A 72089-nucleotide genomic window follows, 5' to 3' on the forward strand; every position below is an offset into this window, starting at 1 on the left:
ATGTCGTAACACATGGGAGGTTATGGACTGTTCTGATCCAATACATGCATCGTAAACTTGTAAATTCAAGCCATATTGTTGATGTTATTCGATGATTGGAGAGATTAGGTTGCATCTCTAGATTCAAAAACTAGCATCAATGGATGTATGAGTGCTCTCTAAAAATCTAAGCTAAACAAATCGTCTATCTTGTCTAACAAAAGATTTTCATCGATTCACTCCAATAAAATTGTAAGTTAATATCAATTTTGTCAATAAAATTTTATTTTAGTCAAATTACCACACTAAAATTTTATAAATGACCACTTCCCTCCTCACAACCTAGAATTTAAGATTTTCCAATATTAATCGGTCCCATAAATTTTCACGTGGACTGTTGGCCTTGAGCCACTTAAGAAGTAAATTGACATTTTCCCCCTAACTAGAGCCCATCCGCGCGAACCAATTTTATATTTCCTCCAAGTCATTCATGTCTAATAGATGAACATCTATGTAACAGCAACTTATCCAAGTACAGTAGTGTGGAGTAAAAATTAATCTCAAAAATCTAGAAGGTGACATGTGGACTTTAGCTACAGAAAGATAAGATTGTCCTCACTAAATGAGCATGACACATTTATATTTTCATGTGCAGCTCAGCATCCTTGAAAGTGCAGGGCAGTGGACTACGACTGCTCAAGACTCCCCTGCTCGTGGCGTGGAAAAGTGAAAGACATTAAACGTATGATTAATTACTAAATCCTATCTATAATACATTCCAATTGAAGACCAACTCTATCAAGTAAGAAATTCCTATTACAATCAATTAGGGATATTCTCACTATTATTCCAAGAGATTTTCTCCTAATTAATATCTTGGAAATATCATTTCCTTGTGCATCGTATGGATGACATAACTTGGCAAACAGGAGGTTGCCATGTGTAGGGTGAAACCTTACACCATGATCGGCCACTACCTCCTATTAATACCCTTATCACCTCCAAATTTCAGTAAGTTTTTGCTACACATACAAGTCCTAAACACTCACTCTTTTCAAAGAAACTAACTTAGGCATCGGAGATCCATTGGTCAAATCACCCCCCAACTCCTCGTGGACTCGTGAGACTTTGGTCTTTTAATCAAATGTGTTGATTGTCAATGCAAATTTCCGCTTCTCTAGCTTTGACGAAAATGCACCTGCAAAACAATCAACACCTTTGATCAAAGACCTAAGCCTTATGTGCCCACGAGGTTTTTTTTTTTGGGGGGGGGGGGGGAGTTAGGCCAATGGATCTCCGATGCTTAATTTAGTTTCTTTGAGGAGAGTAAAGTGTTTAGGGTTTTTTAGGGTAGCAAAAGCTTACCGAAATGTGGTAGAATAAAGGGTATATATAGAAGGGGAGGGCCGACCATTGTGTTAGAGCTTTACCATACACATGGCGGCATCCTATTAGCCAAGGTTTATGGAGAAATATTCTCAAGATATTAAATAAGAAATAATATCTTGAGATAATGGACTAATTATTCCTAATTGAATTAAATAGAGATTACTTACTTGAATGGAGTCAATCTTCAATTGGGAATGTATTAAAGATAGAATTTAGGTAATTAATCCTTATCTTTAATGCTTTGACTTTTCCTTGCCAATGGCAAGTGGGCTGTGGGCTGTGGGCTGTCGTATTCAATTGCTGGGACCTTCAAGGGTGTGAGTTGCGTGTGGGAGTATCTGAGGAGCTTGCCCATTTATTGAGGGCAATCTTGTATTTCTTGAGCAAAAGTCCACATGTCGTGTCTAGGATTTTGGGATTATTTAAGGCTTCACAAATGCCCCCATACCTGGTGGGCTGCACGTAGGAAAATGGCAGTAAGTGTAGAAATCCCAAGCTGCATGGGTTTGTAGAGTTGTTTCCCAATTTGAACTTGATCTTTTTCCTTGATTTGGAGATAGACTTCTTCTAGGAAAAAGAAACCAATTGCCCTTAATACCTATTTAATTCTGCCTTAAGCAGAGGATTAAATAAATTTGGAGGACAATCATCATTCCAACAAGGAAGAGAGAAGCCAAATGAAATTTGTTCCCCATCCCTTAGCTTTCTTCTTCTCTTGCCCTTCCAAAAAGTCATCTTTCGTTGTTGTTCTTCTTCCCCGTGCCCCACCAAGGTAAGAAAATTTTGAATTTTCCTCTTAATTTTTTTGGAAGTCTTGGGACTTGAAAATTGGCTCGATAAGGGCCGAGGAGGCATGAGTGACATGGCAGGGATGCCAAGGGGCTGTTGTGCGATGATTGTGCGGTGACGGAGCTTGACCGACTCTTTGGTTCCTGTGACCTGGGCTGAGAGGCTTGGGCTTGCTGGGGTTGCGCACGAGAAAGAAAAGGAGGATGCAGGCATGGACTTCCTTCCGTGTTGGGCTAGAGCAACTTGGGCCACGTGTAGCAGAGAAAGAGAGTAAGGGCTCTTGTGGCCTGGCCGGTTGGGCTGGGCCGTAGGGCCCAACTCTAGGGCTTCGGGCTCTGTGGTCATCTCTAAAAGAGGGGATAAGAGATAAAGGATGAAGTGCTTGCTTGTCTAATTGCTACTTTAGAGCCTGCTGCAAATGAGGATGGAAAAAAGAGATCTTCCTTACCTACTTGTGTGCCTTCGATTAAGAAGAAACCAATGACTTCTTTTGCTGCTCACGAGGGCTCGTCTGCTGCTGAGAAGCTTGTCATCGATTTGACTTATCTCAAGGGGATGAAAAAGATCGTTGAGTCACAGCCTGTGAAACCTACTGCTCCAAAGGTAGCCACGACTATTGCTCAGAGGATTGCCTAGCGGAAAGGTTCGGTAGTGCCCCCAGTGTTTGGGTTTGTGTCGAAGCTCGTGTTAGGAGCTAAGTCTAGTTCGACTTCTAAGAAGCTCGCCGCTATGAAGAGCGGGAATGTGGGTTATGCTGCTAAGGCAGGGCCTAGGCCTATTTCTCTTTCCATTGTGACTGATTCGTCTGCCGAGAAAGGGAAGTCTGATTGCACGGGCAGTCATGAGAAATCCATCGAGTTTAAGGTTGGGGAGTTTCTCGAGATTTGTCCACTGCTGAAGGCTGACTTGCTTAAGGACGTTGATGCATACACCAAGTTTGTTGATAGTGTTGGGAAAGTTGTCGTTCGCTCAAACTCTTTTATGAACATCCAGTCTACTAGAGAAGGTCCTCATTGCTTGTTACAATGCATAAGACTTTGATCCTAGCAGCTGAGTCTATGTGCATTGATCAGGATGCTGTTAAGTGTGCTAAGGAGGCCAAAGTGGCGTCGACGGCTCAGCTTCGTGCGGCTGCTGTAAAGATAGAGAAGCTCGAATCTGAACTAGTTGTTTTGAAGGGGTTTGATGTCTCTGCCCTCACTTCTGTGCAGCTGGAGACCGTTCACTAGGAAGTCGTCCACTTAAAGGCTAAGTTTAGTGTGACTCAGGCAATATTGGAAGCTATAGAAAAGGAAGTCAGCAATGTTTCACCGGTGGTCAATGACCTTGAGCGTGTCAATTCAGAACTACGATTTACTTGTTTTACCAAGGACAAAAAGCTTGTCTTCATGCTTGATGAAGTGTCTCGTCTCAAGGATGTTTCCAGTAAGCTTGAGTCCAAGGAAGTGGATCTATAAGGTGCGTTGTAGGATGCTTACACTAGGCTTGTTAAGGAGAATATGCAGCTGAAGAATGGGAAAGTCAGTCACGAAGTGGTGCTTGCTTCTTGTCAGGCCAATTTCTACATGTTTGGCTGTGTAGACCATCTTCAAGGTAGGCCGTTGGATTATGAGTTTTCCGAGAAGGACTTCAAGACTTTCTCCATTTCTCTTGTTGATCTGCTTGATTTCTTGTTCGAGGCTGCCTTTGGTGAAGAAGCTGAGGGTTAGGCAGTCCAGGCAAGGGCGGTTAAGGATGAGCTGATGGAAGCTTTGGCTGCTAAGAGCGGTGTTACTCCTGAATGCGTGGCAGTCGAGGGACCAGTGGTTGCGTAGAATTTTCTTCTTTTCCTTTTCGTTCTGCTTTATTTGAACTTTTGTTGGCCTTCGAGCCAGTTATCAATTTGCTAGAAATTTAATAAATAACTTTCCGTTCTTTGCTTCATCCTTCTATTTTGCCATGTCTTTTGCGAAACTTTACCATAGGACGAGCGGCTGGGTGAGCTGCTTCAATGAAGCAGTTGATCCCACGTCGTTACTTAGCTTTTAGTTTCATCTTTGATGCTCAAGTAGCTTTATCTGTAAGAGGAAAAAATGCAAGATTTCTAACTTATAGAGCTGGCAACCGAACTCATAGCCTCCGTAGAAAGCAGGTGAGTCTGCATAGCTGTTATAGTTATGAATCTCTGCTTTAGCAATTGCATGAGCCTTGGCCCTTCAGGGGCATGTTACGAAATTTTAATTTATAGAGCCGGCAGTTGGACACTTGTTTCTTGTATAAAGCAGAGGAAATCCGCGTAACTATTATAATCGTGAATCTCGACTTGAGCGGCTGCACGAGTCTTGGCCCTCCCAAGGTATGCTGCGAAATTTTAAACTTATAGAGCCGGCGGCCGGACACTTACTTCTCTTAGAAAGCAGAGGAAATCCGCGTAGCTGCTATAGTCATGAATCTCGGCTTAACGGCTACACGAGCCTTGACCCTTTCGGGGCATGTTACAAAATTTTTAACTTATAGAGCTGGCCGACGGCCAGACACTTGCTTCTCTTAGAAAACAAAGGAAATCCGCGTAGCTGCTATAGTTATGAATCTCAGTAGCGGTTGCACGAACCTTAACCCTCTCGGGGCATGTTGTGAAAATTTTAACTTATAGAGCTAGTGGCCGGACACTTGCTTCTCGTAGAAAGCAGAGGAAATCTGCGTAGCTACTATAGTTGTGAATCTCAGCTTTAACGGTTGCACGAGCCTTGGCCCTCCCAGGGCATGTTGAAATTTTTTTAACTTATAGAGCTGGTGGTCGGACACTTACTTCTTGTATAAAACAGAGGAAATCCACATAGTTACTATAGTTGTACATTTCAACTTTAACTCTTGTAAAACTTGAACCGTAGATCGTCGGCAGGAAGCGCCACTTTTAAATATGCAGACGGGTTCACGTAGTCATAGCAAGTGCAAGTCTCGGCTTACAGATTGCCTTGGGTGTCGGCCGAGCATCTTACTTATAGAAGCAAACAAACCGTGTGACAACTTAGGCATCATCCTTGGCTCTCATGAGGCGTTTTAGGCTTAAGGTGTAGGAAAAATCACGCTTCAGAGGCCACATCCTTCCGAGGTGTAACTTGATTCCATAGGTCGCTTAACTAGTATTAGAACACTTTAAATTTGAGCTACGTTCATAAAGACTTGCACATTGAGGATGGACCATTTAGTCACGTGAATTCTTTCATGGGCAGGGATCCTACACTTAGCGTCTCTTCCGGTTAGAGACCCAGACTCCCACAGAATTGAATCCTTCAGTCGACTAAGTCTTTTTCGGAAAAAAATCTGTTGTGGCCAATTCTGGGAGCAATCCAGCGTAAGAAGTCAATGCATTCAGAGGGAACTGAGCAGTCGTAAAACCCATCCACGTATGGATATCCCGAATCAGTTTACCCTCTCCTGATGGGAGGGTACATGCCATGTTTGCAAAGGGCAGGGGCGTCTTCTACTGTCATAGTGGTGTTCAATTTGTTTATGCATTCAACCCAGGCTTATGAATAATTCCTTCAATCTTCATTGAAAATAGAAAAATGTATTAACATTGCTTAACATTGCTTGTAGGCAATAATAGCATAACAACTGATAATTCTTAGCATGTGAGGTCTTGTTTGTCTAGCTGCCTAAGTCTTCGAACTTTATTTGTCTTGTACAGGGTCTAAGGAATGGTGGGATGTCACACATAGTACTTTCTCAGGTTGTAGGCATTCCACTGCTTTTTGATCTCTTTGTCGTTCATAGTGGTGAGGCTGTAGCTGCTATTTCTGCCTACTCGGCTACTTTTGTACGGACCTTCCTAGATGGGAGCCATCTTTTTGGAGCCTTCTTGGTGGGCCGTTATGAAGGCTTTTATGAGGATTAAGTCTTCTGGCTGGAACTGCCGGATCTTCGCCCTCTTGTTGTAGCTGGAGAGGATTTGTTGCTAATAGGACGCAATGCGGATGATGACCTTTTCGCACTCATCATTTGCCAAGTCTAAGTTTGTGGCCATCTCTTTCTCATTCTGCTCGAAATTCTGCAGTATAGTGTTGATGCTTATCACTATAACGTTGGGATGAATGATCACCTCAAAGCTATACACTAGGGAGAATGGAGTTTCGCTGGTTGCTTGTCTCTTGGTGGTACGATATGCCCATAGAACACTGGGGAGCTCGTCTGGCCACTTGCACTTCTTGTTTGAGAGGGACTTCTTACGGCAGTTGAGAATGGTCTTATTGGACACCTCGGCCTACCCATTGCCTTGCGGTTACCGAGGTGTAGACATGTACTGTGTGATGCCGTATTTTTCAAAGAACCTCGCCAAGTCTTTGCCCACGAATTGCGGACCATTTTTTGGGACAATGGAGTGAAGGATGCTGAAATGACAGATAATGTTCTTCGTGGATTGAGCTAAGAATCTTTAGGTCATCGGGAGACGATAGGTAGCGGAGATGTGGCCCTGAGAAGGATCTACAAACGAGAATGTCGTTCCACATGTAGTAGCGTACTGCCTTTATCTTGAGCTTCCTGGACTCTAGTACGTCTTCGGGGAACGTTCCGTTGACTATGTAGTAGATGATGGGATATTGCTAACTCAGAGGTGTTGATCTGCACCACCTTGACTGCTAGTTCATCATCTATACTCGGCTTTTCCAAGTACTCGATTAGGATGGAACGCCTAAGTTGATGGTTTAAGGCAAAGCCTAGGTCAGCTAATTCATCTGCGTGGGCATTTTCTACTCGTGGAACCTAAGTGAGTGTGTACACCTAAAATGTCGCTAGCTGCTCTCGTACCTTCTCAAGGTATCGGGTCATCGTTGGATGCTTTGTTGCGTACTTCCCTAAGGTTTGGTTGGTAATCAATTAGGAATTGGAATAGATCGCAAGCTTCTTCATCGCCAGGTCATTCGATAATCGGAGATCTGCTAGTAGGGCATTGTACTCTGCTTTATTGTTTGACGCCTTAAAGCTTAGAGTGATCCCGAACCCTGGTAGTTAGATGATTCGTCGATGTGCAAATGCCAAAAATCTCTTGCAAATAGGGCTGATGCAGCTACGATGTGCTCGACTGCCTTTGGGGCGCTTTTGGTCTAAGTTGCTGCGTCTTTCATGCTTGGGGTGAATTCTGCTACGAAGTCCGCCAATGCCTGGGCCTTTATTGTTGTGTGGGGTTGGTATGCTAAGCTGTATTGGCCAAGTTCCAACGCTTACTTCATCACTAGTGGAAAAGCGTCTAAACTATGCAAAACAGATTGTAGTGCGTACTAGTTCATGACAATGACTGAATGCCCTTAAAAGTAAAGTATGAGCTTCCAAGCTACAATAATTAGCCAAAATTAGCTTTTCAATCTTCCGGTATCTAGTTTTCGCATCGAGAAGAGCTTTTGATGTATAGAATACAGCTAGTTAGGCCCTTAACTCTTCTCGTATGAGGGCAAAGCTCACTGCTATTTCTGATACCGTCAGATAGATGTACAAGTTCTCCACTGCTTCTGGCTTAGATAGTAGTGGAGGTGATGTCAGGTACTGTTTTAGGTCTTGAAAGGCTCTCTCGCATTCGTCGTCCCATTTGTCCTTTCTTCTTGATTGCCTTGAAGAAAGGCTTGCATCGGTCAATGGATCGTTAAAGGAAACGATTACATGCAGCTATTTGTCAAGTCAGACTTTGCATCTCCTTTAGAGTTGTGGGAGATTTCATGTCTAGGATCCCTTTGATTTGCCTTAGATGAGCCTCGGTTCCTCACTGGGTTACAAGGTACCCTAAGAATCGACCTGAGGAGACGCCAAAAATACACTTGGTCTTAGGATGAATGGATCTTCAAGGGCCTTTGGGGCTTGATCTTGATGAACAGTTGATGAATGGATCTTCAAGGGCTTTTGGGCTTGATCTTAAAGAACGGGTGTGTGGATTTATTAATGTTGTTGATCCAAAAGGTCGTTGGGGCTTGATCTTAGGATGAACAGATGATAAACGATGAACACTTTCTTCAAGGGCCGTTGGGGCTTGATATTGAAGGTTAAGGGAAGTTTCTTCAAGGGCCGTCGGGGTGTTGTTGATCCAAAGGGTCGTTGGGGCTTGATCTTAGGATGAACGGATGATAAACGATTAACACTTTCTTCAAGGGCCGTTGGGGCTTGATATTGAAGGTTGAGGGAAGTTTCTTCAAGAGCCGTCGGGGCTTGATCTTGAAGGAGGATTTGACGAAGAACAAAGAAGGCTTTCTTGATCCTTCGGGATTTGCTTGAGAGCTTTAGAGTTTCAAAGCTTCAAGGTTTTGGTGTGATGTGAATTGGTGAAGTGAAATGAATGAAATTGGCTTCTATTTATAGACTTTTTCAAGGTCTAATTTTGAATATAATATTCAGATGAAATAAATCATTTCTGCCAAGTGTTGACACATGTCATATTTGATGACTTTTCTGATTTATTTCGATTTTTCATTAAGTCACACGCTACGTGTAAAATTTATGTGACACGTAAGCGTTGAAATTTTAATTATTGGTCAACATTTATTTTACCAAATTTTCGATGTCTACACATTTTTACCTCGTAAATGGCTTAATTGCTTTTTTGTCAAACATACGGACTGAAATTTGGATGCGGTGTTGATTAATTTGAAAGTAATTAACCATTTATAAAAAAATTTGGTGAATTATATGGCCTAAAATAAAATTTTGAAATAGAAATTGAAATTTGAAAGTGACTCACAAATTAAATAAAAAAATAAAAAAATAAAAAAATAAAAGAGGGTTGTACCAACTTCCCTTGAAAGAAACAAATGGTCTCAAATTTTTCTGGTATGGTGGATGGGATCTACTCTGAATAAATTTCTCGAACTTTGGTGATTGTTACATAATACTGAAGAAGAACACTTCTTTTTGGTAACAAAAAAGAGAAAAACGAAACACTGTATCAAGTGAAGAGAAATGCTAAGAGCAGCTCTAATGGAGATGTTAAATGATAAGCTCATATTTATTTATATTTTACATCAAATTTCCTTTTCTTTTCTTATTTAGTTCCTTATATTTTTGAGCTATTTACTTTGTTCTTATGTTTTGTAGGACTTTTGAAGTAAAGAAGAGAAAACTAGCAGAAGTGGGATTTTAAATAACAGATTTGTCAAAACTGCCTAAGCAGATCAGCTGACTTTGGCAGTGAGTTGCAAACAGCTCCGAATGAATCAGAGAGCGAACCATATATGCTTGGAAAGCTACGGATGTCTATTTTTTGGAGCACTTTACGGCTTGTTAATATCATTTTTATTGAAGAAATTGTTCCTGTTTTAACACTATAAGGTTCTCAAGAGGCTAAGCAGCTTGTAACTGACAAGAAAGCAATGAAAGCAATAAACGCAATAAATCCTAGCAGCCAAAACTAATGCAGCCAAGAAAACAACGAGTCTCACTACTAATTGGCTTTAATTAAGATTGAGTTGTCATGATGTGGAAAATTTTACACCTTTGAAAGTTATGAAAAAGGGAGAAAAGAAGCTAAGTTAAAAGGAGACGAAGGAAAGAGCCAGCAGGGATAGCACTCTCTTCTTTTGGTTTTATCTTCTCAAACTCATGTCTTTCCTTTGGTTTAATTTAAGAATTATGTGTAACTAAATTTTCCGAAGTTAGGGGCTGTTTTGAAGGCCCAAATATGATTGGAAGATTGTTGTGACATTTTGTTTGAATTTCTTTTATGAATGAATGAAAATTGGTTCACTACTTATATCAATGATGAATTCTTCATGTGTTTTCTATGGATGCATACTTAATAAGCATAGCTTGGATTCTAATGCTATGAATATGTGTGTGCCTGCCCTTATCGAATGAGGACCTACATATATTATAGAGTAGTACTTGTTAATTGCAATTAACATGTGAACCAATTTCTAGGATAAGTAAGACAACGCCAGTACTTACAATTCGTTGTGATGACTCAAACTCTTTTCGGTCTTAATGATTTCTACTTGTTAAATCTATGAACACGCTATTCTAGATTGCATGCTAGGGACTTAAGTTAAGTTGAAAATGTTATTCTCTTAACATACTACATAAGAAAGAGTAATAAGTTAAGTTCTAACATTGAGCCAATTTGAGCATCTTCATCCAGAAATAAAAGGAATTTGAATGAAATATAACATGCCTGCATGATTATTTGGTGGTGGATAGCAATCCCCCTAACTCGTTTTCGTAACTTGTGAACTACAATTTGTATTTATTATTGCATTTTTGTTTCTACTATGTTTTTGTTGAATTATAATTAAAATATCAAATTAACTCCAAAAATTTGTATGAGTGTACCTTTGTGTGTCTAGTGTCCGCATATAAAATTTTGTTGAATTAGACAACTGTAAGTCAATCTAATAATTATTTTTCACTGGCTGGTTAGTAAGAACATCAACCCAGCTTTTGTGATATTTTAAGTAGTTAGATAAAACAATCTATTCTCTGGAAAGACCCTTATTTTCTGGAAAGACCCTTATTTTTTGTTATAGTGATCCATTTTTGAAAAGAAATCAATTAAAAATTTTGTTTTTTTGAACAAGGTTGATGGGGTAGGCAACGCCCCACAATGGCTAGTAATAATGTGGTTGAAATTTGCCTTTGGAAAAAATTGAACCTAAGGCCTCTCACTTACAAGTGAAGAGGTAGACTGTGGTACTAAGTGGCAAAGAAATCGATTAAAATAAATTATCAAGATCTATAATTAGTGCATTAATAGGATCTACACAATAAAAGAATTAAAAAATTATTTGACATCACATTCTCATATGTCAAATTTGACATGTGAAAATTTATAGGATTGACATATCTGTTGGAGATTATTCCTACCTTCAAATTTGATTACATGACATTCAACTTAGGATCTGACATCGCCTTTAAAGATGGTCTAAGAAGACTATCTTATAAGTGGGACTTTCTATAGACTCTTTGTTACCTCATACTTTGGGCATAATATTTTATAATGTTAGCACGGAAATCGGCGTTAAACTATAAGGTAACAAAAAGTAATAGAAAGTCTCATTTTTTAGAAAATCCCCTTAACATTTCCCACCAACTGAATTAGGTCAGCTATAATAACAAACAAAATAAAAAAGTTGTATCCAAAAGAAAATTATAGCTATCAAAGTATTATAAAGTATAATCTCAAGTGCAGCATGTCATACAGTATGAAGGATATATCATACTATCTTACTTTTCTTTGAATTTAAACACAAAGACATTAATTAGATCCCTAGTTATTACTGTTCATTGACTGAAACCTTATTAGTTTTTCAGATTTTGATCGAAGTCACTAGTATTAATGTAATAATGAATTTACATGTAGATACATAATTTTTTAAAATAAAAATTCATAATTGATTTAGAATTTTAATACTCACACATTTATTAAACTCCTAACTAATTTTAGAATAAGTTAGTACCCATTAGCTTTTTTTTTTTTTTTTTGAAGAAATGTTTTCAATTTTTTAATCTTATATGTACCCATTTATGTAATTTTCTCAAATTTTTAATCTTAAAATGTACTCATTCTTAGATATACTAATTTGTTATATGTAAAATGTACCTTTTTTTATATAAAATATATTCAATTTTTTTAAATCCATTTTTAAACTTATATGGGTAGATTCTTTTTTCTTTGATTTGAGAATGTATCCATGTCAAGTTTAATCAAAGAAATTTACTAATATTACCAAGCCTAATTTTTTATTTTTTTGTGTGGTTTTGAAGAATGTACCCATGTTTTCACACATAATAGTATAATTTTTAATCTAATATTTTTAATTCCTCAAATTATGGGTTTTTTTTTAATTTAAAATCTCATTAATATAAACAACTATAAATTTCAATTTTTAATTTAAAAAATATAGTAACATACATAGAAATGTTGCAGTCCTATTAGATTATCAATGTGATTGTGTAAATGCTAGTGTATCTAGGGATATCTTTGAATATTCCTTTTAGTAGTTAATATCCTATTGGAGTTGTAATCCTATTAGGGTAAAGAATTAAACTTCTATACTACTATAAATAACGGCACATTGGGGTGTAATAGAACACACCTCACAATTACACATCTCTTTCTCTCTTTCTCTCTACTATTATCGCACCCCTTCTCTCTATGGCCTCCATAATTGTTTATTAAATTATGCCTACAACATGTTATCATCATGCTCTTAATCATGTGCTAAAGAGAGTTTGATCTTCAATTAGGGGAGAATTACGTTTGATCTTCAATTAGGGAAGAATTACATTTTAATCATTATTTTTATGATTAATTTATTGAATTGATCTATATGTTATTGATTCAATTTAATTTTCTATGTTGAACGTGATACAACACATTGGAGATGCAATTCTAACTTTCTGGGAAAGATCTTCTACAAATTCAAAGGCTTTTATTGTTTTTTGCGAATCAAGTACGCTTAAAATAAAGGAAGATATTTGAGACAACTATGAAGCACGAAAACATTCCCCATGATACATGAACCCCCTACATTTATATTTACCTTTCGATATATATATTGTGTATGTTTCATATATTTGTCAATATATATATATGTGTGTGTGTGTGTGTGTATTTCATGCATTACACAATTTTTGCTATGTGGAATTTGTGAGTCAAAGTATCAAAATAAAATAGAAGTTTTTGTTTTTTGGGTTCTGAAAACCCTAAAATCTGTTAAAAACGCACACAAAAAAAAAAAAAAGAATAAAAAGGGAACACTCGGTTGAGCCACGGCTTGTAGCCGCCATGCCAAGCTGAGCTGATGGCTGGAGGCACACGTTTACGCCGAGTTGCCAAACCGAGCCACTCTGGGTAGCCAAGTCGTGAGCTGACAAGCCACTAAGCTGCTACCCAGCCCAACCCGAAGTCACCAAAAACGACGGCGTTCTCGCGTCGTCTCCTCCATGAAACTGGACCGCCACCATTGACGACCTGAAGTCGCATCGTTTGGTGAGAACCTTCGTCCTCGATAGCAACCCAGGAGATCCTAGTCAAGAATCTCATCGAAATTCTCGAAGATTCCATACGAATCTCTGAGTTACTGACCTCGCCGACGTCAGAGTTGTTCTCCGTCGAGGTTTTCTAGGATTCCAGACGAACCCCGGCTTGTTTTCCAGTTTGAAACCACAAAGATTGTGGCGGCACCACCGTCTTGTCCGGCGAAGACCACACCCAGTGCCGTTCGGGTGTACCCAACCAGACCCGACCCTTCTTTTTATTTTGGGCTTTACCCAGGCTTAGCCTATTTTGGGCTTCATTTATTTTGTTTTGTTTTGGGCCTATTGCCCCTCGGCCCATCTTTGTTGTAAGCTTGCAGCTTGCATGCCCCATTAGGCTGCTCTTCGCAACTTGCCCAAGCCCAGCCCGCAGACATGCTGCAGAGCCTTGTCTAAAGCAGCAACCAGCAATTTCAGTGCTGGGCTGCCCCTATTTCTCAGCCCAAAGCCATTTGGGCATGTTTTTTTTTTCAGCCCCCGCCCATATTTTTGGTGCCCAATTTCCCGGCTTTAACCAATTTTTGGGCTTTTCTTTCAAATGACCCGTAGCCGTCTAGCCCAAAATATGGCCTGAATCTTTATATTTCTTTGCTTCTACAATCAATCCCGAATGATCCCCGATCTATTCAATTAATTAAAATCGACCTGCATTCCATTGATCTGATAATTAATCCAAAATTATTGACCTGTAGATCTTTTGGACATTATCGATTCAATAATTTATTTCTCTTCTTTGAACCGTTGACATCCTTTCATAGTCCCGAAGCACTCACACTTCACTTCCTGAAGCAACTCAAATCTACTACACTTAAATTAGCATATTGCATTATGTGTTCTTGCGGGAACCTCTCTTTTATGAACTAAACGATCATAAACTAAATTGAACCTGTATTTTCAAATTTATTGCCTTTGAACCCGAAGTTTTCGTAAAACCAATACACCCATGAAAACCTGATAGGAGCATATTTATGTGACTTTGTAACTTGTTTCTTTGCATTTAGTGAGTTAGTTTCTATTTATTATAGTGATTTAAGCTATTTTCGTGTGTTTGTAGGTCCAATTGGCAAAGATGACAATAAATGGCTAAATGGAGCAATTTGGAGCAATTTTGGACTTGGATTGGATAGCATACGTGGGGAGATCTTTGGATGGATGTTTTTGGTGTTTAAATAATGCTAGAAATGTGTTACAATTTGGAGGAATTAAGAGTGAGGCTTGGGAGACAAGGAATCAGAAATTAAAGGGAAACCTTATCCAACCTTAACCTTATCAAACCTTATCCTTAACAAACCTTATCTAATCCTATCCTATCCTTATTCTATCTTACCTTATCTTCAGCTGCAAGGGGGATTCCTTATCACATTCAACCACTTCTAATCTGATTTAAGGAGTCCTAAAACACTGCAAACAACTCAATCCTTTTCCACCACAAAGTAGGATGTGCCCTAGCCTTATAAATACAAGTTATTGCCACAGCTTTCAGGGGAAAAAAAACAGAAAAAAATAGAGAGAAATAAAGATGTGCCGCAGCCTTGGGAGAAAAGCAGGAGACAAGTCTGCCATCTAAGAGAGGAGGTGCCGAATCTGCCATTGCTGGAGCTTTTCTGGGTTCTTTCTATCTTTTATTTTAGTTTCGATGTTTATTTTAGATTTCTTTTCAACTATGACGAACATGTGTAACTAAATTCCTTTTTAGCTAGAGGTGAATTCGAAGCCATGAACATATGTTTTATATGAAATGATTACATCCAGTTATTGTTTCATAAAACATGAATGCGATTTACTTATCTGTTTTATTAAGAACTTGTTCTTGTGTGTTGATTAAGGGTGCAAACTTAGTTTGCATGCAGGGATTTGATGCTAGAATATAAGGGAATTTCACCTAATCATTATGAACTTATATTTACAAGTAGTAAATGTCACTAGTCATGATTGTGTTAAGTAAATTCCTGGCAGGAGTATCATGCAGTTCATAGTTACGAATGTCTTGTCAATGCTTATGATTTTCATAGAACTTAATGATCTTTGATATGTATCTCTATCATGCTGTTCATATAGGGAACTTGATAAGAATAATTTGATTGCGTCGTTGAGTCCAATTCCATGAACTTAGGAAAATCTGAGAGTCAATTAGTGTTGTTCACGATTAATTTGGGGCATTATCATTCATGGTTTATAGGAATAATAACTGGAAATCGATTTATATGCATATGTTTCATGTGTGGAGAAGAATCCTCTAGCTATCCTCTCACCCATATTCCCTTTACAACTCAATTTAATTGCTGCTATTTACTTATGTTTCTTAAAATTCGTCCAAAAACCCCCTTAGTTCTTATTTTGTGTTAGTCTAGCTTAGTTTTCAGTTTTTAAGTTTAATTTGTGTTGATTAGCATCACTCCTAATCCCTGGCCTAGAACAATCCCTACTTGCTCATACTACAATTGTCTAAATTATAGGGTTTAATTTGTGTGTTAGTTTATACCACATCAAAACCCGACATTTTTCATGAAAACCATGTCTTAGAACTCGACTATTCTGACTTTCATGTTTATGACTTTCATGTCCTAGAACAATCCCTAGCTTAGCGATCATAAATCGCAATTTAAATGATCGCCCGGACCTTGGTGAACGTACCAAGTTTTTCAGTTTATGCCTAGGGCTATGCAATCTTGTACGTAGTTATGTTGGTCTCCCTTAAGGCCAATTGCCACCCAACCTATTCAACGTTACAGTTGGTTACTGGGTACAAACCTGACATTTTTCATATTTATGCATTTGGGTGTGCATTCCATGTGCTAAGTTGCATCGCTACAACGTACCAACATGGGTCCTCAAAGAAGGATGTGATATTTGTCGACTATGATTCTCATTCACATTAGCTCTCTTAGAGCCTTTGCATGCAATCTCTTTACCGCGCATTTGTGGAATCACTTCAATGAGACAGTCTTCCTGCCATTAAGGGGAGATAAGAACGTCAACATTCCCGTACAACGATGCGAATTTGCGTGGACGTTGCCCACTATGTCTTATCTCGATCTCCATATCACACAATTATGATAAGCAAGTGGGATGAATTCTAGCTTTTAGAATTTGCTCCAGATGTATTCCTCTGATCTAGCTACAGTCACGAGATCATATACCAGTTGCAAACATGCATGCAAGGATAGACGTACTTAATGGACGTCAAGTCAACATCCCTTAATGGTGTGTCATCCCTGTTTGACGATTTGGATGCCCCTATTGGATAGTCCAGTACATCGGCAGATAGCCAATCAATCTGTCTTGGCCTGGAGCACGACAGATCACTCAGCTCGTAGGATTCACTTCCCTAGAAAGGGAAAACATGGCACAAAATGAATCTATACTTGATTGCAGTCTCAAATCATTTCTATTTCATGAGATTAATCTGGATTACTCCCGAGACTTGAAGTTCTTCATCCAGTATACTAGTTTTGATGAGTTAAATGGAATTGAAATGAGATTATCGTCTATGATATTTTCACTTATATGGTAGCTATCAACATAAATGAAAAACGACAATATCGAATCGTGTTCCTTTGATTAAGTGACAACGTATAACTGATTGGACAACCGAAATTACAATTTAGGTTAAAATTCCTTACCAAAGTGTGTTTGGACCTATCATTCATACACTACCCAAAGTAACTCTATTGTATTATAAATGGGAAAGGAAGCGTTATGAGATGAATGAAATAATACAATTTGATGCACGTCTTACGGCGTAAGGTTTCTCTCAAATGTCTTGTGATTGATAGTAGCATTATGAAATGTGGTTAGTGTTTTCTCCATGGGGATATTGATACGGAGATTTACATGTAAGTTCCTAGAGAATTACATGGACTGGTTCAAATAGTTCCAAACCACATAACTCCCTCTCAACTTGTTTGAGGCATTCACTTAAGGATTAAGGCAATCTAGTGGATATGGTATACCCGTCTAAGTGATTATTTGATCAGTCCGGAATATGAATAAATTGCTCTTTCGTGTTAAACTATGAAGTCTTATTCTTAATTGCTAGAGTTATAGTTTATGTCGTTGACATGAATCTTACTAAGACTTTAAAAAAGCTTAAGAAAACTGTCTTGCACCTGAAGATGGAATTTCAGATGAAGGATCTTGGGAAAACTCATTTATTCCTTGACCTGAAGTTGAAGCGTTATCTTGTTGGTATTTTGGTCTACCGGTCAAACTACACCCCGAAGATGTTACCTTTGAGTATACCTGTGATCGTCCACACGTTATATGCAAATGAGACCCTTGAAGAGGTTATGGAATCCGAAATTCCACATCTAAGTTCAACTTTTCGCTTCATTGTACTTAGCCCATTGTATTAGACAGGACATCTCCTTCGATGTTGATCTATTGGTAAAGATGCAGCACCACGCCTACACGCAACCACTAAATTGGTATTAAAGACGTACCTCGAAGGTACTACGAATTTGGGCAAATCCTATCGTATCTCTAGCGGATCTAACCTCCCTAATCCTTGAAATGATGGTTACCTTGTTGTTATGCTGACGCCGATTACTTATCAAATCCGCACAGGGAAAAATCCTCGAATGGTTATGTCTTTACTGTTTAGGAATTTCGCAATATCTTGGAGGTCCACGATATGACCTTAGTTGTGAAATCTTTGAATCATTCCAAGACTCACCTCACTTCACTATGCCATAAGTGAGACATGATTAGGAGTTCTTGTTGAGCATATTCGAAGTACTTGCTGTTTTTCATCCATTGTTGAGTCCCGACAACAATCCATGAAGACTATGTCACATGTATCAACCCGACCGATACATGATACATCAACGAAGTCTTCGCCAAGACATATTGCGTCTACAACTACATTAGCAAAGCACTAGGAGATTGAAGTCATGCAAGTCGATCCTAGACAACCTTACCGACCTCTACACGACTTCACTACTGAAGGCAACCTTCCAGAAGCTTGTCTGATGAATTGGCATGCCTAACTATTCATTTGCAATGCTTGTAGTTCTCATTTGGAAGTTCTGTCAAACTCAGGGGGAGTGTCCAGAAGTATACTCACTTAATCTTAATGTACTCTTTTTCCCTACGATTAGGAGCGTTTTTCCCACTGGGTTTTTGCTACCTAACTAGGTTTTAACGAGGCATCCATCCTGGGCCGATCATACCCTTATGAGCTCTTCTACTTGCGTCCAGAAGACGTATAGTTTTAACTTAATGCAACTTCTCACTTTTCTCCTTAGTCTGTGGGTTTTTCTCCCATCTTCGATTTTACCATAGCAAGGTTTTGTGAGTTTTACCTTTTCATGCATTCTTCTGTTGATCTGAGATTCGCATTCGCTCATTGTGCCGACAACTTCATCAACCGTAGTTACTTCATCACTGAAGACCTGATGCGCCATTTACTTGAGTATTTACACACTCAGGGAGGAGTGTTGCAGTCCTATTAGATTAAGAATGTGATTGTGTAAATTCTAGTGTATCTAGGGATATCTTTGAATATTCCCTTTAGTAATTAATATCCTATTAGCGTTGTAATCCTATTAAGGTAAGGAATTAACCATCCCTACTACTATAAATAAAGACACAATGGGGTGGAATAGAACACACCTCACAATTACACATCTCTCTCTTTCTCTCTACTATTGTTGCACCCCCTCTCTCTATGGCCTCCATAATTGTTCAGTAAATTATACCTACAACAAGAAATAAATTATCACATTAAATTCAGGGACTTCGATCAAAAATTGAAAACCAACAAAGTTTCAGTAAAAAAATATTTATAGTTAAGAACCGCATCCAAAGTCTCTTTTAATTATTTCTTGCTTCCAAATTCCAAAGGTAGAAATCATCACAATGGAAGGCAACATAATGAAGGAGTTTAGACTAATAATAACACTCAATAATAATTAAATAATAATAGGACCTAGGGGATCCTTCTCTAATGGAAAAACCTTTCATCATCAACGTATCTTCCTTTACATCTATAGATTTTACATCACAAATATTATTTAAACATATCTTTAGAGTTTTGCGCATATAAACAAAGGAGAGTGAATTATAGCTCCTCTCAAAATCAATTTATTATGCTCCAATCCGTGGACTCATTCAATTTCTCTAGAGTTTCTAACCGTCCACTAATTTAATTAATAGAACTCCACAATGATTTTAGCAGACCTATTCTCCTGCGCTCAGGGTTCAAGAAAATCGTGATTACTCATCATTCGATCGTGATTCAACATACGTGCTCATTTAATTTAATTTTTTTTTTGTACGTTTTTTACTGTTGATCTGATCAATCACTTAATGAGGACAACAGACTCATAAAAAATTAGCCGAACTTTTGTTGTTCTTTCCACTTGGCCTGTTAAAATGCAACCCAATCTTCAACATAAAAAATGGGAAGATATGCTGTGATTTTTCCATAAGAGGAGTCAGTAGCTCTAATTGGCCGATGCTTGTTCAATGATGAAACTAAATTCTTATTTAACTGTAATATGATATACATATACATATATATGTATATATATATGTGTGTAAAATTGGCGTAGGCAAATGGGAATTGGGAGGTCATTGTTTTTGTTGCCAGTGCTCGAGTCTGCCCACTGCTGGGGGTTTTTGTGTCATTCCGTTCCCATGCTTGCTGCCGAGGATTGGAAAGCCTTTTCCACTAGTGAATTTTTAAACTTTGATTTACTGGTTTTTCTAACGCAACCCTTTTGATTTGAAGAGGAAATTTGTTCCTAATTTTATTGCATATTATTACTCACTAAAATCAAATTAATATGTAGCAACCATTTCAAATGGGTAATTGTCACGCCCTAAAATCCGTGACACTAATTCCAAGACATGACTCTAAGCTAAGAGCATATAGTTCTAATGGAGTTTAAAGTATTAAAAATTAATTTCACATTGATGAGATCAAAGGCGAACAGACCATAAGAACACAATAGTCTTAACCCTACCCTGACCTTTTTCAAAAAGAAAATTTGATACCACCAGTCTTACCTTTTGGTCAGAAGTTGAAACAAAAAGTAAAATGTCTTACCATGTCACATTAGTCAATTTGGCCTTTATCCATTCCAATTTCCAAGACTTTTTAATTTGGCCCTCTTTTCAATATTAAAAGGGAAATATCAAGAAATATGACTGTTTCTTAATCTTGAAACAAAAATAAGATTTCAAGTATGCACACGGCATGCATAAAAATCGGACAGAAATAGGATTATCCTACACCTTGAAATGACTTAATTACCCTTGTATATAAATGGGTATTTGCTCTCATCCTCTAATTTCTCTCTCTCTACTCTCTCTCCCCCTCCCTCTCTCTCTTCTCTCACTTTCTCCTTCACACACTCTCTCTCTCCTTCTCATTGTGCGCACACGATGCACTGTCATCTCGACCAACACCGTCCCAATCGAAGCCACCACCAATTTCATCTCGTCCTCACGAATTCAAAACACCCAACCTTGTCATGAATCTTATCCCCGATCGTTGGGATCGAAACTCAAGCAAGCCGTGAGTTTTCCGGCCATCTTTTAGGCAACACGGCGAACAACTGAGGCTCGAGACCACCACAACTGGACTCACATCGAGGGTGGGAACAAGGCCCAGTCGTTAAATGTTGGTGTTTTGTTGGATGAATTTTTCAGGATTTGTCCACTGTATGTACACAACATGGACAGAATATGCTCACATATTTGAGCCAACCCAAAAACCCAAATGAATTAATACTTAGAAGTTAAATTAGGGTTTGTGTTTCATGTTGGGGCCTATGGGTTGTGGAATAAATTTCAAGTTTTGATGTGCTACAAAACTGGGATGGAACAATTTCTGGTTCGAGTGCCCAAATGCAGAAATTTGTGAAAAATTTTCCATAACGTGCATGCAGTGTGCATATGGTGTGCATGGCTACATCTTAATATAAGAAGCGGGAATGTTCACTATTTATGATGCACGTATGACCATAACCTAGTTGGCCTCGGTGAAAAAAAAAATGAAGAAAAAGCTTAGAGGATGTTAAGGATCATGCGTGTCCATGAAATAACGACAACGAGTATCATGTTTTCCACATGCATGGTTAAGCGGCGATTGATATGCGTAACAAGACTTTTCAAACTGCCACTGTAACCTTATATACGGAACAATTATGTTTTAATTGTATCAATTATACCAATAGGTTGCCATTAAAGTTTCTTATTAATGCGAAAAGCAGCTCGTTGCTCGATCTTTAGTTCTATGCATTTCATGTGCATGTAATGTACATATGATGTGCATATATAATGTATATGGTGGTGATGTCACACGTGAGGACGTCATTTTTCTGATTTTGAAAAGAGAGCTGTGAGCTCTGGGTGTTTGGAGTTGTAGTATTATTATGAAGTTAGTCATGCACACCATATGCACACCACATGCACATTACGGAAAAATTTTCACACATTTCTGCAATTGGACACTTGGACCAGAAATTGTTCCATCCCAGTTTTGTAGCACATGAAAACTTGAAATTTATTCCAAACACATAGGCCCCAACATGAAACACAAACCCTAATTTAACTTCTAAGTATTAATTCATCTGGGTTTTTGGGTTGGCTCAAATATGTGAGCATATTCTATCCATGTCGTGTACATACAGTGGACAAGTCCTGAAAATTTCATCCAACAAAACACCAACATTTAATGACTGGGCTTTGTTCCCACCCTCGATACGAGTCCAATTGTGGTGGTTTCGAGCCTCGGCTGTTTGCCGTGTTGCCTAAAAATGACCAGAAAACTAGCGCCTTGCTTGAGTTTCGATCCTAACAATCGGGGATGAGATCCGTGACAAGGTTAGGTGTTTTGGACTCGTGAGGACGAGATGAAATTGGTGATGGCTTCGATTTGGACAATGTTGGTCAGGATGATAGCGCACCATGTGTGCACAGTGAGAAGGGGAGAGAGTGCGTGAAGGAGAAAGTGAGAAGAGGGAGAGGGAAGGAGAGAGAGAGAGAGAGAGAAAGAATAGAGAGATTAGTGGGACCAAATAACCCATTTATACGTGGGTATTTTAGTAATTTCGGTTTTGTGCATGGTGTGCATGGCTTGTGCATGGCCGATTTGTCCTACTTTTGTCCCAAGATTAAGAAATTGTCCCATTTAGGGGTACTTCGTATATTAAAATGGATATTTCAATCAAATTTTACAGAATCTAAACTCTACCTATTCCAAACATGCACCATTATCATGTTGATTTATACTGTTAAGTTATAGATAAGCAACTCACTGAGTTAAATGGTCGATTTACTGAGGAAAATAGTAAATTACTTCTATGTGTGGCATGTCTAAGTCCAAGTAATTTTTTCTCAACTTTTGACAAAGAAAAATTGATGCATCTTGCCCAATTTTATCCAAGTGATTTTTTTGAAGCATGATTTTGAGTTACTCAAAGAACAACTACTGCATAATTACATTTAGGACATGACCACTAATAGTGAGTTTGCATATTTGAAAGGAATTAGTGATTTTGCACAAAAGGTGGTTGAAACCAAGAAAGATCAGACTTACCCGTTAGTATACTTGCTTTTGACACTGGCAATCATCTTACTGGTTGCACACGTAAGTGTAGAGCGAGTCTTTTCTGCTATGAACATTATGGAAAGCACCTTACACAGTCGAATGAGTGATTTGTGGATGAACAGTTGTTTAGTTGCTTATATTAAGAAGGATATTTTTATAGTAGTATAAATGACAAGACTATCATGCGACGGCTTCAAAATATGAAAACTCGTCGAATTTTGGTTATTAGGAATATGTAATTTTATTGATGCTATGTTATTTTGAATTTTGATTATGTATATATTATGATGTTTTGGTTAATAGTTTTGTAAATACTATCTATTTAACTTCTTTTTTTTTTTACCATTTGTAAGAGGCCCTTCCTAACCCAAAATCCTGGCTTCACCACTAAATGAGACAAAGTATTTTTTTGCATAGGTTTATAAGGAATTGAGCAACTCTCCTTATTGTCAATTGGTTTTATAGTTGAACCTCAACTTCTTTCATGATATCAGCTGTGACAGCCCGTCCCGAAAATATCCAAAACGTACGTGTGAAATGACATTTTTACCCCTAGTTCGTTTTCGTTACATTATTGGTTGTTTTGTGTGGTGTGGCATGTGTTGGGCCACACACACACACACTCTCACTCTCACTGTCTCTCTGTCCCTTTCCCTGTCTCTCTCCCGAGTCTCCATTCCTTCCCTTTCTCTTTGAAAACGTACGGACACCACACAAATCGCATCAAACCTTTGCAGATCAAGGGAACCAAGGCCACATTCGAGATCGTGAAGCTCGTAGGAGTCCAGTCGTACCATTTTCAGGTGAGAACTCCGTCGTTTTCACGTCGATTCGACGATGTCCGTTTTGAGTACTATTCATGCAAACGTAATTTATCACGTTTTAGGGATTTTGAAGCTCGTAGGTAGCTTGGTGAGGTCCCAGGGAGTCTCGGAGTAGTTCGTTTGAAGAATTTGGACGACGGGATCACTGTGTTTGAAGTTGGCCGGAGTTGGTTTGTGTGTGCAGGTGAGATTCTATGATTTCTAGCCCTTAAAAGTTCTTTGGTTGTGTTCTCCTAGTTCTAGGCGTCATTTTGGTACAAAAATCACGAAAAATGGTTGAAAAACGAGAGAGAAATCGAAGGTTGCAGGTTTTGCGATTTTCCGGCGCTGGCGTCGGCACCGGAGGTTCGCCGGGGAAGGAGACGGAATATTCCTGACGCCGTTAACGGAATCCGTTAGAACTAACGGAATATTCCTTACGGCGTCAGTTGACGCCGTCAGCGTGCCAGGCACGTGCCTGCGCGTGGCCGTCGCGTGTGGCCGTGCCTTGGCCGGCGCGTGCGGCGGTGGAAAATTTTTCTAAAAATTTGGGTGTGATCCTGAGGTTGTGTAGAGCACGTTGGTATATTCATTTGTCCAATTTGAGCAATGTATGAGAAGTTGGTTATGTGCTTTAAAATTGACGTTTTTATAGTTGTTTCGCATATAGGTGATACGTATCTCGAGGACGAGCGTGGTCACTCGAGGCAGGGGGGCTACGACCCTTCCACATACCAGTGAGTGGGCTTTTGGTTTTCCGTATATACCTATATACTATATATTTCCCAAAAATTGATTAAATGGTTATCAGTTATATGCCATGCATTATATTATCGTTGTCATGCATCGTTGGTTGCATTAGTAATTGCATATACATATACATATGCATATTGGGTACTGTGGACGCACAAGTAAGTGCCAGGTAAGTGTTATTCATGTTTATATTTCAGTAGTGGCTTGAGATGCTTAGAGAGCTCATAACTTGCACCCCCGGTGTTAGTGCTCCCGCCCAGAGTAGGGCACAGTCCTTCACGTGATGTTCACCTCCCGCACCACACGCTCAGCTTGGATCCAAGTTAGGTGCACAGTCCTGTCGTACAGACCACTTTAGGTGGTTCCGACTCATAGGTGACCCGCGATTATTCGCACAGCCTTCACGTGATCGTAGCACTAGAGCGTATATATGTATTACACCCAGGCCTGTCGTACAGACCACTTTAGGTGGTTCCGACTCGTGGGCAGGTTCAGTTATTGAGTTTGAGATTTGAGCTCTATATGCAGCCGTACAGGTCACGTTAGGTGACTCCGGCTGCCAGATTATGTTATTGATATGAGTTATACCTGGGCACTTGCATTTCATTATGAGATCTTGACATGGCATATTCTTGAGCATGATTGGCATATCTATATACATACGTATATATGTTTATTTTCTGGGAAGTATACAGGTTTTACGGCGAGGGGTTAGAACGTATTTTTCTAAATGGTTTTAGAAAAGCTTTGTTTTTGCCCACTCACGCTTTTGTTTTGCGCCCCTCCAGGTTCTAGTTGCTTAGCTGTTTCGGTGGTTTCCCAGAGGGTTTTTCCGGCATTTCTGACAGACACTCACCAGCGTAGGGTCACCCTCGGGTGTACTATTGTCGTATCATTTTCTTTGGACTGCTGTAAACTTAATGCTCTGAACTTAGCGTCTCACTTACGCTAGCACATGTTTTTAGTACTTTGTATGCTAGTTTTAATTATTCGTACTTTTATTATTACTATTTTATTAGCTTCCGCACGTGCACATGGTTACGTCACCTCCGTGTGACGGCCAGCACGCCCTGATCTCGGTCGGGGTGTGTCATCAGCCTTGGACAACCATGAGGCCTCCAATCGGAATGGTCCTTAGGTGCTTATGTTTTTTTTTTTTCTAAAGGTGATTATGTTAGGAGTACGATTTTTTCACCTTCTAATCTCTTTCTCCTTCCCTCATCTCCTATTTGAACAATTACAATTAAACCACGTTAACATCTTATGTTGAATTCTATATAGACAGAGAAAGACAAAAAAGAAAGTATGAAAGGAGATGAGAGAATTAGGAAGGAAGAGAATCCTACTCTATTATGTTATATGGTCCTCTAGTAGTTATGATTACTAAAATATACGTGAACAACAAAAGTGAATGAAACGTTGGGCTATTGCAGCAAGAATATTTGGCCCATGTGTTGGGCCTAACAAACAAAACAAAAGAGGGCTTGGGCTGCCACTTAAAAAAGGAAAAAAGTGGGAAATGTTAAAAAGGGTGAACTTTGTTTCCTCGACAACTAAATCCATTATTAGAACTCATTAATGGTGATTATACTTAAACCTTTTTTTTTATGTAAACTTTACACCATTAATGAGGACTCCTCAAGGCACCCTGAGGTAAAGCAGGTAGAAATCAATGACTGTTCAAGGCACCCTGCCCGTATTCCATTTATTTAGGATATTTACCTAATTACTCCAAAATATTTATTTACACAAATATCTTGAAATATTCCCACCTAAAATACCACCCTAGGGCCGGCCACCTCTAAACCCTAGAAGGCCGGCCCATTTCCTCCTTCTTTCCTATAAATACCTATTTTATCTCCAAAATTCAGAAGGCTTTTGCTACCTACAGACTCCTAAACATATTCTTTTTAGAATTCAAATTTTGGCATCGGAGATTCTTCTGCCAAAGCCCCCTCCCCCTATTCATCATGGGCACGTGAGGCTTTCGGCGCTAATTTTGGGTGTTATTATTTTGCAAGTGCATTTTCGTCAAAGGAAGAGACAGCATAAATTTGCATCCACAAATTGGTGCTTTCATTGAGAGCTCTAATTCAAAGACTCAAAGAAGACTATCGCTTTCAACTTCCTTTGCTCATAGATCTATGACTATGATGGCAGGAAATTCAAAAACTACAATCAACAAGACACCTTACGTGGAAGGACATGGACCAAACGATGAGAATTGCAACATGGCTCCACATCGTCGCTTCTTGAGGCCTACCATGACAAGGATCATTCCTTTACTTCCACAGAGTATCGTAGCCATGTCAACAGCGGCAGCTGCCGCTTTAGTGGCCCACGAGGCAGCCTCCACTCATGGCGAGGAAACCCTAGGGTAGGAGCCCACGACATGAGCAGCCAACAGGCGCAGACCTAGATAGCTGTTTACCCTTGGCAACAGCCCTTGGCACCTACACCTTCACTAGGACACGAGCTGCCCAAATCAAGGTAGCCCAAGCCGCGCTAACCGCAATGCAAGCTGCAACCCAGCGCGAGCCCAACGAACCTCCAACTTGAGGCCAAGTAGGACAAACCAAGGCAGCCTAGTGTCTATGTGCCTAGCCTACTCCTGCAACCCTCTTGATAGTCCAACATAGTCCCTGACCAGTTCAACCAGCCTAGATCTAGATTTTAAAGCCAACAGTTGAACCAAGGGTATTTTCACCCCACCTTTCTGCAAATCTATTTCATCCTGGTTATATACATTTTACATTCTATTTGTGTTTTGTAGGTTCTAACAACCAAAGAGATGTACCATACATGCTTGGAAATCTACGGATGTCTAGTTTCCGTAGAATTTTACGATTCATGAATATCATTTTTCTAGAGAGAGTTATGGCAGTTTTAGTACACGAATGTTTGCCTATGCGCGAATACAAAGTTTTCTACAATTGTTATCCACGTGATAGATTAAAGAAGGGTTAAAATTAGGGGTGGGCACTTAGAACAGAAAACCAAAACTGAAACACAAATCAATTTTGCGGTTTTGAAACGGTTGCGGTTTCAAAACCAAATCGCAGTTCGAAAAACGGTTTGGTTTGGGTTTTAGGTTTTCAAAACCGAAACCAAAACCGCACCATATATTAAATCTCATGTTTTAATTGGTTCTTTATTAGAGTCCATACATTTATAGTATAGACTCAACTATACTAGAATGTCATCCCTTTCCTTTTTCTTCTCATGGCTAATTCTTGTGCTCGTCTTAAACAACTAGCACAAACCTGTAAAAGCAAGCCCCCCTTTAGCTACTAGTTTTGGAATATGGTTGCTACTGTGATTGGATTTATCATAAACCTGATGATGGCTTTTGGATCCCAAAAAGGTTTCCTCTAACCCCAATTGCCTTTCATCTCTTTCGCAGTTCTATTGGTTCCCTACCTTCTGCTTATTTCAGTACAGATTCTGAGATGGTGACTTGGCATTGGCAGTCGCCGGTTTGGCTAATGACCCTTGTAGTATACGAGTTTTACTGGCTATGTTTATAATTAAACTTCTCAATTCTTCATTTCTTCAAAACCCCCAAAAAAACGCAATTAACATTTTCCCTTCCTTCTCGGACCAAAACCAGAAGAACTAGAAATCTGAGGAGAAAAAAAAAATTCAAAAACCGAACCGAAATTGTTTGAAACCGCACCAAATCGAACCAAACCGTTTGGTTTCATTTCGGTTTTGACTTCAAAACCGCACCACATAATGTTTCAATTTCAGTTGTGGTTTCACTCAAAACCGCACTGAACCGCACCGCGCCCACCCTTAATTAAAATTCCTATTTATTAGGAGTTTTAATCAATTGGAAGAAGCCAAATAATTTGGAAGGAAATAAATAAGAAGACTAATAAGGTGGGACTTTAAAGCACATTGAATTAGAATGAAAAAATAAAATAAAATAAAAGGCTATTAGCCTTGTTGGTTACAACTAGAAGGGGAATGAAGGTTTTATCCTTCTTCAGCACAGCAGGAGGTCAGCATACAAAAACAATTAGAAAAAAAATAAAAAAGGAGCAACACCGAAGAGGAGGAGACAACCATGACAGAAGGGAGCAAGAGGAAGGACCGAGACACCATTCCGCAATTCATCATTGAAAAGTTTCTTCTTCTCTTTTTACTTTCTGTTTTGTTTGTCTTTGCTGCCCATTTACATTTTGAGTAATTAAATTTCATAGTTGGGATCTGGTTGAAGTCCTAATCATGTATCCTTGAGTATTTTCGATACACTTTTGTTACAAGACAATTTGTTGATGCTTCAATGGTTAATTCCTATTTTAATTCCAATTTTATTGAGTTACTTTATGATTGATCACCATGAAATAGCTTTGCAATTAAGTTTGTTACATAGGTAAATTTGGATGGTCAGGTCTTGTACCTATGCCAAGTAACAAGACAACTAGTTACGGCTCTTGAAATTAATTATCACGAATAACTAGAATAGATACCATGTTCTAGGATTCGTATGTTTATTGATTTCCATTGCATTATGCTTTCTCAGAGTGCAACTTAGTAGATGCCATGATAAGTATTTCGAGAATGAAAGAGTTAGAGTAGACACCCATGCCTAATTCGTTGTTTAGGGAAATCAATAGGTTAAAGAGTAGATACCATGCCTTTAGGTTGACAAGCGTTAAACATAAAATATATGTCTTGTATCATCGTGTGTATCGATTGCTTAGGTGAAAAAGATTATTGATGGAAACCAAAGTCCTAACCGTTCCAATATCAGTTTCAAAACCCTTATTGTCAATTACTTTTATTTGCCTACGTTCTTCATATTTTGTTTTTATACTTTTAAATTTAAGACATCTGAAACTATTTTGTTAAACCTTTATGTGCATATTTGATAGCTTTTGTACAAGAATTAATTTAAATTGTTAGGAATCATAATCTAGATACATATTAGTGCAATCCTCGTGGGAATGATCTCGTACTTGTTTTCTATATTATGTGTTTAATCTTGTGTACTTGCGAGTTTAAAACATGTAATTAATAGCTTAAGATGCTCACTCCATCTAGTGATTCTTCCCATTGATCACAAGCTTGGGCGTACATTACGGAATTTGAAACAAGAGCATGGGCAAACAACTAAGTCCAAACCAAAAATGGCCAACGAAGTAGCCAACCTAGAGAGTTACAGCCCAAGAACATTGAATTTCCATCTTGTATTCCCTTCCAACCTAATGTTGAAAGGATATTGCACTTCTTATCACAACTACTTAGCATGGTTCCTCATTTTAGTAGCAAAGCAGAGGATGATCCTCATCTGCACTTGATAGGTTTATTTGATCTTTCCAGAACGCAGGGTGTCCAAGGCCTTGCTCCTGATCAAATTAGGTTAATTTTGTTTCCGTTTTCATTGAAATCTAATGCTAAATTGTGGTATAATTCTTTGGAACATGGATCAATTCAATCATGGGAGTAGTTGGCAACAAAGTTCTTGAAAGAGTTATTTCCAGCTCGAAAGACCAAGCAACTGAAGAGAGAGAGATTGAACTTTTCCAACAAAATGATGGAGATTTAAGAACAAGCTTTTTAAGTGTCCAACTCATAACATGCCCAAAGATGTTCAAGTATAGGCTTTTTATGAGGGTTTTAATGATAGTAATAAAGCTATTGTTGATTCAGCTTGTAATGGAATCTCGAGAAGAAAATTGGAGAAGAAGTCATTGAAATGTTCAAAGAGTTGAGTGAGAATTCACAACAATACTCAGCGAGAGGAAGAAGCACCATGGGAAGACAAGGAGTTCATGAAATTAATACCAATGATGGTGTGCAAGCAGAGATGACAGCTATGAACACAAAGATCCCATGTCTACCGTTAGGGGCAAGCAAGATCCAAATGTTGAGGTATGTGCTATTTGTTCTCGTTGCGACCATACAACTATGACATATCCTTTGTCTTCTTTTACAGATCAAGAGTATGTAAATTATGTGGGATAAGACAGTTACCATCCCAAGAACAATGCATTGTCCAATATATACAACCGAGGTGGTGGCTTCACCCCAATCAATCAAGCAGCGTGCACTCCCGCATGGGCCCTCAGGAAAACGCTTTCTCCTACCTAAGTGCGCAGATGACGTTCATTCTCGTTTAGGCCCACAAGTAAGTGTGCACTCACGGTTAGGACCATACTTCCAAGGGAAGCGTTCATTCATAGGTAGGCCTGAAATGAGTATCCTCCACTTCATCTCGGAACAGGCAACATAGCGAACGAAGAGAAGCAACCACACAATCAGGCTTGAGTTCAACTGGCAGTTTACGCTCTGAGCAACCACAAGCATCCTGTTCGCCTGCCAGGAACAGACCACGTGCACTGTTACCGCAACACAAACGAGCTGAACACCGGGAAGAGCAGCACAGATAGGTAGGTCATAACCACCAACAACCGAAAGCCCTACTGCTCTAGTATAGGCAAATTCAAGAAAAAGTAGAAAGGCTTATAACTAAGCGATTACGTGGATTCCAACGCATTGAAACCACAAACGAGGCCATTCACATGAACGTGGCTCAAATGGGCAAATCACGTTTCCCAAACAAGATCGAGCAGACGAAGCCCCCACATAAGTTCAATGTGCTATATTTCACCCTACTTAAGGGAGACGGAGTCTCAAAAAGGCACTTGAAGCACTATCATAGGGCAATGATCCCTGCAAGGCCAACAACGCCTTAATGTGCAAGATATTCGACACTACATTGCAGAGCGAAGCGCATGATTGGTTCCATACCCTACCTTCACAATCCATTCAGAGTTTCGACAAGCTTTCTGTAGTTTTCACTAAGGAGAAGAATCTGAACAAGTCACTTTAAGACTATGTGAAGAGGTTTAAGGCGGAGAAGGCAAAGATAGTTAGCTGCAACGACTCAATCGCCAGCGCAGCCTTCCAAAAAGGACTTCTAGCAGATTATCCCTTATTCGGAGAATTGATCATGAAAGAAAACCTAACTTTGGTAGATTCATTTATTCTAGTAGAGAAATATGTGCTTGAGGCTCGATGAGCGAACAAGGCACTTAAGCAACCTTAAAAGGAGTCCAAGACAGCTCAGAAAAAATGGACAAGAAGCAGTCCAACGACCAAAGCAAGCAGAGGGCTAAGCGCTGAAACCGATCCCCGGCAAGAGAAAATCAAGCTACCAAGAATTATACCAAGTTCACGATCCCGATCAACTAGATCTTCTGCGACCTCAAGAGTGAGCTTTGGTTCAAGCTACCAAGACAGCCCCAAGAAGACACCTCAAAGTTAGATCACACCAAGTATTGTGTGTTCCATCAAAGTCCCGGTCACATGACCGGCAACTTCTATACTTGGAAAGACTACCTAGAGAAACTGGTGAATGAGGGTAAATGTGACAAATACCTGGACAAGCCAGTTGCGCAGCCTAGGAGGAACACAGACGCAAACGAGAAACCGTTTACCAAGACCATCAGAATCAATATCATCTTTGTCGAGTCTGAATACTTGGGGGCCTTAAACAACTCCAAGAAAAGGAAGATCTAGCAGGCTATAACGATTTCCTAGGTTCAGGTAGAAGATACCAAACATGGGCCTATCGTTGGTTTCACCAAGCGGGATGTTGAAAGGGTTAACTTCCTACACGACAATGTTTTAGTAATGTCCATTCAACTGGCACACGTTATAGTCGACAAAGTGATGGTGGACAACGGTAGTGCAGTAAATCTACTTCAATTATCTATCATTCAGAAGATGGGCCTAGAAAGCACGATATTGCATCAAGTAAAAGCACTCACCGAATTCAACGGATACACCTTAACTGCTATTGGCAATATAGCACTCGATTTGAGAACACCATCAGTAGTTTCAAATAAGACGTTCACAATAGTCTGTGACCCGTTTCCCTATAATGGGATTTTGGGAAGGCCCTGGCTAGTGAAACTGGGCGCTATAACCTCTGTCAAGTACCAGAAAATTAGATTCTGCATCCTTGGAAGAGGAGTCAAAGAGATTCAGTTAAACTAGGCTGCTCCCGACGATGCATAATGCAAATGCTGAATGAGTCAAAGAATAAGTCCTTCACCCCCGTAGAAGCTACTGAGGTTCAGAAGGACAAGCCTGCTACCAAATAACAATGACAGTAGGTGGATCAAGATTATGGTGTTTAGGAAAACATTCCAATAGAAGAAAAAGGATGGAAGCTAGAAAATGACACCGAATACATCATTCTTGATCCCGAACAGTCGGAGAAAACGACTATAATCAGGTCACAAATAAGCTGGAAGGAAAAAGAAGATCTCACGACCTTCCTTAAGGAAAATTATGATGTTTTTGCGTGGTCACCCTCCCATATGCCCAGCATTGACCCCAAGATAGCCTGCCATAAGCTATATGTCGAACCCACTGCCAAACTAATGATCTAGAAAAAAAGACACTTTACTCCAGAACAAGTAACGATCATTGAGGCAAAGATAGACAAGCTCCTAGAGGCCAGATTCATTAAAGAAGTGGAGAATTCAACATAGCTCGCCAACGTCATGTTGGTAATGAAGAAAATAAAATGGTAAGTGGAAAGTATGCGTAGACTACACTGACCTTAACAAGGCTTGCCCGAAAGATCCATTATCTATCCTTCAAATTAACTTACTGGTGGACTCAACCACAAGGAACCAGCTGGTCCTCTTCTTGGACGCATATTCAAGCTATAATTAGATCGCCATGTTCGAACCCGATAAAGAGAAAACTATGTTTATGATTGAGTGAGGCACTTACTGTTACAAGGTTGTGCCTTTTGGCCTTAAGAACGCAGGAGCTACCTATCAAAGGTTAGTAAACATGATGCTTAAGAAGCAAATTGTGGTTACCATGGAGATCTACATCAACAACATCATGGTAAAGGTAAATCAACAGTCAGACCATCTCATAAACTTGGCAGTCTTAAAGTCTCCTTAAGTCGATTCTTAGGGTATCTCGTAACCCAAAGAGGAATCGAGGCACATCCCAAACAGATCGAAGCAATCTTGGAGATGAAATCCCCCACCACTTTGAAGGAGATCCAAAGTCTTACCGAACAAGCAGCTGCGCTCAACCATTTCCTTTCACGCTCAATTGGTCGATGCAAGCCCTTTTTCAAGGCCATCAAGAAGGCACAAAGAGACAAGTGGAGTGACGAGTGTGAAAAATCATTTCAAGACTTAAAGAGATATTTGACATCCCCTTCGCTGCTATCCAAGCCGAAAGTAGCTGAGGAATTATGCATCAACTTGGTAGTCTTAGATTTAGCAATAAGCTCTACCCTCATACAAGAAGAGATGGGGGCCCAACTGCTAGTATTCTACACTTCTAAAGCTCTCCTCGATGCGGAAACAAGATACCCGAGGATTGAAAAGCTAATTTGGCACTAATTGTTGCAGCTCGGAAGCTAAGACCATACTTTCAGGTGCATACAACCGTCGTTATGACTCATTGTCCCCTATGATCTATCCTCCATAGTCCATATGCTTCTCAACGAGTGATGAAGTGGGCATTAGAACTCGATCAATACAGCTTGGTTTACCGACCCCGCACAACGACAAAAGCTCAGGCCTTAGAAGACTTTATAGCAAAGTTCATTCCCGGCCTGGAAAATGTAACAACATAGCCTAAAGACACCATCAAGCATGCCTTGGCCACGTCAAGCCAAAATTCGAGCCCTGATGCTCCGAAAAATCAAGAAGAAAGAGAAAATTAAATTTTCTTACCTTGGAGACGAAGAAAAGCAACGGAACCCAATTCTTTGAACGGACAAGCGAAGAAGATTGCTAGGGTAAAGGGAACAAATATCCTCTGGATTTTTTCTTTCTTGTAGGAATTTTAATTTATCTCCAAGTTTATTTAATATCCTACTTAGGGCAGGCTTAAATAGATTTTGGTGGTGATTAAAATCCCTTTCCTAGAAGAATTTAATTTCTAAGTCAAAGTGGGAATCTACATCAAATTGGGACACGAACTCCATGTCTACCCATGCAGCTTTGGATTACTACATCTCCTACCCTTTCCTGGGAGCAGCCCAACAGGTGTGGGGGCATTTGTGGAGCCAAAAATTATTCCAAAAATCATGGAGCTAACACGTGGATTATTTCCCAAGAAGGATAAGACTGCTCCTATTGAATGAGCAAGAAGCATTCTCATTCACCACTCGCAGTTGAGGTAGAGCAGGCAGAGATCAACGGCTGCTCAAGGCACCCTTGCCCATAGAAAATGTCAAAGGTATTCATGATAGAATAATTCCTTATTCTTATCAAAAATACATTCCTAATCGGAGAAGACTTCTTTTAAGTAAGTAATCCTAATTCCATCTATTTAAGATAGGAAATATTAGGTTCCCATCCCTATTTTTCCTACTCTATTGATTAAAACCTTATTCCTTTTCAAATTTTTATCAAGGTCCTTAGATTTTAATAAAAGTCATTAATTATTTCAATAATGAAATATTTTTTATTTCTAAATATATTCATATAGTATAAGAAACGTTACATTAGTCATATTTATATTCATGGCTAAATTATATTTTTCTTTTTAGTTAGTACCCATTTTTAATTTGCAATTTTTTTTTTAATTGTGCCAATTTTCTTTTCAGTTTCAATTTGTACCCATATATTAATTCCTTTTTGTGCCCATTTTTTTTAAACTCATATTTATATTTGTACCCATATTTTTTAATTTATTTGTACCTATTTTTAATTTTGCTAAATGTACCCATGCTAATTATATGTATTTATTTTATGTTCTAAATATATCAATAGTTATTTTTTAAAATATGTTAATAATTATGTGGGTACATTATTTTTTTTTTTGTTATAATTTTTGTGAAGAATAATATTACTCTAAAATTAATTTTTAAGTATTTATTATATTTAAAAATATTATTTGAATTTGTTTAAATTTCATAATTTGTGGGACATTAAATGCATAAATGCATGAGTTAAATCTTTTAAATTACGTTAAGGACCTTGATCAAAATATTTAAACAGATAATATTTCAGTGTAACGATTAGGTTGATTAGGGATCGGAACCAAAATGACCCCTTAAGATATTTAATTAGTTACTCCAAGATATTTATTTACACAAATATCTTGGAATATTCTCACCTAAAATACCACCCTAGGGCTAGCTACCCATAAACCCTAGAGGGCCGGCCCACTTCCTCCTCTCCTATAAATACCCATTTTATCTCCAAAATTCTGGAGACTTTTGCTACCAACAAACTCCTAAGCACATTCTTTTCATAATTCTAACTTTGGTATTGAAGATTCTTCGGCCAAAGCCCCCCATTCATCGTGGGCGTGTGAGACTTTTGGCCTTAATATTATGTATCATTTTGCAGATGCATTTTCGTCAAAGGAAGAGACGGTGAAAATTTGTTTCTGCATTATCTCTATTTCTTTACATATTACCTTCACTTGATGACTGGAGCAACCTTGTTAAGGTCACACCTTGACATTTTACGTCATTTCACAATCAACCCAGTTTTGTGCATTAAAATTAATTATAATACCAAATTTTATGTGGAGTGCCATTCATAATTTTATGCCTTGTAGAGCAAATCTTGGCAAGAGGAAAATTGTATGTTTTGACGATTTTTGCTCGTTATGTGGACTAGAATCTGACAAATTTATGCATGCAGTTTGGCGCTGTTCTTGGGCTCAAAAAGTGTGGGAAAAGCGAGGTTTTAAAAAGTTTTCACAGGGCTGCTGTTTGCTTCTTTTGGTCATTCCTTTAGTTAATTTCTCTCACATATGGAAAGTGAGATTATTTGTTTACATTTTTTTTGTGTCATTGGTGTTAGAGAACAATTCAAAAATAAATAAAAATAACAGAACTTAAAATTCTAAATCTTTATTGACGAAAACTACTTCCAATACAGAATGAAATAACAAAAATAAATACTGAAATTAAATGGTACTAACTTACTGAATCACAGATAGAGGCTAGTACAAAAGATATGTACTTCGAACAGTATTTATGTCCCACTCTTGTGCTTGTGGTTCTACGACGTCTGCTCGACCAGGATACAATTATCTAATTTTACAACCTGCATTAGATTATAGAACTTTGGCGAATTGCTGGAAAAAGATAATGTACGATGGAACTGAGTCTTTAGTTATATAGGTTATTTCATACGTTTTCAAATACCTTTTGAATGCATCTGCAACCACACAACTCTTTCCAAACAATGGTGTCTATTAATCAAAACGTTTTCTTTTAATTAATTTAATTAAAAAAATTAATTCGAAATTAAACTCTAATTAATTTTAACGGGCCCAAGGCCCTTGTCTTGATTAATTAATATTAATATTATAGTATAATCATCACAAGCCTAATCCACACAATTAGTGGCCCAAACGTTAATTCTCATTCCAAATGATCCAATACCTAATCACGAATAAAGGTGACTAACCTAATATGAGGACCTCTAGCGAACTTGAGTTCCCCGACGTGGGACTAAAGGAGCTCAAAACTCCAACAATTGGAACACTACAAACAAATCTTCTTTAAAATGAGGCAATTATTAACCAAGCCGCTTTCTTGGCGAAGGAGGTTGAGTGTCTTCAACCATTTGAGCTCGTATCAATCGGGGAAGCAAAATAGTGAAGTGGTCTCCTTCTCCAATTGGTAAGTATAAACTCAATGCAGATGCCTCTTCATACTTGATACAGAAGACGTGGGATTGGCGCAATCGTTCGTAATGACCCTTTCTCTAGGCATCGCCATCCCACCGAAGCATGCCGAAATAATAACGGCAGTTCATCATGGGTTGTGCTTCGGAGTACCCAAAAAAGTCTCTTACTTGTATAATGGCAGAATCATATTCAAAAGAAGTAAGGCTTGTTTGGAAACTTTTTCAAAATGACTGAAAATGCTTTTAAGGAAAATATTTTTGTGTTCCAAAAGCACTAGTTATGTACGCTTCTAGTGATTATCCAGGATTCACTTGTATTTTTACTAAAGATTAAAAATTATTACTAAAGCATTTTCAACCATTTTAAAAGCATTTTCAAATGAGTTCGTAATCAATGAGGTGAATTATGAAGAAGTGGAGTCGTTGACATCATACGGGCATCTCATTCATAATGTTAAGGAGATTGTTCATGAGTTTAACAAAGGTCTCTGTTTCATTTATTTCTAGAAGTTGTAAGCAAGTTGCTCACCGATCTAACCAAGTTTGCTTTAATTTGCAAGGTCATCTCCAATCGAAGGGTTTATGTTTAGACCCCATTCTGATTATAATTCTGATTATTTTTAAATGAATAGTATGAGGCTATATTTATGTACCATCTCCAATCGAAGGGTTTATGTTTAGCCCCTATTCTGATTATAATTCTGATTATTGAAAAGGGCTATATTTTAGCCCCATCAATAATTTATTATTTTAAGTTTGTTCTTTAAGTTATTGGTTAACTGAATAAAATAAGGTTTTCGGACATATTTTGAGTGCCAGTTGAAGATGTGCCCATTTGAAAATTATTGAAACAAATTAAAGGAAATATTATTGGGAGATGTAAGAGAGGTGAAAAGGACGTGAGAAATGGTGTAGAAATGTCTTAGGTATTTATAGCAAAACAATTAGAATTTTTAAATTTTTTTCCTAAATTTCATCCTAAAAAAATAAATAAATAAAATCTAATTAGTCCCAACTGAATGGGTTGGCAAGCTGGCTAAAGATGGCCAACCCGCCGCAAGCCATATGGCTAGATTTTGGCCCTGTGGGTTCCAATGTTTTTTAGCCCAGACCTCCATTGAAGATGGATTTTGTGTCAAAATAGACTATTGCTTGGCCTATGGCCCTATGGCAGACCTGGTTGGAGATGGCCTAATCATGTTAGTATTTGGGTTGAAGAGATCAATCATCAGGAAAGATGTTGATGCATCTCCTTAGCCCTTTTATTGAATTCCTTGTTCCAAAAGAAAAAATAATAATAATTACATATAATACCATTATTCCCCTCTCGGGGCCACTGGATCTAGGATTCAAAGGAGAGTTCTAGTGTTAAAGGTCTAAGTTTTTAATAAAAGAGCACGAAGCGCACAAAAAACTTCAGTTTTCAGTGAGACATTTCGTCGAACACATGGTAGACTTGTTGCTGTCAACCGAACAATATTGCGCATATGTCAACAGATTTCAACATATGATGAAGAAATATGATGAGTGTATCAAGAGAATTTTTCGACTGCTCTCAACCCAACTTGTCGAGTGCTGCAGCTTGCCAAGATATGCCTAATAGGCATTGCGCACAAAAGGGCCCATATCAGACATTCGAAGGGTCTTTAGAAGACTTTCACATGTATATTTCCCAATGTTCATCTGCCACTGCTTAGGGCCCTTGGGAAATGAGTTCATTCCCCACCTTGCAAATAACGTATCTTAACTGTACAAATTTCATAATTGGACTGTTTAATTTATTAATCTTCATTTGAAGATCAAAGACTATAAAAATAAAATAAAATAAAATCATCAAAGATCATTTAGTCGTTCAAATGAATACAACAAATTCACTATGTAGGTACTAAGTAATATATTCATGATGATTGTCCATTTATATAAATACATTTGAATAATTAAACGGTGTCCCATTCGAATGATTTTTATTTAGGATTGCGCTCCTTGTTCGGATCTTAACCGCGCTTCAAATCAAGATTAATAAATTGAACGATTCCAATCATTAATCATATTCGATCAAGATACATTATTCGCAAATGAAAAATATGTGCATCCTCTCATTGGGGAATACAAGTATTATCCACACAAATACAAAATAAAACTAAAATACCTAATAAATATGCACATATGTGTAACGCATTGCATTGCCAAGCCTAAACTTGAGTTATGAACCCTCGTAATGTTTTTCCCCCTTTTCAAAAAATAAATTAAATTAAAAATAAAAAAAATAAAAAAACCCTTGTAATATTTTCAATTTTTTTTAACACGATATAGTAACATAGGGGATTTAGCTACATGTATTGTAGTCGGTCTCATATATATATACTATAATGTAATGGATTTAAGTTAAACCACACGATTAGTCTGTCCTAACAAATGAATATTAAACTTGTTATTTATAAGATTTGAACTTAAAATCTCTCGCTTACAACTCGAAGAAAAATAAAACTAAACCGTAAATTTGAGTGACTTATAATATCCTCTGCTTAACTTTGGCAAAGATAATCTCTTCTCCAAGGTTCAATATTTTGTCTGTGCGCTTGCATTTTCTGATAGTTGGGTGTGTTTTGGAATTAGGATTTTAGTTTGTTATATAATCTTCGGCTCAAATTGTGTGATCAGTTTTCTTGCTTTAAAATTTTGGAATGAGTTTAATTCTCTTCGAATATGTATTTCTTTATGCAACATAGATACCTTTTGATTTCTTTATGCAACATAGATACCTTTTGGTTAGTCGATGAGGCATTTTGAATGCTTATTAGTTATTCACTAAAGGTGGTTTTATAGGAACCGCTTAGGAAGAGAAGAAGTTTCAATCTTACAGCAACGGGCACAAATTTTTAATTTTTTTTTTTTTTGCGGGGGGTGGGGTAGATGGATGGGGGTTTAAATTAAGTCACAATTAGTTTGTTTTAAAATGAATTTACTTATTATTCATAAATATTTGAACTTAATGCATCTCGCTTACAATTGGAAGAAAAATAACACTAGATCATAAAATTAAATGACGGATAATAACATCCGCTTAACTTTGGCAAAGATAAATGGGACATGTGAGAGGTAGGAACAGAAAAATTGTGGTCCTGAATCATATGCTGGCAACTTGGCATAAAGATTGAGAAAAAAGAATCACGAGAAAAAGTGGGTATCAGCTATCGTGCATTTTCCTGAAATACAACCGAAACCAAATTCTGCCTCACCAAGACTGAAATTGATAGTGTTGAATAAAGTTGAGTTTTAACATAAAACTTCACTAAGTGGGTACCATAAATCAGGTGACGTGAATCACTTGTGGTTATTGGACTTCACACATGGGACAACCTGTTCTGATATCATAAAGAAAGTTGGATTCTGTTAAATAAGTACATGCAAAGTCCCTCGTTTCTCCGATGTCAGAATCCTACTCTCAACAAGTGTCCATGACAGCTTTCTCTTATTGAAATGGACTGAGGAGTATTCATAGATGGATCAGGATCCTCTCCTAAGCTAAGGATGAGGATCCTCCTGACCAAGGAGTATGGACCGTTGAATTTTCATCCAACGGCTACAAATAGGAGGATCCCTTTAATGTTATAATAACTATAGCCGTTGGATTTTTATCCAATGGTCCACACTCTTAGTCAGGAAAATCCTCATCCTTAGCTCGATCCTGATCATTCAAAGATGACCCTTTAGCCACCAAACAACCATTAACCACATAGAATGGCCAAGGAAAAAGACTTTTGAGACAGCGACAATATTGAAATATATCTATTTGGGGACCAACAAGTACGAGCAAAAGAGAAGACCCACATATTTCTAGACCACTGCCCCCTTTTCACCTCGTGAGTTATCAGGAGGATCCTCGTCCTTAGCTCGATCCTGATCATTCAAAGATGACCCTTTAGCCACCAAACAACCATTAACCACATAGAATGGCTAAAGAAAAAGACTTTTGAGACAGCGACAATATTGAAATATATCTATTTGGGGACCAACAAGTATGAGCAAAAGAGAAGACCCACATATTTCTAGACCACTGCCCCTTTTTCGCCTCGTGAGTTATTGAACAAATTTGTGGACCAAAATACAAATCTGCGTGTACACTGCATATAATTTGATTTTTGGTGACTTAACGAGTGCAGAATTAGGCACATAACAACTAATGTCCAATAACATTATAAAAAAAATTATTTCCATTACAAGAGAGAGTTGATTGCTTCTGAACGAGGAAGACGCAACTGCATTACATATTGGGATCTTCAGGAAACAGAAAAGGAAATAAACAGATCAAATAACACAAAAAACGGACTACTCACACAATCTGCAAATATTACATTAACAAAGGAAACAGAGAGGGATTGGGATTGGATTGGGATTGGATTGGTTTCTTCGACTTCTTAATTTGCTTCACTTCACTTGTATTCCAATATCATGTTGTTCTCGGGAGCCAGACCAACACAGGCCCTCAGTATGTTCTCCAGCATTGCCCTCTGCTTTGACAGTGCATTCACCACGGGTGTACCTGGCGGAACCTGTTTTCCCAACACCATCACAAATCAGTATTTCACCGCAGTTACACATGTAAACCAAATTACCCGATGACAGCGAGAAAATCATTCATTTCAGAAAGACTGGAAACAAACAACTAATATTTGACTTACAAGAGGAGCCTTGCTGAGGTAACTGAGAATTGTAGCCACAGGGTGGAAGGAGTGGAACTTGGCCTGCAAGCACACCAATATAGTGATATTAACTAATGTCACATTTACATTTCCACATCACACCTTGTAATTATATTAGTTAATGTCAGTCACAAGGCAGTTAACTAAGCATACCTCTGCTTCGGATTTGAGCTGGATACGGGTGCTGAGTTCGGCGAGGAGAACCAAATCGAGGATGATAGGAGCAGCCAAGAGGGAATCCTCACAGGTGTTGTGCAACACAATGGTGTTTTGCCCACCCATGAAAATCTCAGAGGTGTACTCATCTAAAGCTCTCTTGCTGTCCCCAACATATGGGACATACTTGATCACCACAACATGGTCAGGGTGCTCACCTGGCCCGTAAAGTATGCCATTGCTGGACACCATGTCATCCACAACATTGCTCTTTGAAATCTCCTTGGAGCGGAAGGTCTGCGGTGCAGAAAGATTCATGCCGTCATTGTTTCCAAGATGGTTGTAGCTCACAATGGCTGTTGGCTTGATTCCAGCCCCAACAAGGAAATCAACCAACACAGACTTCATTTTGGTCTGACCACTCTTAAAGTCATCCCCACCAATCAAACTGTTTCTCCTAATTGCCAAATCAATCAGCCCTGCCAAATTTCCAACACTCATTCAAATTTCCACTACACACTTTGCGACTAAAATTTTCGAAATTACAAAAAAAAAAAAAAAAAAAAAAAAAAAAAAAAAAAGGGGTTAGTGTTTTGTTAGCTAAGGGACAGGGTAGGGTACCTGGGACAAAAGTGTTTTGTGGGCTTCCATTGATGAAAGGAATATTTTCAAGAACACAAGCTATGGCATACAATGTGGAAGGAGATATCTCAGCTTCATTCTTGTCCACTGAACCCAACAGGTTCTCGACAGTGTCGTTTAGCCCCACAACAACATTACTATACCTCTCAGTGTTGGCAGTCCACAGCACAACCACCCTGTCCACCTTGTTCTTCTCCTTGAATTCTCTGTTTAATTAAATTAGCACACGATCAAAGCATTATTTGAGCACCAAATTAAGTTTCTTTCCTCGAAAGGACATACATTTCACGGTTAATTCTTAGGCTAGTAATTAATTAACTGTTTACAACATTAGTATTGTTACCTAATGTCTTTAATGACTTGTTGGAGTTGTTCCTTCTTGGTGCCCTTGATGACGTTGTTGGCACGAGCACCTTGGTTGGCAGCGATGAAATCGGGGTCGTAGATTCCAGGGAGTGGGAGCATAGACTCCATGTATGGCCTCAGTTGCTTTTGCAGATCAATGTCAAGGACCTTTGCCCTCGCCATTGCATCTGCTAAGTTCATGTCACTAATGTCCCAACCCCCAAACACTATGTCATCTGGGTTCACCTGAATTACCAAATCTCAATTAATTAACACTAATATCTAATAAACCATCAATTAATAATAACTAGAAAATTAAATATATAAAAAATAATAAAAAAATTACCATAGGGAGGAGGCTCTTGAATGGGGCATAAATCTCCTCTCCATTGAAAGACCCAACACGGATGGATGAGGCTTGGGTCAGTGAGCCAAAGTAATTGGCTTGCTGCACCTTGTCCTTGGTTGCCCAGGAGATTCCTCTGAAATTTTACAAAAACCATATCTTACAATTAATTAAAAATTCATGTAAAACCAAATTCGTCATCTGAGGAATCCAATTTTAAAAGCACACAAAAATTTAAACAACATATCGTAAATGTTAGAGCTTCGATTTTATCATCAAAAGGAAAGGGTTTCTAAATGCAGAAAGAAAACGAAGAAATCGAAAGAACTACTCACTCTCTGTTTGCAATCACACCAGCAGTGAGGGTTGAGCCGTTGTTTCCACCCCACCCCACAAGCATTACCCTGGACACCAAAATTTAACAAACGCAAATTAATGGATGAAAAATTCAAAATTTTAAGACTAACCCAGAAAAAATATGAAAGAAACAATCACAACCCAGAAATTAATTAAATTCTTTTTTTTTTTTTTAATTTTTAAGGAAAAAATATGAAGGTGTGGAATAAATGGTGCCAAACCCTAGTTTGGGGACATGGACATCAGTCTTGAATTCGTATTTGACAGTTTTGGGCTTCACAATCCACTGATACGTTCCATTTCTGTTCTCATGGACAAGCTCAGTGGTCTCGTAGTTGTACACCGAATGAATCTCATTTTCTGTGTACGCTACGTTTGGGGACTCTACCTTGAAGCTATCGATGAACATCTTCTCTGTTTTTTCCTTTTCTCCTTTCCTAGGAAATTAAATTTTCTAGGGAACCAAACAAAATTGGAGAGGAGAGGAAGATGAGGGAGTAACACTATTCTGAAATCTGAAACCTAAGGCTTGCACTATATCATCGACTAGCTCCAGTGCGTTGTATTTATAGAGTGGATGTGACACTGTAGGTACACGTGGCTCGGCGGAGTGGCCTCTATTGCCCCTATGATTGGTAGAGAATATCCAAGTGCTGTCAAAATGTCTACAATAGCTATAACAGTAAAAATTGACATAATTTATGTTTTTCAACAAAAAAAACCAGTTCTTATGTGATACAACCTGGATTCACAGCAAAGACCGAGTTGACAGTATTTCAAATTCATTAATAATTGTTTTTTTATCATTTTTTAATATATTACAATTTTGATATGTAAATAACGTAATAAATAATCGTTACAGAATAAAATTTTAAAAAATATTATAGTACCACATACGTTTTCAAATTAAAATTTATATTAAAATTTTAACATTTCATTTGAAGTAAAAAAGTCTAGCCAAGCAAAATCCAAAAAACTCAATATAAGAAAAAGGCGAAAATGAAAAATAAATAAATAAAAAAGAAAGAAAATGTCCACTAATACACTAAGGTTTCCAAAAAAAAAACATACTCAAAAGTTATTTTGCACAATGACACATTTACACTAAGAGATCAAGAAGAATAAATTAATATCAAACTCTCAATCCACGAACTTTAAATTTTAGACATCTTACTTATAAGTAAAGAGATATATTACTACTATGATCAACTCCAACTCTTGAAGTAAAACTCAAATTTTGGTTCTAAACCTCCTCTAACTTGCTCCAACCAGTGGGCCAAATATGATTTTTAACACAAAAACTCATTTTTTGGAAAATTTAGTCTAGTGGGTTGGTCTAACATATATGTGTATTTTTTTTAGTTTTATATTTATAACTTCATTGAATTCAATGACTAAAATTTAATATGATCAAATCTAACAGTAAAAATAAAATAAAATAAAAAGATTTAATGGTCCAAATTTAAATCAAACAGCTAAATAATTAAAAAAAATTATTTCATGTGTTTCATATTCTTTCATGTTGTTCCACAAGTTTCATGGTGTCAGTTTAATGATTTTTCAATATTTATTTGAATTTAAATATATTTAGTTTAAAATGTTCATAAAATTAATTACGATAGTCTACATAATTTTTTTTTAAGATAATTTTTTTTTAAGTTACTTTAAGAAAAAAAATTATTATAAATTCATTCTTTAATAACCTTGGGCTAAAAATGTGACAACCCGTTCCAAATTTTACGTTTTTATTTTATTTTAAAAGCGTGAATTTACGAAATTGCCCTTGAGGTAAGGACTTTGACTTCTATTGACCATCGTCTAGAGAGACGTATGATTTATTCTTTTAACATATTCTCGTAATACTCGTAGATGTGAACGCATAGGCGAAAGCCGTTTTCGAGTCCGGATTATAACAATACAATTACGGACGTTCGAAATTGGTTATTCAAGGTTTAGTGTTAATTAAATTAAATCCCCAATCAGAAATTGGTTATTTAAGGTGAAGCCCAATCAGAAATGGAGAAATAGAAAGAAAGGAAAAAAAAAAAAAAAAAACCCAGCTTTCCCGTGGGTTTTTCTAACCCGCGACCACCCATCTTCCAAGGTCGATTCCGGCCAACTCCGGTGGAGTTTTTCGATGCCACCACCACCATCTTGAAGCTCTCATTCCCCTCTACAAAACCCACCCAAGAACCACCTTCATTAACCATGGTCTGTGGCGGTTTGAGGCCACAAAAGTTGACGAAAATCAATGGTGCTCCGGCCACCCTTTTCAATTTTCCGGCAAATCGGCAAAGCGATGGCCGATGCCACCACTTGGGCTTTGTAGCCCATCATCCCAGGAGCAAAACCCAACCAACCTTGACCCCGTTGGACCACCGTAGACGACGAATCAACGTCGGGAAGTTTTAGGCACCCGCCGGCTTTGTGGGAAAAATTGACCATCTTCCGTCCACTTTTGGACTTCGTGGCAGGTATGAAAGTTGCTCCACTCACTGAGATCATCATTTCTGTGAAGTTTGAGAATTTTTGGAAATAGTTGGATTTTCCGGCGAGTCGGGGTGGCCGATCGCCACCTGCGGCGGCGCGTGGCCAGTGGGCCGCCAATGCTATTTTTAGGCTATGTCAAATGTCTTGAATTCAGTTTTGTCAGTTGAATGACGTAGGTTGATAGTTGGAACTTAAATTCGTTACGATACGTTACTTGATAAAAATGCGAATCGATGATCCGACTGTTGGATCGTCACCAAAACTAGATACATTATAATACGTAATATTTAAAGATCATAGGAATTTATGGATCGGGAATCCGACTTACGGATCTTCTTGAATTGGATTTGTAAGTTAGTAAAATAAATGTTCACGGCCACTTGTTTTAGGCAATTGGCGGAGATCTGACCGTTGGATCGTAATGATATTTTAATATGTTATTCTAGAAACATATTGTGGATCGTTGGGAGTTGCGGATTGGAAATCTGATATGCGGATCTTCCTGATCAAGTTATATAGGGTTGTAAACCCTACCGTCGATCTTTGATCGACGGTTGACTTGTGGTCAATGGGTCTCAGACTATTTTAGAATGTCATTGAGGTTGTGTTTTATGTGAATTACATATTCTACGAATAAGAGTTCTGAGATGTGATTTGATAATTGGTCACAGGGACCAATCATTTAGGACGTCTCGATGCGTGCGCTAGAGAATCATAGCGTGGACTCCAGGTGAGTGCATCTTTTCATTTTTATCGTACATATTATTGAGAGTTCTATCGACACTTTTAAATTGATTAGGCATATTACTTTCATATATATAATTATTGTGAATGCTTGAAGTACTATATGAACTACGAATGGCTTGATCCCTGTTTAGGGTACGTAGGCAGTCTAACGAGACGTTAGATGCAGCCATAAAATATTTGAGACAAAAGCCTTGCTTGGGAAATTGAGTAATGTGAAGGAAATTGGTAAAGGCAAGTTTTAGTTTTATGAATTAGTTAGCTAAATTAGTGTTAATTGGGTCGTCATGGATAATTATCCCTGAAAATATGTAGTTCGGAAGTAGGGCGTTATTGATTGTACACTTCACACCGTATTGTTTATAATTGAGAATGTTGAGTATTAGATTGCATCATGGTATATCAATATGTATATTACTTGCATATAATTATTAGGAATGCTTTCAAGTGCAAAGGTGAACTCAGGACACCCAGGTAAGTTCAGGTGAGTTTATGGTACTAGTTGAATCGATTGCGTTATGGCATGACTACAGTTATGTGTTAGGCAACTTCGATACTGTCGTACTAGTTGCCATGAGTTGCATATGTTATATTGAGATGCATTGAGAGCTCATAAACCTGCACCCCAGTGTTAGTGCTCTCGCCCGTGGCCAGGGCACAGTCCTTCACGTGATGTTCACCTCCCGCACCTTACGCTCACCTTGGATTCAAGGTAGGTGCACAGTCCTGTCATACAGACCACTTTAGGTGGTTCCAACTCGTAGGTGACCTGCGATTATTCGCCCAGTCTTCACGTGATCGTAGCACTTGAGCGTATTTATTTACACCCAGTCCTATCGTACAGACCACTTTAGGTGGTTCCGACTCGTGTGCAGGTATACTTATTGAGCTATCGGCTAGCCAGGATTGATGAGATATGGATAAGTCGTACAGGTCACTATAGGTGACTCCGACTTATATGCTAGCCAGGATTGATGAGATATGGATAAGTCGTACAGGTCACTATAGGTGACTCCGACTTATATGCTAGCCATGATTGATGAGATATGGATAAGTTGTACATGTCATTTTAGATGACTCTGACTGATATATCACTTTCTATTGATTTAGTTCATTTGGCCTACTTATTAATGTATGGTGGAGTTGATGGCAAACCATGGTTTTGGTCATTTCTAAGTATGATTTGGATATATGTATATATGTTGTACTGTCTTATGGAAAACAATACGGGTTTTACATTTAGGGGCATTACTTTTAGAGAGGTAATAACTTTGGGAAGCTTGGTTTTATTGCTTACTCACACCTTCTGTTTGGTGCCCTCCAGGTTTTAGCTGCTGAGTTTATATCGACAAGAATCTGTGGCGAATCTTAGTATTGATGGATATTTCTGAGGGTATGATTCTTACCCACACTACTGTACCTTACCTATGCTCTGACATCACGTGTGAAATGGGTTCGCTCCCACTCGTAGCGCACTCTGGTACTTAGACACTTTTAGATTCAAATTTATTCACTTTTTATACACTATCACATTTTATGGCTTCGTCACCTTCCAGGTGTCGGCCAGCACAGCTCAATTCAGGGTCCAAGTGGAGTTTCTGGGTCGGGGTGTGTCAAAAAATATAACTTATAAGAGTTAGAGTAAAAAAAAATTATTTATGAATTAAAACCTAAATTTTCTGGATTAAAAAAAATTAAGTTCTAACATAAGGTTTGAGAGTCTCACTATTGAGACCTCTAAGTTTTCTATTATATTGAATTTTTTTTTTTATTTTATTGTCTGAAAAAACTTAATTACATCTACATCCTTGAAACTTAACCTTTGATACTAAAATTTTACCGCTTGTTTTTTTTTTTTTTTTGAAAATTTAACGAAAAGTTTCTGATATTGTTTACTTTAACGAAAAATCATATTTTTACACTAAAAAGTCAATCCTGATACTATTCACTTTACCTTTTATTTTATTCTTATCATTAAAACTTAAAATTTTCATTAATTTTCCATTTGTTTTTTTGGTGAACAATATTTTTCCACTTTAACCCTCTTAACCCAACTCATGTCTCATTATATTGCTGAGATGCGTACTACTGAAAAATTATAAAAATTATATTTTTGTTTTTAAGGACACTTGATAAATATCTTAGTAATAATCAGTCTTACACGTGGCTTGGCGGAATGGCCTCTAGTGCCCTTATGATTGGCACTATGTCATCGACTTGCTCCAGTGCATTGTATTTATAGAGTGGATGTGACACTGCAGGTACACGTGCTCTAGTGCCCCTATGATTGGTAGAGAATATCCAGTTAAAATGTACACAACAACTATAACAGTAAAAATTGACATAATTTGTGTTTTTCAACAAAAATACCAGTTCTTATGTCACATCCCCGTCCGGGATGGATCACTTTCCGGGCCCGCTCCACCACCGTAGCACGATATTGTCCGCTTTGGGCTTACCATTCCCTCACGGTTTTGTTTTTGGGAACTCACGAGCAACTTTCCAGTGGGTCACCCATCATGGGATTGTTTTAGCTAGACCTGACATTCGTGTCGTGTTTTTCGTGTTCGTGTCGTTTTCGTGTCATACCCGATAGCTTAACGGGTCGTGTCGTGTCGTGTAATACCCGTTAAAGTAAACGGGTAATATGACCCGACCCGAAATCAACCCGTTAATATTTTCAGGTAATATGACCCGACCCGTTACCCGTTAAGAAAAATATATTTTAAATCAATAAAAATGAAAAACATAATTTGACCCAAAAAAATGTAAAACATAATACTAAATCAGTATATGCATACTAAATTTCGGAGTTGACCCCTTAATGAAAGTTGTAAAGCTTTTTATTACGAGTGATTACATTTTTCACACTTCTACAATAATTATTATTAATTTTATTAATTTTTCACTAAAAAAAATAACATTGTTCATGAGATTTGGAGGGTTTTAAAAATCTAAACGACCATCTAACCTTGCCAATGGAACTCAAAGCTTACATGTTATTCCTTTTACAAAATCCTCAATTTTCATAGATCATCATGACATAAGATTTTGTGGTATATATCCACTTCTGTAAATATTTTAAATTGACGATCAAATTAGTTCATTGTATTCATATAGGATCAAGGAGTGTAGCTGTAAAAAATCATCAAAATCAGAGTTAAAATAACCGTTAAATCGTGATTTTTCGTTTATAACCGTCGAAACATTTTGTCTCGTTACTTGATCTCTGAATGTTTCTTTTTTGCAATTTCTGGTGTATGCGATCTCGAAGCATATATAAACACGTTTGATGGTTGGATCATTGAAATTAGTTTCATATGATGCGTATCCCATCAAAACGAGACATTAACTAACACTTAGAGTTTATTTATATTTTCATTAAGTATAACATAAGATTTTGTGGTATCCACTAATGTAAATATTTTAAATTGAAGATCGAATTCATTCATTGTATTCATATAGGGTCAAGGAGTGTAGCTATAAAAAATCATCAAAATCGGAGTTAAAATAACCGTTAAATCGTGATTTTTCATTTATAACCGTCGAAAAGTTTTGTCTCATTACTTGGTCTCTGAATGTTTGTTTTTTGCAATTTTTGGCGTATGCGATCTCGAAGCATATATAAATAAGTTTGACGGTTGGATCATTGAAATTAGTTTTGTAGGATGCGTATCCCATCAAAACGATAAATTCACTAACATTTAAGAGTTTATTTATACTTGCATCAAGTATAACATAAGATTTTGTGGAATCCACTAGTGTAAATATTTCAAATTGAAGATCGAATTCATTCATTGTATTCATATAGGGTCAAGAAGTGTAGCTGTAAAAAATCATCAAAATCGAAGTTAAAATAACCGTTAAATCGTGATTTTTCGTTTATAACCATTGAAAAGTTTTGTCTCTTTACTTGATCTCTGAATGTTTGTTTTTTGCAATTTTTGGCATATGCGATCTCGAAGCATATATAAACAAGTTTGACGGTTGGATCGTTGAAATTAGTTTCGTAGGATGCGTATCCCATTAAAACAATAGATTCACTAACACTTAAGAGTTTATTTATACTATCATCAAGTATAACATAAAATTTTGTGGTATCCACTAGTGTAAATATTTTAAATTGAAGATCGAATTCATTCATTGTATTCATATAGAGTCAAGGAGTGTAGCTATAAAAAATCATCAAAATCGGAGTTAAAGTAACCGTTCAATCGTGATTTTTCATTTATAACCGTCGAAAAGTTTTGTCTCATTACTTGATCTCTGAATGTTTGTTTTTTTCAATTTTTGGTGTATGCGATCTTGAAGCATATATAAACAAGTTTGACGGTTGGATCGTTGACATTAGTTTCGTAGGAAGCGTATCCCATCAAAACGATAGATTCACTAACACTTGAGAGTTTATTTATATTTTCATCAAGTATAACATAAGATTTTGTGGTATCCACTAGTGTAAATATTTTAAATTGAAGATCGAATTCATTCATTGTATTCATATAGGGTCAAGGAGTGTAGCTGTAAAAAATCATCAAAATTAGAGTTAAAATAACCGTTAAATCATGATTTTTCGTTTATAACCGTTGAAAAGTTTTGTCTCGTTACTTGATCTCTAAATGTTTTTTTTTTGCAATTTTTGGCGTATGCGATCTTGAAGCATATATAAACAAGTTTGACGGTTAGATCGTTGAAATTAGTTTTGTAGGATGTGTATCCCATCAAAACGATAGATTCACTAACACTTAAGAGTTTATTTATACTTTCATTAAGTATAACATAAGATTTTGTAGTGTCCACCAGTATAAATATTTTAAATTGAAGATCGAATTCATTCATTGTATTCATACAGGGTCAAGGAGTGTAGCTGTAAAAAATCATCAAAATCGGAGTTAAAATAACCGTTAAATCGTGATTTTTCGTTTATAACCGTCAAAATATTTTGTCTCGTTACTTGATCTCTGAATGTTTGTTTTTTGCAATTTTTGGTGTATGCGATATCGAAGCATATATAAACAAGTTTGACGGTTGGATCGTTGAAATTAGTTTTGTAAGATGCGTATTCCATCAAAATGATAAATTCACTAACACTTGAGAGTTTATTTATACTTTTATCAAGTATAACATAAGATTTTGTTGTATCCACCAATGTAAATATTTGAAATTGAAGATCGAATTCATTCATTATATTCATATAGGGTCAAAGAGTATAGCTGTAAAAAATCATCAAAATCAGAGTTAAAACAACCGTTAAATCGTGATTTTTCGTTTATAACCGTTGAAAAGTTTTGTCTCGTTTCTTGATCTCTGAATATTTTTTTTTTGCAAATTTTGGTGTATGCGATCTCGAAGCATATATAAACAAGTTTGACGGTTGGATCATTGAAATTTGTTTCATAGGATGCGTATCCCATCAAAACGATACATTAACTAACACTTAGAGTTTCTTTGGGTTAAATATTAGGCGGGAAATGGATGGATATAGGCTGCGAAATTTCCCAAACATTAGGCGGGAAATGGATGAAACTCTTGAAATATTAGGCGGGAAATTAATTATTATAATTTTTTTTATGTGTTTGGTATTTTTATATTACTTGATATTTTTATTTTTAATGTGTTTTATGATTTTTATTCTCAATGTTTGCCTATAATATACTATAAAAATAAATAAATAAATAAAACTTAAAATTTAAAGTTTATATAGAATAATAATTAATAAACAATATATACATATTCATTATATCTATTGCATTTTATAGTAAGTTTTTTTTAGTAGTTTAAAAAATTAAAATCATCAAAATAGCATTTTTCTTATCGTGTCGAAAAGAGGTTACCCGCGTGTCATTCTCGTGTAAACCTGTTAAGGACCCGTTATTAACGGGTTATTATCGTGTGACCCGATAATGACCCGATTAGTTATCGTGTTGATCCGAAACCCGTTATTTTCGTGTCATTTACGTGTCGTGTTAACGAATCGTGTAAGAAATTGCCAGGTCTAGCTTTAGCCCCCTTCTCGCTTAACTTCGGAGTTCCTACAGAACTCGAAGCCAGTGAGCTCCCAAAAGGTCTCGTACTAGGTAGAGATGGGAATATATATTTAAGGATCACTCCTTGGGCGATATGGGATGTCACAATCCACCCCCCTTAGGGTCCGACATCCTCATCGGCACACCACGGCCAGGGTTAGGCTCTGATACCAATTGTCACATCCCGGTCCGGGACGGATCACTTCCCGGGCCCGCTTCATCACTGTAGCACGATATTGTCCGCTTTGGGCTTACCATTCTCTCACGGTTTTGTTTTTGGGAACTCACAAGCAACTTCTCAGTGGGTCACCCATCATGGGATTGCTCTAGCCCCCTTCTCGCTTAACTTCGGAGTTCCTACGGAACCCAAAGCCAGTGAGTTTCCAAAAGGCCTCGCACTAGGTAGAGATGAGAATATATATTTAAGGATCACTCCCTAGGCGATGTGGGATGTCACATCTTATGTGATACAACCTGGATTCACAGCAAAAACCGAGTTGACAGTATTTCAAATTCATTTATAATTGTTTTTGATCATTTTTTAATATATTACAATTTTGATATGTAAATAACGTAATAAATAATCGTTAGAGAATAAAATTTTAAAAAATATTAAAATACCACATACGTTTTCAAATTAAAATTTATATTAAAAATTTGACATTTCATTTGAAGTAAAAAAGTCTAGCCAAGCAAAATCCAAAAAACTCAATATAAGAAAAAGGTGAAAATGAAAAATAAATAAATAAATAAAGAAGAAAGAAAATGTCCACGAAATGGGTCTGAGGTAATATGATGCGCCATGCATGCACATCGAGTGGCCAAAGAGTAGGGTACGTGGAAAATGGTATACCTAGACTCTACCTTTGTTGGGATAGTGATATATTACATGTTATAATATAAGTAAAAATAAATTCATTTTCAATGCTTATTTACATGTCTTATGACACGTGGTATAACACATTATCCAAATACACTAAAAAAATTCGTTTGTGAGAGAGGCCCCTTCCCTCCTCTCGTCTCACCTCTATGATGCCGTGATGGATGTAATCCACGTTTGCTTTCTTGCGGGTTGGGGACTCTTTTTGTCTGTCTTTCTTTCTTAAGTCATGTTCACTAATATTATTTCCCTTCTTTCCCTCTGCAATATTCGCGACTATTTCCTTGTTTACTACTGTAGGAAACCTTCTAGCAGTCCCTTGTGGCATCACTTTCATTTTATTTGGCCCACCTCTTAAAACCAATGAAGAACTGGTGGTATTAAGGGTATCTCCAATTGAAATGGCCAAATATAATTCTGTGCAGAATTATAGTTCTGTAGAATATTATTTTTTAAATAAACAATGTCAGGTCAATACTTATATAACATCTTCAACCGAATGAGCTAAACATAATCTTCCTTAATAATTTATTAGTTTTAAGTTTATACTTTAAATTTATTAGTTATTTAATTAAACTACCTTTACATGTTTTCAAATCTAATTGTTAAGTTTGAATTAATTATTACAACTGAGGAGTTGTGCTAAACAAAAAAAACTAAAATTGGGGGTTACATTTGGCCAGCCCAATGTCCCTTTGGCCCAACAATGACCTGATGGACTCTAAGAATTGTAGCTTAGCCCTTAGTTAGAGATGAGTTTTTGCGCAAATTAAGTAATTTTTTGACTTTTGAAACTTTAGCTCTGTCCATTCGAGATAAGGAGAAATTCTTGTACCGTGTCATCTGCACCTCAGGGACCGAACTAAGTGGGAGTTCTTTTGTAATGGAGTTCATTGGAGGCACACTTTCACCAACTCTAATACGAATGATCCACTTAGGAGCGTGTAAGTTTACCGATGAAGTAGTCATCTTAATTTGCGAACACATAATTCTCTTACTGAAGAGATCCATTGTCGTATCGTTAGTTATTTGAACTTTGTATCAATTTCCCATCACAATAATATATTATTTATATCTAAATAGAATTAAATAACTGGTTCTCTTTCTTTCCAAGTTTCATTTGTTTGCTTTAAGTTGAATAATGTAACTGAGGCTCGTGACTAACAAAAACAATGAAAGGTTAAAGCAGAAATTAAGGGTTTCAGTTTCTTTCTGGACCCTTCTAATAGGAATTACAGTTTCTAGACTCTTTTCTATATGAATAAGAGAAAAGAAAATGAAAACAGCTTAAACTCAACACCACGGGTTTTGATCTGACGTGGACAACCCTTCACATCCTCACATACTTTCTTTGTTATAAAATATAAGATAGCCAAAATGTATGCTACTACTATGTCGTGGACATTGATTTGTTGTTGTTCAATCATTTCTAAGAAAGACAATCGACAACCACAGATGTCTCGGGACTGATCAGCCGTGTGACTTTTGTTTCGCTCGTATGTCTCCATCTGAATTTTGTTTTACATTTAGGTATGTATTTCTTAACTTGTTGCTTCAATGTTTCAACAATCACGCCAAGCACTGATCAAGTATATATTGGCAGAGATTATATATTTCAATTAATTATAATTCTGTAAATTATATTCGCTTGGAAAAGACTTTTGAGACATCGACAATATTGAAATAGATCTTTTTGGGGACCAACAAGTACGAGCAAAAGAGAAGACCCACGTGTAGTTTCATGAAGAATGTCATTTTTTGTTAAAAAAAAAAAATGAGAAAGATCGTGATTGAGATACTCATCGTCGTTGTCTGACTGAAGCACTTTAATAGGGAGTGAATATTCAGTATAAACCATGTGATAAAACTTTTTGAAGATGCCACCCACATCACTTTTATTTTTCATGTGGTACAACCAAATCATTCTAGTATAGTCATCAACAAATGTTACAAACCAATGCACACCATACTGAGTAGTAATCGGAGATGGCCCCCCACACATCAAAGTGATTTAACTCAAACGGATTTGTTCTTTTATTCAAACGTGGAGAATAAGAAGCTCGATGACTTTTAGCTAATGTACAAACATCACACCTTAGTGAGGTCTCTAGAATATTACTAAATAATGACAGAAGTAACTTTCACAAATAACCAAATCAGGCATGACCTACCTGACAATGCCACAATTGAACAGTCTTCAATTTTGCATTGTCAAGACCTTGAACTTGATGAACGAGGCCCTGTGCAACATCAGCAAGATAATGCAACCCCCTCCTCTTAGGTCCACGGCCAATGATTTCCTGAGTCCGAATATCAACATAAGGACGGAAACATTTGTACAACACAAATTCACTATGTAGGTACTAAGTAATATATTCATGATGATTGTCCATTTGAATAATTAAACGGTGTCCCATTCGAATGATTTTTATTTAGGATTGCGCTCCTTGTTGTTCGGATCTTAACCACGCTTCAAATGAAGATTAATAAATTGAACGATTCCAATCATTAATCATATTCGATCAAGATACATTATTCACAAATGAGAAATATGTGCATCCTCTCATCGGGGAATACAAGTATTATCCATACAAATACAAAATAAAACTAAAATACCTAATAAATATGCACATATGTGTAACGCATTGCATTGCCAAGCCTAAACTTGAGTTATGAACCCTCGTAATGTTTTTTACTCTTTTCAAAAATTAAATTAAATTAAGAAAAAAAAAAAAAAAAAACCCTTGTAATATTTTCAATTTTTTTTTAACACGATATAATAACATAGGGGATTTAGCTACATGTATTGTAGCCAGTCTCATATATTTATACTATAATGTAAGGGATTTAAGTTAGATCACACGATTAGTCTGTCCTAACAAATGAATATTAAACTTGTTATTTATGAGATTTGAACTTAAAATCTCTTGCTTACAACTCGAAGAAAAATAAAACTAAACCGTAAAATTGAGTGACTTATAATATCCTCTCCTTAACTTTGGCAAAGATAATCTCTTCTCCAAGGTTCAATATTTTGTCTGTGCGCTTGCATTTTCTGATAGTTGGGTGTGTTTTGGAATTGGGATTTTAGTTTGTTATATAATCTTTGGCTCAAATTGTGTGATCAGTTTTCTTCCCTTAAAATTTTGGAATCAGTTTAATTCTCTTCGAATATGTATTATTTCTTTATGCAACATAGATACCTTTTGGTTTGTCGATGAGGCATTTTGAATGCTTATTAGTTATTCACTAAAGGTGGTTTTATAGGAACCGCTTAGAAAGAGAAGAAGTTTCAATCTTACAGCAACGGGCGGGCACAAATTTTTAGTTTTTTTTTTTTTTTTTTTTTTTTTTTTTTTTTTTTTTTTTGCGGGGGGTGGGGTAGATGGATGGGGGTTTAAATTAAGTCACGATTAGTTTGTCTTAAAATGAATTTTGAACTTGTTATTCATAAATATTTGAACTTAATGCATCTCGCTTACAATTGGAAAAAAAATAACATTAGACCGTAAAATTAAGTGACGTATAATATCCTCTGCTTAACTTTGGCAAAGATAAATGGGACATGTGAGAGGTAGGAACAGCAAAATTGTGGTCCTGAATCATATGCTGGCAACTTGGCATAAAGATTGAGAAAAAAGAATCATGAGAAAAGTTGGGTATCAGCTATCGTGCATTTTCCTGAAATACAACCGAAACCAAATTCTGCTTCACCAAGACTGAAATTGATTGTGTTGAATAAAGTTGGAGTTTTAACATAAAACTTCATTAAGTGGGTACCATAAATCAGGTGACGTGAATCACTTGTGGTTGTTAGACTTCACACATGGGACAACCTATTCTGATATCATAAAGAAAGTTGGATTCTGTTAAATAAGTACATCAAAGTCCCTCGTTTCTCCGATGTCAGAATCCTACTCTCAACAAGTGTCCATGACAGCTTTCTCTTATTGAAATGGACTGAGGAGTATTCAAAGATGGATCAGGATCCTCTCCTGAGCTAAGGATGAGGATCCTCCTGATCAAGGAGTATGGACCGTTGGATTTTCATCCAACGGCTACAAATAGGAGGATCCGTTTAATGTTATAATAACTATAGCCGTTGGATTTTTATCCAACGATCCACACTCCTTGATCAGGAGGATCCTCATCCTTAGCTCATGAGAGAATTCTGATCATTCAAAGATGACCCTTTAGCCACCAAACAACCATTAACCACATAGAATGGCTAAAGAAAAAGACTTTTGAGACAGCGACAATATTGAAATAGATATTTTTGGGGACCAACAAGTACAAGCAAAAGAGAAGACCCACATATTTCTAGACCACTGCCCCCTTTTCGCCTCGTGAGTTATTGAACAAATTTGTGGACCAAAATACAAATCTGCGTGTACACTGCATATAATTTGATTTTTGGTAACTTAAAGAGTGCAGAATTAGGCACATAACAACTAATGTCCAATAATATTATAAAAAAAATTACTTCCATTACAAGAGAGAGTTGATTGCTTCTGAACGAGGAAGACGCAACTGCATTACATATTGGGATCTTCAGGAAACAGAAAAGGAAATAAACAGATTAAATAACACAAAGAAACCGACTACTCACACAATCTGCAAATATTACGTTAACAAAGGAAACAGAGAGAGATTGGGATTAGATTGGTTTCTTCGACTTCTTAATTCGCTTCACTTCACTTGTATTCCAATATTATAAGTCATTTGATCAGTGGCTCCGAAGTCAATGATCCAACCTATATCAAGATTAACGGATGCAACTAAGACGTTGCTCGTGTTACCTATATCAAATTCAAGAGTGATAGCTGTGGGCCCAGTTAACCCGGGTCTGGGTTAAATTCCTGATGAATATTTTCTTGGGGCTAAGCTCCTTACGTGCTTGTTGCCCATTCAGATTGTGGCCCCCGGGTTTGCATGCTTGTCGCCTAGTTGGGTTGAGAATTCTAGATGGACCTAGCTGTCCAATTACCATGTGGGCTCCACAATTAGCCAACCCGTTTTCTTTTCTCCTGGAGATTAATGTTACAAGCCCATGTCCAGCGTCAACAAATTCGGCTTATGCTGGGTGTCCAGCTTTGTTTGAAGCAGGGATTGAACCCACAGTAGGAATCATGGCATGGCTTTCAACTATTGAAGGCAGCGGTTGTGTGGTTGTACGATTTAAGTTTCTAAATTTAGGTTCAAGTGTGATTCTCTTGTTTCGAGATCACACTTTAGTTGTATTGCAAATTGCTATTTTTGCCGGCCAACAAGAACTCTAAGTCGGCAGCAAAGTTGCATTTGGTTGCTGGATTTTTGCCCGTTCGGGACATAACACAGATGCTAGGAGTTTGGTTTGAATATCTGGAGAACGATACTATATGCCGAAGAACCCGACTCTAATGCCAAGTTAAAACTAATTTTAGGATTTAAGACTGATGTATTCTTCTCCTTCTAGGAGGCCATATATATATATGATACAACTTGTGACAGAAGTAATATCAAAGGAGTTCTAACCAAACTAGGAAACATAATTATACTCCTAATCTAATAGGCTCACACTAAAATATTATGTCTGGTTTGGTTTTAAACTATACGATACAATTAATGGGTTTAGCCAAGTCGATGATGTAGCTCTCTCTCTCCAGCATATTGGGAAGAAACGGAGTGGTAGAACTATTTTGTCTTTTTACTTTTATTATGTTTAATTTTTTCTAGAAGACTCTTTACGAGAGTTTTTTCTTTTTAGTTTCTGTTTCTGTGTGCTTACTCTTTTAGATCTATGTGTAAAGAGTTGAAGAATGATGACACCAAGAATCAATTGAATTACATCGATATGCTGTTTGCTAATGGGCGTTAAATGCTTAAATCGGAAAGATATTTAAGAGAAACTAAGGAGCTTGTTCAGAATTAATTACCAGTTCCATGAATGACTTAGTTATTTATAGAGGTGACGATATAGGGTCGGTTTACTATGTAAGGTGACATGTGGTGTCATCTCGAAACTGAGAGATAATCTCTGGTGGAGGTGTATTCCTTTGGTGGATGGATGACAGGAGACTTATTAAGGTCTCTTACACTCTACATAAAAGAGAGAATCTCTGACTTTGAGTTGTTCTAGGAAGTGTTGGACCTCATCTGAGACTATAATTAGTCAATCCCTCATTTTTCGTGTGCCCTACAAGCTGTTCTATGATCAATTGATTGAATATCAACAGACGAACACTTGATATGGGCTTAGGGCATCGAGAATGTTTCACTATCTAAAATCTATATCACATGAGCGACCACGCGCCAAAGCACTTGCTGCCACACACAGTGGTTTGTTAAACAGAAACTCAATTTTTTGACCTACTTCTACCAAAGTTCACAAATAGGTGTAACTAAACACAAGGAAGAAAATTTATACTTGAGTCAACCCTTAGAAATGTCCAGAAGATGATCAAAATCACTGAAAAAGTTGTGGTGACCAAATCTTTTAAGCCTTGCAATGCTGTCATCAAAGGTCTGATAACATTCATTTTGGCTGGGTTTTACTCTTGGGAGGATGGACTACATAACTCCGGCGATGTGTCACTAAGATCGTTGTTGGAAATAGTGATCTTGAAACTGAGAGTTCTAGGGCTAAATTTGAAAATATAGTGCTAAAAGACCAACATAACGCCACTAGGACATCAATGCTATCGAGGGCCTTCCATGGACACCAAGATCACCCAAAACGATGGCCGGATGAAAGAGATACGACCAGGTCAAAGTTCGGGTAGCAGTCAGGTCGGTTTGACTCGATCTCCATAAAATAGTTCTCCTGGTTTGAGGTTTCTATTTAGGGAAAGTCTAGAATTTTTTGAAATTTCTAAGGTCCGGTTTCTATGTATAGTATGGCCAAAAGATCAAAGTACTCTCTAACTTAAAACGCTTTTAACTTCTTCGTCCTAAATCTAAATTAGGCAACATTTGTGTTAACTTGGTCCCGTTTACACCCACCCAAGGACATAAGACCAAGGAAAGGCCAGAAAGCCCAAGGCCCATGGAGTTTGTAAAGGGCCAAATCGAGTGCTCGGGTGACCAAGACGAAAGAATGACTACAAGCCCGTGCAGAACACATAGACGCATTGATAGCTTTATGGCACAAGTCGTCAAGAACATAATTACTTAAGTGCTACACTAAAGTAAATTTTAAAATGACCAAAACACTCTTTAAATCACTTTTCTCAAAATTGTAAAATAAATAATAAAGTTCGGACGGGATATCACAATTTTGATTCAGATTGTCTGATCATTAGAACGCTATGTGTTGTGGGCATTCTGGTCACTCTGTCTACTCGGTGTAAAATCATGGTCACACAACAACACCAAACAAGATCATAACCCTTAATGTTAAACGTTCCCAACTCTGCTTCCTGCTTCTTTCTTCTCCATCTTCGTAGTTCATCGTCTAAACCTTAACCCATTGTCTTGCCATCTTTTAGTTTTCTTCTTTCATTTATGTTCATAATGTTTAGGCTTTATCCATTTACACTAGTAGTTATATATTCACATTTAAGGCATCTGCAAAGTTACCAGATGAATAACCAATATAAAGGGAGTTTTGATGAAAATAGTGTTGTAACATAAATCCTAGTATAAGTCTGATTGTTTAAATCTTTGGTAGATTTGGTTTACAATTTATGAGGTGATTGTGCTACTAGAGATGAACACTAGAAGGGTGTATTTATACTAGTCGAGATAGAGACCTTTTATGATATGGAATTCATATTAAACCGGAAGAATCCCAAATGATATCTAGGAGTAGATATTGCACCTTTTTAGCAGTATGATGACTTACGGCGCGCACCAATTGTTAGATTGTAAGGACTCCAAGTATGTAGGAAACTAATAGGAGCATATTTAGGACACTTAAATTTAAGTTCTAGAAGCCCTAATCCCAGTCAAAGAGGGATGCCGCACCAAACCTGCAAGGAATCCTTCCTTGTCGTGCAAGGCATGACCTTTCCTTCCCTTTCCTTGCAGCAAATCCCTTTCCCTTTCTCTCTAGGACCTTGCCACAGCTTCCCTTCCCTTTTCCTCTTGGGATTCTGATTTGTTACCCTTTTCTTGGAGGATTTGGAGTCTTAAAACCTTCCCAAATTAATTAATTAATGCCTTGCCCTTTATCCCATTATTTTAGACAATCTGCCGCACAAAATAAAGCCCTACAACCAATCACCCATTCAGCCATCATTCATCCACTCTTCATCACCAAAATCCGCACCACCTATTCACCATACACCACAACCCAATTTCACACCCATTCACCCTTGTGCCGCAGCAAAGAAGAAGGAGAGAAGACCCCTTGGAGCCATGCTTGCCATTCAAGATTGTTGGATTGTTGGAGCGTTTCTAGGTGTATTCAATCTTTGTTTTCAATGTTTAATTGAAGTTTTCTTTGTTTTGCTGTGAACATGAGAGGTTAAACTCGTTTTAGCTAGAGGAGACTTTGAAACCATGATTATATTTGCAATATGAATTGATTAACTCTAGTTGTGATTTCATAAATCGTGAATGCAATTTGCTTAACTGTTTTATTAAGAACTTATTCTTGTATGTTGATTAAGGGTGCACACTTAGTTTGCATGCATGAATTTGATGCTAGAATATAAGGGAGTTTCACATAATCGTTACAAACTTATATTCACAAGTAGTGAAGGTCGCTGGTCACGATCGTGTTAAGTTAAATTCCTGGCATGAGTATCATGATGTCATAGTTACGAATGCCTTGTCAATGCTTATGATTTTCACAAAGCTTAATGATCTTTGGTTGTATCTCTATTATGCTGTTCATGTAGGGAACTAATGAAGAATAATTTGGTTGCCGATGCGTATTCCATCCAATTCAATGACTTAAGGAAAATCTGAGGGTTAATTAGTAATGTCACGGTTAATCTTGGGTGTTAAGGTTCATGGTTCATTGAAAAAGCAACTGGAAATCAATTTGTATGCAAGTGTATCATGTGTGGAGAAAGACCCTCTAGCTAGCTTATCACCCATCAATTCACCTAATTTTGTCCAAAGTTGTTTAAGTCTTTAAATCTGTTTGTTTTACTTTAAATTCGTCAAAACCAATCCCCCCCCTCTTTAATATTTCAACGTTTTACTTAGTTGGAACCTATTTTAGTTTGTTTCCTTAAGTGTTTTGAGTCAAAGTTAGGTTAGAATTCGTCCAAAATCATTCTTAGTTTCTGTTTTGAGTCTTTTTTATTGTTTTGTGCTGTTTTGAGTCTCTTTAGTTTGTTTTGAGTCATATAAGTCTAGTTAAGTGTTTTCAAGCCTAGTTTTATGTTTTAAAGTCAGTTTTAAGTAGATTAGCAATCCCTCCTAATCCCCGGCGTAGAACGATCCCTACTTGCATCTTTACTACAATTGTCAACAAGATGGTTTAATTTGAGTACTAGTTTATAACACATCAGAAACGTATTGATTCCTTGCTGGATTAGGTTTTAATCTCTTGCAAAACAAGCATACTAAGCAGTTCTTGATGATGCAGGCCAGTCTCTATAGTCCTACCAACTAGTATTCCTGAATGTCCATGTTGGTAAGAGCGTAGGTATGCCAAACACAAAAGCGACTATGGAGAGATGGTGGCCTGCCATTTTTGGACCAGGTATGGTTTAATCGCATGACGTATTATGGGCAGCCCATAGAGCCCATGGTACTTTAGTGATATAAAAGCTCAATTACCTTAGGGCAGACTATGTCTTATTCCCTTAGGTAATTTTGTAGTTTACTCACATGGTCAAAGGTAAAGCCGTCATATTGAGCATATAGTCCATGTGTCATTCTCCTATCGGATGTGTTTAATTTATATCTCCACAAATGCCCCCACATTTGCTTGTGCTTAGGTACGAAACAAAGGGAGATGCACTTCCTAATTGAATAAGACTTCCTAAATAAATAAGCCTTTTCTTCCAAGATAAAGTAGGCTTTCAACGCCACAAGGATTTAGTACAAATAAGAGATAACCATTACTTGAATTTTAGCAAAATCCTTACTTAGAAAATCAGGGATTTGCATGGAGAATTCACGAGAAAAAAAATATTAGATATGAAATTTGCCCATCTTTCTCCATCATTTGTTTCGTATGTAGTAGAGCATCGAGGCTGCCTTCTAGTTTTCTCGACCTAGACTGCACGCGAAGTGCAGCTGGCCTACCCATATAGTAGCATTAAAATGTTAATTGACTGGAATGAAGTCTGGGCCCAAATGCCTAGTTTGATGCTGCTTAGATTACTTTAGGACACACAAGGGAAGCTGGTTTAGTGAGGCACACTGTCTAGCGTTGATGCTAATGCACAACTCCAGAGCTAGTTGCTACACAGGTTGGGGGTCAAGTTGGGCCAATTCAGTATGACCACTTCGGCGATTTATGGTTTTGTTTCATCGTTCTTCCTCGTTCAATCCAGAAGCTAATATATCAACAAAAACAACATTGGATTAAATTAAGGTCTTATGAGTATCTTTTAGGATTTCTTTGTTCCTTTGGCATGTAGAGCGTGATGTTGTCTTCAAAAAAAAAAGTTGTGAGTTACGTCTATGTTCCAAAGTACAAGAAGAAAGGAAACCTTATTTGAACTAGGAAAATTTTCCCGAGTATGACGAGGTTAGATACGAAAAAAAATTTCAAGGCTTATCTAAAAGGTTATGATGCGGCTTTCCTTTTGGAGGTTGGTGTGAGGCTGGTACATGACAATTGATAGGAGCATATTTATGCTACTTAGTTATGTTGTTTCCTTGCATTTAGTGAGTTAATTACTATTTATTTTAGTCTTTTAAGCTATTTTCGTGTGTTTTTAGGTCCTAATGGAAAAAGGAGCAAGAAAGGGCATTTTGAAGCTAAATGGAGCAGTTTTGGGCATGGATTGGTTAGCTTAACTATGGAGCAAAGAGGATGGACGAAATTGAAGTCAAGAATGGCTAGGAAAGGCTACAAATCTAGAGAAAGAAGTCCAAATGCAAAGAAGATAAGGAAAGAGCAAGAAATAAGGAACCTTATCCAACCTTAACTTATCCTATCTTATCCAACCTTATCCTTTCCTAACTCTAACATTATCTTATCTTACCTTATCCAAATCAGGTTATGCCTTAAAAATAGCTATTTAGAAGGGATTAGATGTATATTTAAACACATAGAACATATTCTAGAAACCTCATTCCTTTGTATGCCGCATAGACACCATTCCTTGTAGGTTTAAGAGTTGTAATCCTTCCTCTATACCTATGTGTGTGTCCTTGTCCATTTAGGTTTAGGAATCTGCTCTAAACACTCTTTCTAGAACACCTTAGCTTCCCCCTACAAGTGTGCCGCACCTATCCTTCTAGAACCCCCTAAAACCATGTTGTGCATTACCTATCCCATTCCCCTTTGGTTTCTGCCTAGACTTAACCCTTTTCCCATGGAATTGTGCAATCCTTTTCCTTCACTAATTATGCATAATGAGCCTATAAATACAGCCCTATGCCGCACCATTCAAATCATCCACTCACTCTGTGATATCCTGTCCCTAAAATTATTATTTTATTTTATTCTTGACGTATTTCGAAGATTTGATTGGAACTAGTTCTTTATTTCTCCAAATTTAAGAAAAACGAAGTGAGGGGTACTTTAGTCATTTTTAATTTTCTCGACCTTTTTGGTCAACTCTTGAATTGGTTAGGTAGAGTTCGATTCCATGAGCGCGTAGGCATAAACAGATCTTATTTTCGAGTCCGAACGGAGAAGTTAGAGTCGTTTGAAGTTGGTGGCATTTTGGTAATTTTACCAAAATGCTATATTTGGAGTGAAACCTCCAGAAAAAGGGGGAGGTTTTCAGAAAATAAAAAGGGGGGGGAGCTGTCTAACCCGTTTTAGGGAGAATTGGATCCATAAACCCACCAAACTTGACCCGCTTGTATCTTCTTCATCCGAGCTCCGTTTTGGGTGATCTTGGTGTCCATGGAAAGCTCTTGACGAGCCCTACATCTCTGTGATGTTATATTTCCCCATTTCTTTTCCATATTTGCAGTTCGAGGTCGCAAAGCCCACGACTTTTCCGGCGGTTTTATCATTTTTCCGGCGATTCCGGCAACGATTTCCTTCAAGTGAGGTATGAAACTTCATCTACTCTTCATAATATTCAAGTGGGTATGTTTAGTTTGTGCTTTTGTATTCATTTTAGAGTTGGGTGTTTAGAACCCTAGAAATCCAGTTTTCTCCGGTGAAATTGGACGGTTTCCAGTTAAAATTTATCGTCGGCCTAGTTGTGAAAAGTGTTTCCCTTGTTGAGCTCTAGCTACCACATAAATTTGAGCTCATCTAGTTAATGTTGAAAATTCGGGGTTTCTAAACCCTCCATCTTGACTTCCACCACGTGTGGCGGTGGCGGTACGTGGGATCGTTCACGAGTGTTGTCTAGGTTTCAAATACCTTCTAGTGACCATGTGAACGTATGTCTAGCTCAGTTTCCAAAGATTCAATTGTTTGGTGTGGTGATCAATTTGGACCGCCACTTGTTTGTGTGATTGACGACAATCCGACCATTGGATCATAATGAAACTTTAGTATGTTATTCTCGAAGCATAATGTGGACTTGGGAAGTTATGGATCATAAATCTGATTTGCGGATCGTTGTGGACCCCATTGTTGACCAAGAGTTGAATTATGGTCAACATGTCTTGGGACGTTCTAAATAATAAAATTAGTACTATGGGAGACTTAAGTGAAGTCTAGTGGGCCTACATTGATTAGAGAGTGACTTGAACATATGTGATATAGTTATTACCTTGATTTCTTATATTGGTATCATCTGTGAATTTGACTTGGTCTTATAAAGTGATTCTATTGAAATGTGATTATATATATATATATATATATATATATATATATATATATATATATAGCCATAGACCTATGTTTACTAAACATGATTTGGCTTGTGTACTGATGATGATCGTGATATGTGATTTGACATGCATATTCGAAAGGTGGTTGATTTACATAGATGGTATGATATGATGAAATGTGAGTGACTTTAATATATGTGAATATGAAATGGTTTTATAATCATTTTTCCTATAAATTAATTTTCATATTTAGCCAATGATATTGTTATATGAAGTGGGATTTGACGTGCATATTGGAAATATGGTTTGTTTTGTATGATTGGCTTGATTTGATGAAGGTGAGGGCTAGTGGTGGACCGGTAACCCATTGTCATGGGGTTTGTTGTTTTGAAACATGTGTCAATGCTCGTTTCATTATTTCATTTCTTGTTTCGTTGAGTCTTTATAACATGAGTAACTTGATTCATGTGTTGTTTCATTGATTAGTGGTTATGCAATGTACTCCTCGATTCTGTTGAGTGATGGTTCGGAATCGTATCTTGGTTTGGATTTCGTTGAGTGATGGTCCGGAATCCTTCCTACTCCACTCCGTGATTTCGTTGAGTGATGGTCAGGAATCGTATCTTGGTTTGGGTTCCGTTGAGTGATGGTCTGGAATCCCTCTTACTCCGCAATCCCGGGATGGTCCGGGATTGTATCCACCCTGATTCATTGAGTTTAGTTTGAGATGGTTGCAAAGGTGTAGGCTTTGGATGAACAGTGTTGCCCTAATTCTACTTTCATTGTGTGTATGTGAATATGGGTGTGAGATGTTATGGTTGTTTGAAATGAACTTTTGGATGTCTGGGTGACTCCCTCAGAGTTTTCAAAAGTTTGGTATTGATTTCTTATGAAAGATTTATATTCAAGGTTTATAAATTATGATTGATGGCTGGTTTTATTATTGTATCACATGCTTATTTTATTGTCCCTCACCCGAGCCTCTCAGCTTATCTGAGTGCCTGATTTGCCAGTGCACCAATTCCATAATATTGGCATTGACTTTACATATGACAGGTCTGGGTAGATTATGTGAAACCGCTTGATATTTTGGTTCCGTTGAGTGGTCCGAAACCCAATGTTGTTGGATTCCGTTGAGTGGTCCGGAATCCTTGCTCTTGTTCATTCCGTAAGGTGATCTTAGAATCCTAAATTCGAGTAGATGTGAATTACCCACAATAGATATTGTGAAAATAAATTAGAATTACCATGTTATTATTCATAACCCAAGTTAGGAAGTATGTAGAGTTCTTTAATTAAATTCGTGAAAGGATATGTTATCTCACTGATTGATTAACGTAATTAAATATTAATATTGTGCTTTGTGATTCCTTGATATGTTACAAGCTATGTATTGAGATATAATGTTGGAAGTATAGTGATTAGTATGATGAAGTGAAATGTGATTTGACTTGTGTATTGGAAATGGTTGTGACATGTGATTGAAATGCATATTGAATTGCTTGGGAGATGTGAGGTCTAGCAAATGACCGATAACCCATTGTGATGTGGATTTGTGCTCAATATTGCTTCATTTCGTTGAGTTTCGTGAATTGGGTAACTTGAATCATGTATTGTTCCTTCGAGCTGTTGTTATGCTTCTTGGACTTCCGTTCAATTAGGTTGGGTGGTCTGGAACTGAGTTCTGTTTGGATTCCGTTGAGTGATGGTCCGGAATCTCCTTTGGAGCCTTGGTCCGTTAGGTGGTCCAAAATCCCCTTTTCCAAAGATGTAGTCTTCAACTGAATTGTGTTGCTCTAGCCTTGCGTTTCAACTTGTTGTATGTGTTATTGATGATGTGATGGTTGACATTATTGATTCATGTGATTATGGAATGACGTTGGATATGAGTGTGGTTATCATGAGTATTTTAGTTGATTAATATTTCTAGAGAATAATGTGTACTTTGTTAATTCTTAACTATGTTACACACTATGAAATGCGATTTTATGTGGGAAACGTGATGAATTTTGTGATGGATGAAGTGGAAATGTTAATCATCATGTGGGATTGTTATGTTGGATATCATGGTTATTGTTATGATTAGACTTGTTGATAAATGTGGCTAGAGAATGGTATTGTGCTTCGTTGGTTTTTTGAAATGATATATGTTGTGAACTGTGGTATCATGTTGTGACATAATGATTTATATATAGATGGAGGGGAAATCATGATTTTCAGGTGGGTTTGTTATGTAACCCTGAGTCAAGAAATTTCATGCTTGTCAAGTTTTATTGATTGATTGAGAAACGTTATGCCTTTCGACTTAATCGGACTGTGTTATATGTCAATTATTGTGCCTGACGAACTACGAATGGCTTGATCCCTGTCTAGGGTACGTAGGCAGTCTAACAGGGAGGTTAGATGCAGCCATAATGCATACGAAAAATAACTATGCGATTCGATTATTGAGTTGTGCTTGCCCATATCCCGGAGGTGGGGTATGATAGATACGGATTTTTGGTGTCGTCACATGTTAATTCTGGACGTATGTCGGGATTGGGGCGTGACACACTCATTCATTCATTCATACTTTCAGCCATCAAACACCACAATTCACCTTACACCACCCTAGTGCCGCAAGGAAGGAAGGAAGGAGAAGAAGACTTATGCAATCTGCCATCCAAGGGCGTGCCATGCATGTCATTGGAGTGTGGAGAGTTTCTAAGTGTATTTTATCCTTCGTCTTAGTTCAATGTTTAAATTTAATTATCTTTGTTTCGCGAACATAAGGAACTAATTTCTTTTTAGTTGGAGGTGAATTCGAAGCCATGATTATATGTTTCATATGAATTGATTACGTCCGGTTATTGTTTCTTAAGGCATGAATGTGTTTTGCTTATCTAAGTTATTAAAACTGGTTTATGTATGTGGGTTGGGGGTTGACACTTAATTTGCATGCATGAATTTGATGCTAGAATATAAGGGGGTTTCACGTAATAGTTATTCACTTATATTCACGAGTAGTGGAGGTTGCTAGTCACATCGCGTTAAGTAAATCCTTGGTATGGGTCTCATGTGTTTCATAGTGATGAATGCCTTGTCAATGCGTATGGTTTTCACAAAACTTAATGACTTTTGATATGTATCTTTATTATGCGTTTCATATAAAGAACTTGAAAAACATAATTTGGTTGTAATGCATTTTTATTCAATTCAATGAAATAAGGAAAACTTGAGGGTTAGTTGTGCGATGCAACTAACTTGGGGTGTTGTCATTCATAGTCTAAAGGAATAATAACTAGAAATTGGTTCGTATGCATATATCATGTGTGGAGAAGGACCCTCTAACTAGCCTTTCACCCATTTAATTCACCTAATTTCGTTTTTTACGAAGTGTTTTCTATAAAGTTTTTGTTTTCTTGTTATTTGAGTCAAAATCTGTTTTCCTTGAGTCTTTTGAGTCAAGTCAAGTCCTATTTTCGTCCAAAACACTTGTTGAGTCTAAAATTGAGTCTTTTTTTATTGTTGGTTGCTGTTTTAAGTGTCTAAAGTTAGTTTTGAGTCTATAGAGTCTAGTTTAGTGTTTTTGAGTCTTATTTGTATTGATTAGCATCCCTAGTTAATCCCTAGTCTAGAACGATCCCTACTTACATATCTACTACAATTGTCACAAATAGGGTTTAATTTGTGTGTCAAGTTAATTTACACATCAAATTTTGATCCCTTTCATATTTCTTTGGGCTTCAAGCCTTTAATTGGTGGGTTGATCAAGGATGTTAGTCTAACTCCGTTTGTTTCTTCTTCTTCTTCTGAACCTAAAAAATTGTGATTTTTGTTTACTGAACTGATCGACAAATTGAAATAATGTCGACTTTACCTATTTTCGGTAAACTAAACATTTTTGTTTGGTTTATGTTTTCTCTTCTTATTTCTGAAAAGTTTGGTTTGATTTTCAATAATCTGTTTGGTTTATGTTTTCTCTTCTTCTCATCTCCACCAATCCAAAATCGCCATTGGACCAAGGGTAGCAACTCGTTGAACTAGCCAGACATGAATTCTCGGGCCTTAAGCCCGTTGGCAGTGACAACGTCATCTTAGCGAGATAGTGGGGCCCGCCCACATGTTGTGCTCAAATTCAATCAACTACATTTTTTGTGTGCTACAACCACTGGATTTCCAACGGTTAATTGATCAAAGACCATTTGATTTCCAACAATAAAAAATTAGAAAAAAAAATTTTGTTGTCCTACGTGACATAATTTGATAGTCTAATTTCAAAAAATTTAGAAATCAATAAATTAGCAACCAGGATATGATTAATCTAAATGGTAAAAATCTTTTAAAAAATTCAAAAAATTGCCCAAAAATACCTTCTTTTTTATTTTATTTTATTTTTATAAATACTCAACTATCTTCTTCATTCCCCACACCACACCTCAATATGTAATTTTACTACGATCTCCTATATTTAATTTTTTTACTTCCCAAATTCTTTTGTTACAAAAAAAAAAAAGGAGAAGGCAAATTGGTTGATTGGGGAAGACGTTGGTTTGTTTTAGGCTTGGGTGCTTGTTATTCATGATCTGATCATGGCGAATGACATGAGGGTACAACATTTGTGGAAGAAGATTCATGCACAATTTGCTAAGTAGATTCAAGGAACATCCCAAACTAAGCAATCTAGTAGGTACAAACATCTATATAAAGATTTGAAAGGTTGGTAAGAAGCCCCTGCAAAAGCGGAAAGAATTTATCGAAGTGGCGATAATCTAGCCAACGAGGTAATAACATTTTATTATTAAGTCATGTTAAAATGTAATTTATGTAATTAAAAGTAATAATTTAATTATGTAAGTTATGGTATTGTTTCACATTTCTTTTTTCAGCAACTACAAACATAAATGTAGTTCAATCTTGCCAACCAGGAATCAATCACAAGGAACAAATGTTGGAACATTCTGAAGCATAGTCCAAAGCACAATGTTATGCCAAGTGGTCCACAAGTTGTGTTGAATAAGACTCCTCTGTATGAATCAACCATTGAAGAGTCGCCATTGAAGGCTTTAATTGAATCAGTTGCACAAACTCAAGAAACCTCAAGGCTAATTGGTAAGAAGATTGCTAAGAAAAAAGTTGTAAGACAGAGTTCTTCGAATACTGGTTATTCATAGTTAGTTGAGGAAATGGTTCGCCAACTTGCATTGGATATGGACCAAGAAATGTTATGTTAAGAGCAAGAGAAGACTAGAGATGAAGCAAAAGCGAGAGAATTGGAGTAAACGGGCAAGAAAGGCAAGAGGAAAAGGATCATGATACCATGTCCTGATGTCGCGATGGGATGTCCCCTAATTCAAAACATTTTTTTGGATTGAAAAAACTCGTGTCATAATGAAGAAGGTTTTCCTTTAAAGATAAGGAAGTTTCATACATTCCAAAGGAAGACAGATTGAGCCACACTGATTTTATCTCCTAGGTTTTATTTTTTATGTTTGTTGTAATGCTATGCTTTTGTCTTGTATTTGAAATAATTTATTGGAATTAAACATTACTCGATAATTAGACATTATTTGTGAAATAATGATTTGTGGAGGATAAGGACTAGAAAACATTACAAATATATATATATATATATATATATATATATTTATATAAATATAT

General features: G+C 37.3%; 2 protein-coding genes across 2 annotated transcripts; both read right to left on the reverse strand.

The window, feature by feature from the left end:
- Nucleotides 1–6094: 6094 nt before the first annotated feature.
- On the reverse strand, nucleotides 6095–18554 carry LOC137719891 (uncharacterized). The gene is made up of 2 exons (XM_068458885.1): nucleotides 18453–18554; nucleotides 6095–6400 (listed from the first exon to the last, which is right to left on the reverse strand). The coding sequence occupies exons 1-2, from the start codon at nucleotides 18552–18554 to the stop codon at nucleotides 6095–6097; spliced, it is 408 nt and encodes a 135-aa protein (XP_068314986.1).
- Nucleotides 18555–41076: 22522 nt separating this feature from the next.
- On the reverse strand, nucleotides 41077–43986 carry LOC137719970 (inositol-3-phosphate synthase 1). Its single transcript, XM_068458952.1, has 8 exons — nucleotides 43682–43986; nucleotides 43439–43507; nucleotides 43104–43239; nucleotides 42756–43003; nucleotides 42392–42618; nucleotides 41768–42249; nucleotides 41594–41656; nucleotides 41077–41464 (listed from the first exon to the last, which is right to left on the reverse strand). The coding sequence occupies exons 1-8, from the start codon at nucleotides 43867–43869 to the stop codon at nucleotides 41345–41347; spliced, it is 1533 nt and encodes a 510-aa protein (XP_068315053.1). The 5' UTR covers nucleotides 43870–43986; the 3' UTR covers nucleotides 41077–41344.
- Between the last annotated feature and the right edge of the window lie 28103 nt (nucleotides 43987–72089).

The sequence above is a fragment of the Pyrus communis genome, chromosome 16, assembly GCF_963583255.1.
Source record: "Pyrus communis chromosome 16, drPyrComm1.1, whole genome shotgun sequence".
Lineage (NCBI taxonomy): Eukaryota > Viridiplantae > Streptophyta > Magnoliopsida > Rosales > Rosaceae > Pyrus > Pyrus communis.

What these genes read in the sequence shown, in the direction of transcription:
- LOC137719970 (XM_068458952.1), bottom strand. Translation starts at nt 43,869, where the DNA reads ATGTTCATCGATAGCTTCAAGGTAGAGTCCCCAAACGTAGCGTACACA. An exon ending in CAAGTCATTAAAGACATTAG is followed by an intron (nt 42,619 to 42,755) that starts GTAACAATACTA and finishes TTAATTAAACAG; the next exon opens with AGAATTCAAGGAGAAGAACA. An exon ending in ACCTCAGCAAGGCTCCTCTT is followed by an intron (nt 41,465 to 41,593) that starts GTAAGTCAAATA and finishes TTGGGAAAACAG; the next exon opens with GTTCCGCCAGGTACACCCGT.
- LOC137719891 (XM_068458885.1), bottom strand. Translation starts at nt 18,554, where the DNA reads ATGGCGCATCAGGTCTTCAGTGATGAAGTAACTACGGTTGATGAAGTT. An exon ending in ACAGAAGAATGCATGAAAAG is followed by an intron (nt 6,401 to 18,452) that starts GTAAAACTCACA and finishes GGCAATGGGTAG; the next exon opens with GCCGAGGTGTCCAATAAGAC.